The sequence below is a fragment of the Quercus robur genome, chromosome 1, assembly GCF_932294415.1.
Source record: "Quercus robur chromosome 1, dhQueRobu3.1, whole genome shotgun sequence".
In the NCBI taxonomy this organism is placed as follows: Eukaryota; Viridiplantae; Streptophyta; class Magnoliopsida; order Fagales; family Fagaceae; genus Quercus; species Quercus robur.
In genome coordinates this window covers 15,502,519-15,574,607 of record NC_065534.1, presented here as the reverse complement: position 1 = coordinate 15,574,607, position 72,089 = coordinate 15,502,519, and the positions used below count along the sequence as shown (strand labels likewise).

The following is a 72,089-nucleotide window of genomic DNA, read 5'->3' as shown; positions in this document are numbered from 1 at the left end:
AACTCTGGATATTGATGCTTTAACAACTGACCATTGGTAATGTTGAAAATATCAAATCTTGGGCTTTGTATAATCAAACCCTTGAATTTTAGCTTTTGGGTTAAGACAAGATTTTACTTACTTTTTGTGGAAGGATCCTATAACTATCCTAACTTGAATTTTAGGTTTAAATCAATTTAAAAATAAGTAACCTATCATACATTAGAATGCTTGTGATTGATAGCAACTTTATTTACTTCACCTATAGCCTACACATGATCACTGTCCCATACATGCGAGGGTCACATACAAGCACACCTCCTTAGAGACATGTGTATCACTATGGATGGGTGGTTAAACTAAGATCAAGTAATAACATAGGAATTTTACCCCTTTCCACTACTTAAAATGTAAAAAATTAGTCTTGGGTTAAGATAGCTTAATCCTGGTTAATTAATTCAATCACCCAAGTTGATTAATTAGGTCAAATTACATATAAATCATGAAGGCACCAACAAATCACCAAATAAACTAAATGCAACAGAAATTAAATTGACATGGTGATTTGTTGACAAATGGGGAAAACCTTTCACAAGGCAAAAATCCTACCGGGTGAATTTAAGGTCACCATTCCCAAGAATCCACTAATTAATAATCAAGCGGTTACAAGTATGAGGAATCTTACCACTACCTTGGCCTATCCCAAAATACCTGTTGAGGTACAAATTTTTGGGCCTTAATTTCGTTAGCTCACTTACAAAAATACCCACACAAGCTCAAAAATTATTTTGAGCCCAAATAAATATTCCCTATATATATTACCCAAATATTCTCCATGTTATTGGGCTCCCATAAATATTCCCTATATAAGCCCCATAAATTACCTTGGGCCCCCTCACAAATATTACCAATTATATCCCACATATTATCTAACTTGGGTTCTCACAAAAATACTCACCATATTGCTACCAAAATTGGGTCACAAAATTATACTATCTCCACAAAAAAACCCAACAAAACCCTTTTAAAGCCCGTTACGATACGACACTTTAAAGCCCGTTACGATATGGCATTCTAAAGCCCGTTATAATACGGCATCTCTAAAGCCCGTTACAATATGGCACTTCTAAAACCCGTTACGATACGGCACGACACCTCTAAAAGCTCGTTACGATACGATATCTATAAAAGCCCATTATGACACGGCACTTTTTAAAAGCCCGTTGCTACACGACAATATTTTTACAAAATCCTACAAAACTCAAATACTAATTTGACACTTATTTTTACAAAACCCAAATACTAATTTGACACTTATTTTATAAAGCTCAAATACTAATTTGACACTTATTTTTGCAAAGCCCAAATACTATTTTGGCACTACTTTACAAGGCCCAAATTTATTTTGGCAACTATTTATAAAAGGCCAAAATGCTATTTTGGCAAAAACAATTACTTGATGCTCAAAGTCCAAAACTATTTCTTGGCAAAATATATACTAAAATCCTTGTTGAGGACTCTTTTTTCGGCCCACGTGGCATTACTTCATTGGCATATTATTGATTTTTTGGGTAAATCTATTTAAAGCCCAAAACAAGCTCATATCTCATTCAACTACATGGATTGGGCTCACATGGCCCGCGAGATCCTTACTTCAGGAGGCGGATTCATGGTCTACATTTCCTCTTCATCAATTGGGATCATAACCCCACGACATCATTAACACCAACATATGGATTAGGCTTAAGCAATGAATCAAAGCTCACGACCCATATTATCTCTTTTACACTCATGGCAAGTGGCTTTTTCAACAAGAGCCCATATTTACACAAAATGACAACAAAACCCGAGGTACGTCATCTCTTCTTCGGCTTATGATCCAAGCTCATAAGTCTCTTTGGGAAAACTTTGGAAGTCGTGGTTTAGAGGGCCAAGAAGTATGTTCAGTAAAGCTCCAGCCATTTAAAGTTGATAAAAGAGACATGTTGCTTGGCGTGTCTTCTCCAACTCCCTGAACTCTAACGAGTTTGTGTGTAGCGGATAACATATGGTAAGCATCTCTTATCACATAGCACTTTAGATGATAAAATTCTCCATTACTCTTTTTCTAAAACTTAATATTCATAATGTGACAAATACTCAATATCTCCAGCCATCTAACTGCTGAGAAAATAACTGTTTATTCAATCCCCAGCTGTTGCTATACAAATTTAGAAACTTCATTATATTATTCTACATAAATCTCATTACTTCTTTCAGCTAAAATCCAACTCAAACACATGGCCAAATCTGATTAGCTATCTTTAATCTCCAACTATATACAAAATATTCACGATATCTTTGATATCCAGCTGCTGTCTGCCACAATCAAACCATATATTTCTCTGCCAGCTGCTAGAGTAGAGCATTAAATACTCTTTTTGCTCACCAAGATTATGTCGCAACACAATGAGGCCTTAACTGAATCTCTAAAGCTTCATTAACTTTTAACCAATCCTTCTATTACTTGCTAAAAATGTGTTGTAATAGAACCTTGGACCAAAAACACAAACACCAAAAAAGGAAACATTTCCAGCTGAACCCCAGCAGTGTATTCAACACTTGACACCTGGCTAGAAGTGATGTCATCAGCCATTTAATACTGAAATCCTAGCAACCAGTTGCTATTCCCAAAATAGCAAGATATCCTTGAAAGAGATCTTACCTAGGGATGGCAATTTAAATCCGATCCGTGGATACCCAGCCCGGTTCGTCCCTAATGGGCCGGATTTTACCCGGTCCGATAAAGAATAGGGTCGGGTATGGGTTTTAAAAAAAAAAACCCGAAGCGGGTCCGGGTCGGGTTCGGGTTTTTATAAAAAAAAAAACCCGAAACCCGACCCGTTTATGACCCAGTTACCTTAAAATTACAAAAAACACCCCCCCTTATATATAGAGCTGTAATGAAAACCCTATCTCCCATTTTCCCTAACCCAGCCGCCTCTCATAGTTTGATCTAATTTCCATTTCACGCCCTCAGCCTCACGCCTCAGCCTCACATCTCCAGCTCACAATCTCATTCACTCAATCACTCTGTCTTAGCTCTCTCACTCATTGTCTCACACGGCCACAAGCCCACAAGCAGTCAAGCACAGCTGCACAGGCAGTCCGTCGCCGATCTTACACTGTCGCCACACTGTCACAAGCCTACAGCTCTCTACTCTCTCAAGTCTCAACTCCGTTCGGCCTCACTGTTGCCGATCTCACTGTCGCACAGCCTTCTTCCCCTCTCATCTTCCTCGCCCATGGCCTCACGGCCTCGCTCCACCTCGATCTCCATCTTTTTTCTTTTTTTCTTTTTTCTGGGTTCAGTTCGTGTCAAATTCTCAATGTGAGTTTGTGTTTGTGATTGTGATTTTGAAAGGGAAAATTATAGATCCAAAATTTGTGTTTAGGATTTATGTGTTTATGTTTGTGACTGTGTTTGGATTTGTGTTTGTGTTTGTGATTTTGGGCCGGAAAATCATAGATCGAAGTTTGTGTTTCTGATTTTGGGCTTGGCTAGGCATGAGGGACGGGGCCCGTGGGGCTCGTGGAGGCCCGACGGGGCGGGTTTGGGGTAAAGAAAAAAACCTGTTTAATAAACGGGTCGGGTTCTGATTTATGAAATAGACCCGCGGGTCGGGTCCGGATATGGAAAAACCCGGCCCGAACCCGACCCGTTGCCATCCCTAATCTTATCATTTTTCAGCCAAATCCATGAAATGACCTCTCCAACAGTATAAAATCACCCAACTAACCTCATCTGCTTCTGCCCAAAGCAAACGACTATCTTATGACAGCTGTGACAACTGTCTCAAGATAGCTGTCACAGCTTTTCCCTGACAGTTGGGACAGCTTTTTCAAAATAGCTGTGACAGCTGACTTAGTAGCCTGAGCATAACTGATTTTTCCACATTTGGCTAAAACCAAAACCAACTACAGAAACTACCTTTTCTCTTGCTAAAATACTTACCTTTTCTGCTACTCTTTCCCTAGCAGCTCTTGCCCGAAACAGTAAGAACACCTTAAACCTAAACATACCATTTTGGCTAAATCTTAAGATGGATTATCTGAAGATTCATTGCTATTTGGGACAGATTTTGGTTGATATTCTTTGCTAAAATACCCCCTTAAACTCATCTAAATAGAACCCTTCATCAACACCTCAAAGGGGGGACACAAATGGAGGAGAACTCTCTAATAAACTTCCATATTCTTTCTCCCTCTAATGATCTTCTTAAGCTCTTAATGAAGTTTTGAGCTTCTGGGTTTTTAGTCCCCAAATTAGAAACTAAATTCTCCAGCCCTTAACCTATAAATGCCCTTCATAAGCCCTTATACATCCCAGCAGTAAATCCCAGCTCTTTGCTAAACACACTACAACACCATTACTCTCTTATACTCATTATCTCACTCTCCATATTTTGAAAATACATATATCTTGCTGCCCATATCTCTAAACATCTCTTTCTTCACTTCTCTTACATAATCTCATACACACTTACTACACTATTACATATAACAAACCACAACTCTTCTAAGCTCCACTCTCATACTCTCTCACTTTGAAATTCTACTGTTTTGCTACCCATAAACACATCTCTATACTCTTTTCTTACAAAATCTTTCCTCTTGAAAAACAATCTCTACTACTCCTCTAGCAGAAGATCCCAGCAGTAAATTCTAGCAATATTGCTAAACACACTACAACACTATTATCCCTCTCATACTCATTCTCTCACTCTCCACATTTAGAAAATACACCTATCTTACTGCTCCTATCTCCAAATACCTAAACACATCTCCATACTCTTCTTTTACAAAATCTTTCCTCTTGGAAAGCCATCTCTACAACTTCTCCAGCGGTTATAATCTCACATTTTTACTATCTTTAACCTCCATATCTCTCATACTTCCATATATTATACATATTACAAATACTACATCCCACAAAGCATCTATATCTTTTACCATTTCCACACTTCTCAAGAGATATCAAACACTCATATTAAAAGCCCTTCTCATAAAAGGCATAAACTTCTAATTCTAAAGCCCTTCCCCTAGAAGGCACCAAGATCTCATATTAAAACCCTTCTCCTAGAAGACACATATATTTCTTATAAAAGCCATTCTTATGGAGGGCCCAAATCCATCTTACAGAAAGTCCTTCTCTTAGAAGACACAAGTACTCCATACAAAAGCTCTTCTCATGGAAGGCAATACTATTCATAACTAAAAGAGCATTGTTAAGGGGAAAACTCATTTAAGTGCATGATAAGAGGGGCAAGCTTAACCAACCTCTACACACAGCTGGACATACTCTTTCTCCCTCCAATTGCACCCATTTTTCCCCCTTAATCTTGAAGCTATCATGGCAAATTGCCTCTCTACCGTTGGGGTTACTCTGCTGGGATATTATCAACTCACAGAAGCTGTACAGTTGGGGCTACAAACTATACAAAGATAAGTAACTTTGCTTCCTTATCTTTAAATTTACATCATTGAATTTATGATTACTACACATTTAAATACATGTTACTTTATTCCAACTACTATTACAACTATTAACCAAGGCTTAAACTCATTTAAATGCATGATAAGAGGGGCAAGCTTAACTAGCCTCTACCGCTGGCACTCTGCTGGGATATTATCAACTCACAGAAGCTTTTCCCTGACAGCTGGGGCTACAAACCATACAAAGATAAGTGACTTTGCTTCTTTATCTTTAAATTTACATTGTTGAGTACATGATTACTTTACCTCTAAATAAATACTACTTTATTTCAACTGTTATTACAACTACTAATCAAAACTATCATATTAAACGCATATTATATATTTATTCGACCATTATTGTGATTCTTAGACATTGGTTTTAATGGTTTTGTAGGCCTAAAAATACGTCGGTAGTCGTTGGACCACGTGGCCCAATATTGAGTTCCGGAGGCAACTCCCCAAAAAGAACCTGGGCCTAGTAAGGTCACTAATCTAGCGGATAACACGTGGCCAAGCAACTGAAAAAGGCCCTCGAACAATCCTTAACTCATGGGAAATATAAATTACCCACCTCTCAAGAATATTTCTCTCAACAAAATTTATTGGAACTATGCTTATTTTTCCATAATCAACTAACTACAAAAGCCCATGTATATTAGCCATGGCAAAACTCTTCATTTTTTAGGGATAACCAAGCCCAAAGGAGCTCAACTACAAAACCCAGCTAAACCAGCCCAGCCCATACACAAATTCCAGCAGTTGGATATCACGTGAGCTGACCAGCCAAATTTCAGCACAACTAAACAGCTGGAGCCCATTCCTATCAATTCCCAACTTGTCCAATCAGATTAAAAGAAGACATGTGTCCATCAGGGGTTAAACCCTTCCTTCATAAGCTAAAATTCCATCATTTCTCATGTGACATAAAGCTGAAAGTGATGTGACAGAAAATTGGGAAGCTTCAGCCAGCTGTCCCTTCTTTCTTCTCCAACCATCCGGTCAAGAACCAAGAGCAGCCATGACTAGACCATTAAAGTTCCTAAAACAAATTGAAATCAATTCATTTTCATACTAAAAACGTGTATTCTCTAGTTTATGACCAAGCATATGAATCCCAAATGGGGAAACTTAGGGAAATGTGGTTTGGAGGGCACCAAGGGGATCCCAGCAAGGGCTCCAAGATTGACACCTGGTTTGGGGTGATACAATCTACCTTAAAGAGCTCTGATTCTAGCAGCAGCATAACCAAGATCATTAGCCTAATGCATGCTCTAATCTTATCAGCTAAGGCCAATTAGCATTCAATGCTTAGTTAGAATCCCAGTTGTTATTACCTAAAACAGTAAGAGCCTTCTAAAAATTGAGCTTACCACTCTTAGCTAAAATCCTAGGAACGATTTTCTAAGAATTTTATGAAGATTGAGAAAGATTTAGTAGAGATTATTTGCTAATTACCCCTTAAAACCCAAATATAAAGGGAACTCTCCATTAATGCTTGAGGGAGGACTAAGATACACACCAAGAAAAAACTCTTCCTTAACCTCTCTATTTAAGCCTTCTCTAAGCTCTGAAAAAGTCACTGAGTTCTTAGTTTCAAGCTTAGAAACTAAGTTCCCCAGCTTCTAGCTCACAAACACTCCTCATAGCTCTATTCGTAAACACTTATCTACCCCTAGCAGAAAGCCCCCAACAGCTTTATTGTACACTCTCACTCATTACTCATACTACTCGCTACCTATACTATATCCACGAGCATGCCTTAGCACCATAATGATCTTGCTGCACTAGCTGGGATCTCTCTCTCTTCCTTCATCTCACATTAAGTTTTTCTCATTATTTGTTATAATGGAACCCATAATATTCATTTACTCATTTACTATTGATGGTTATGATGTAAGTACCAATATAGAATTTTTCCCTCATATTATTGTGTTAGAAGACTCTTCTCCAGAGCCAATGGATGACGAGTTTGAAAATGTGGATATTTACCTTAATCTGTGAAATAGCTAATAACTGGAAGTTTATTCTATTTGGTCTTACTTTACCGCTGGACTATCTTTTGCAGAAACATTTTACCGCTAGGCTATTTTCTGCAGAAACATTTTACTGCTGGGTTATTTCTTATAGTATGTTTTTATAACCATGTTGATGTGTATGCTGTAGGGATTGTTTATGAGCCATTCTTGTCAGTCTCAATCTAGGCCCAAGGCATAAAATAGAGTGAATTCTTTGGATCTTCACCGATAGCCTTTGGGCCGTGCATCAAGCCCATCGTTGAGTTTCGGTTTAGGCCCCCAACCCAATATAAATCTCATTTGTCAGAAGGAAATTTTTTTTGTCCCCGACAATACCAACCAACAGTTGAACTTTCGCTTCAATAGCCAATTGAACTTGATCTTGTAGTAACCTTCTTTCCTTTGATGCACAAATTTCCAATATGTGAGTAATTCCTTTGCACAGATCCTAGTATGTGACTAACTCCAATAACTTGAATGATTGTTGTTGGCTTCACTTCATTAACAATGAAGATCAAAAAGCACTTAGTTACAAAACCCTATGGCGTATAAATGCAGTAGTTTCTCACAGAGAAAATTAAACTCTTTGTCTCAGTATCCGTATACAACGGCAATTAAAATAAGCCTTATATATGTCTAGGGCTGTGAGAAAAAAAACCCTACACAAATAATACAGCATGGGTCGAATTTTAGATTTGGAAACTTTGAAATCATAATTCTCGATAGACCGAGCTTGTGTTGAGCTTCCCATTTAGTCTCGATAGCAGTTATCTGTCAAGTTATCTGTTAAACTTTAATGAAATAGTTTTTCTTCACTTGCTTTTTGGATCGATCTTCATGTCTTTAATACTAACACTTGATATGTTTGAACAACATATTTTTTGATGTATTAAATCCAACTTAGATCTACTCAATTACAAGTAAAGTTTATTTTGTCAAAGGATTAGCAAATTACATAAAAAATATGACCCTAACAATTAGTATTTTATTTGGCTTTATTATTCAAAACATGGCATGCAATTAAGATAACTTATTTATATATAAAAATTTAAGGGAGTGCATGATTCGATTAACATGGCATTTATTAACTCAATCAAGAGTCTATTTTTTTTTTTTTAAACCAAATTGTTAAACCATGCAATATGGATAAGTAGTTTTATAGCTAATTCATAAAGACTACTTCCAAAATTATTTTTGAAAATCCCCATAGAAATTTGAAGATTAATTTTTTTCTTCTACTTGATTCACTTGGAAATGATGAGATACTTGTGTCATTCTCATTCAATTAAACAACTTCTTATAGAAAATAAATATATTCAATTAATTAGTATTCATTTTATTATCAAAATGCAGTAACATGTTTGCTTGTTACAAAATACTCCATTATTGAAGGCAAACAGGCAAAGTAATATTTTAAGAGCACCAGCAACTGAAAAGGGTAACTGAATTGATTATTAGAGCACTCTCATTAGGTGTGCCAAATGCCAAATATTTGGCATTTGGCACACCAAACACCAAAATCCATCCCTCATCAGCTCTTCCAAATCTCAAAAAATTTGAGACATGGCTACAGTACCATCTCAAATATGAGACGGTACGGACATTAATGCCAAACACTGTTTGGCTTATTTAATTCATTTTTTCTCTCTCCTCCTATTAGATGTCTCACTTTGTCTACATCTCTCACTCTCTTTGTTTGGCATTCTCGCCACGCCGATCTTGCCATCGCCGATCTCACCATCGTCGATCTCGCCATCGCCGATCTCGCCACGCTGATCTTACCATGCAGAGAGACAGAGACCGCCCAGGCTCGCCACTGATCACTGACCCACTTTGCAACGAAGAGGAACTCCAGTGTGAAAGACTCGGTGGCCGGAAGTGAAAACTTCCATCAGCGATGGTGACGGAGGCGGTTTGGGATGTGGGTTTGTTTGATTTGGTGGATGGGATGCGGTTTGTTGAATTTTATAATTGATTTGGTGGATTTGGGATGTGGGTTTGTTTGATTTGGTGGATGTGGGTTTGTGCCGGTGGTGGATGTCCGGTGGTGGTGTGGGTTTGTGCCGGTGGTGGGTTTGTGCTGGTTTGGTGGATGTGGGTTTGTGTCGATCTCTCTGGTTGTGTGTTTTTTTTTTTTTTTGAGGTGGCGTTGGTGGATGTGAGTTTGTGCCGGTGGTGGCCGTTGGTGTTTGTGCCGGTGGTGGTCGTTGGTGATGATGATGATGATGATGATAGTGATAGGGATAGGGAGGGGGTAATATATTATTTTAATGTGTATTAAATATTATTTTAATGTATAGAATTGAAATATAGAACATCCTTCATGTTGTAAAATGATGTGTTAAAATGATAAAATAGGTTTTTTATGTGTCGAAATGATATTTTTTATGAGAGAGTTGATGAAATTAGTCTTAAGAGGCCAATTATACCATGGCCTTCTATTTTGTATAAAGGTTTGCTAGGATATATCATACCTACTAAAGAATTAGTAATTAATTGACATGGATAGCTACGTGGGAAAAAGATGAGAAGATCACCAACTCTGCACTTGTCATTTTCTAACACTGTTGATAATGCTGCCACCATTGGGTAGCTCAAAACAACACCAGATTAGTTATATCTTTCCAACTGCACTAACCTAAATTCGCCATGTAAAACCATAAACTCAACCTTACACGTCCTTTGAGGCTTGACCTCTCTCCATTCATGACATTGTGTTATATGGAAAATGGATTATGGACTCAGGTACAGGTGTCAGATTTTAGTATATGTGCAGAATATTCTTCTGGTTTCCAAAATATCCTCCACTATGGTGCAGTTTGGATAGCCCATCTGCGTTTTGCGTCCGCGTTTCCTTCTTTTTTTTTTTTTTTTTTTTCTTCCCAGCCGCAACTATTGACCCGGTCAGTTATGAACAGTGCACTTGTGCACTGTTCACGGATCCCACAAACTCTACTTTTTATCAACTTTTTCATTAAAAATGGGTCCCACAGCACTATTCACACATTTAAAAATTATTTTGCTACAGTGTTTTCAGTTTCAGTTTTCAGTTTCAGCAAAAATAAGCTCAATCCAAACGGACACATGTTGAAGTGTACGTGCATATAGCCATATCCTTATCCATGTGAGGTGAGTGCTATATAGCTATGGTTAACAAAGTAACTCACATGCATTTGTTCATTTCCTTTTACTCTTTCTTATCTCATGCCCTTTGCCAATCTTTTAGATGTATGACATATCTGTTTTTGGTTTCTATTTACTTACATGTCTCTATGATTATTTTCTTCATTCTTTTTTTTATAAAGACAGTGGTGACCATATATAGAGAGACAGATGAGTGTCTAATAAGAGGCAAATGACATCACAAAAAATGCTATCACATTTTTTTTTTTTTTTTTTTTTAAGAAACAAACACACACATATACATATAAAGAAGAGAGAAAAATATTCTAATATAAAGACACGCTACAAATTCTACTAAAAAATCATGATAACTTTTAAGGAAAATATCATTACAATTGGAAATTATTTTGAACCCTAAAAGTTTGGAATACCAATTAAATTGATAAAAGAGGGAATATACTTCAAATAATATGCTTTTAGCGCGCTTTCGGCATAACATTACTTAATTAAGAAAGTAAAAGCATAATACATATATTAGACAATCATTTCTGAAGAAAGTTTTAAGGCATACTTTTTATTTTCCTCGTTGCCAATGAACTAGCAGCAAGAGCAGAAATGAATCAAATGATTGGTAATCTTCTGATCACGATCGGATCACAGATTAGGCTAAATCCCCATCAGAGTTGACTTTAATTTATAGAATGCTATTTGGGTTTGGGTGAAGGGGGACCCTAGGGAATTTCATGCTAGTCATCTCTTAATTGAGTTTGTAGTCACATGAAATTGACTAACCATGGGTTTGTTGTCGCACGAAAATGTTATTAATCTCTTGCTTTCTGTACAGGTCAGCATGGGATATTCTCCATTTTGAAATCGGTATATTTGTTCTTTACTTGTTAATGTGTTAACAATTGATTTCTATGCAGTTAAAAATTTGCAAGTAGCTACTCTTGTATATTATAGTATTTTAAATAGGGGTATATACTACCCAAGAACGTGACTTAGTGATAAGAAGTTTTTGTGACCCATTACACTTATGAGTCCAAGAATTGTGGGTTTGAGTAGTAGCAAATTCCATTATTGCTTGGGCAATCTCACTTTATACAAGAGTAGGGTTTAAGTATGGAAAAATATAAAGTTTAAATCAAAGGATACTAAAAGGACTAGTTTGGTTCAAAACCATGAGAAAATTTTGTTTGAGTTGTGGGTTCAGGTAGTGGCAAGCTCTATTATTGTTCGTGCAATCCCACTTTAGACAAGAGTAGGGTTTAAGTATACAAAAATATAAAGTTGAAACCAAATGATACTAAAAGGACTAATTTGGTAAAATTTATTTGCGTAGTTAATATAACATTTTTGGATATAGCTTAATCTAAAAGACTAAAATTTATGAGTTAGTTATATTAACTGCTTGCCATTGTCATTATTATTTCATATCAAACTTCATTCACACACCCACACACAATTTCAAGACAACTTTCAAATTTTAAAGACAGATGAGAACTTGAATAGTCAATATATAGACTCAATACCTAATCTCTCCTGTGCTGTGAGTGCGCTGTGCGCGTGTTTGGACAACTAAATGTGTTACTGTGTTACATCAGATGAAAAGGCAGCACTAAATTAAAGCTTAGCCCAATTGCTGATAGGAACTAAGTGCTCATGTCAGTACTTTGTGTTGGATCGTAAAATATTGTGTTGCTCATATATATTATAATTTATGAGAGGAATAATAATTGCTCTTACAGTCCGTGAAATATCCTTTTAATAATATTTGAATTACCACTATGTATAATCCATCCAAAGATTAGTAAATTTTAGAGGGAAAAATAAAATAAAATAAAGAAACACACAGCTACTCCTTGTACTACAAATGAGAAGAACTAATTCATCTTTGAAGACCTTGAAGTGGATATTGAATGCCAATTGAGCTATATATGCCATTATTAAGTTCTTTTCGTAAATTCTTGTACCTAATGCATTGTAAAGATTACCGAATAGTTTCTCCTGCCTCAAGTTTCCGTAGGTTTCTTTGCAAAATACCATTAATTATGTCATAAAACCTTCTAATATCTCTTGGCCTCTTGCTGTGAAAATGAGCCAAGTAATCAAACTAAAAGCATGGACCCAAAAACAGTTGTACAGTTCCTAAATGCACCGACCATGGAAATGAATGCTTTCTTCTGTAGAGACCTCAACAAGGTTCATAATATTAATGCGATCACATGATGATGCCCCAGTTGAATCTAATATATCATATTGAATTACGCAGTTTGATATATTGGACTAAGTGTGTAGCCTAATATTAGGTTTAGAATTTGAATGTTCAACCTATCATAATTATATACCAATTTTTTTGCTAGTTTAGTGGTATATACTTCTCTTCCTCATAAAAGAGGATTGAGGTTCAAGACTCATGGTTAGCGTGGAAATAATATTAAAAAAAAATTACAACAATGATGATGACAATCAACCATCATATATAATAAAAAGCACATCGAGTTTTCATTACCACCTTGTATGCCAACTCCTATTACATTCTTCAACAAGTAGGAAAACAAATTAAAACCACAAAAAAAGAACCTAAGTAATCAACATCCACGTCTAGGTACGTAGCAACATACTAATCAATTATTCCATTGATTTTTGAAGGAGCAAGAAAATAAAATACAGCAAACGTAAGAAAAATTGTCTTAATCTTTCAACAGAGAGCCAAAGACCTCCGAACCTTGAAAAAGTGTATATGCCAAAGGATGTAAATTGCCCTGTGGGAGAAACTGGCCAACCAGGAAAGGCTGATGATGGAAATAAATTTCCAACCAAACCCCATTTTCTCCCAAAACCTGTAGCTTTTCTCAGCCACCTCTCACCATTTCAGACCAACCCACCAAGCCATCATGGTCGAACATGGTGGAGGTGGCACTCTTGAACTAAGAACACATGTGACTAGAAATCTTAAAGTCACTCATCTAATCAAAACACACACACACACATACACAAAAAAGTAAGTCTTGTATAAGATTGCTAGGTAGATAATAAGTGAAGGGCATGAAAGAAGAGAGAGGGCTTTATATAATGGATGAGAGAGTGAGTGTAAAATTTTGGTTTCCTTTCTCATGAGTAATGTGGTAGCATCTTCCAAAGGATATGCGGCGACCACCACCACTGCTCCACAATTCATGCCCACAGCTTATTCTTTTCAACCTTTTATTTTTTTATTTTTCCGTCTTTTGCCTGCTTTAACTTACTATTATTAATAATTATATAATTATAATCCCCATCCTAGTTTTATTTGAGACTCACAAGCTCCACGCGCCTAGTGTGGATGATACTTGAATTGAATAAAGCATGTGCTGAGTCGCGCGTGCTTGGTACCAGCCTCCCCAAATGGTCTCACACTCTCACACTCTTTCACAATGGTTAATTTTTGCTCTTGCTTTTTCACTGTCTCCATTGATTCTTAACCTAAAGCAATGCTTTTCATGTTCTAATAAAAAATCGTATGTTTTTGTTTGCAAAATCGGTAAAGTCTTTTCTTTGGTGGTAGATTTGGTCTAAAGTGTAAAATAAATATAAAGATAATCCTAGTATTAATCCATGAGATTTTCCAGGGTGGTTCATAAACAAAACCGCAAGGGCCAATGACTAAAATAGTCTAGCCAATGGTGAAGATACCGTTTCTTTATATAATAAGACAAATATTTTGTTATCAAATAAGAGATGTGGATTTGGATTTTATTTACATCAAAACCAATTTTTTGATGTTTTGACTTGATTTTAAAGAATAATTATCGTATGACAAGTTCAAAACTTCAAATCCTATTATATCCATTAAAAAAAATATTCTTTAGTAACAACTGGGAGAAGAAGAGACATTCTAAAAGTGATTTAACATTAGTTTATATTCATTAATTTATTTTACTTAAAAAACAAATAAAATCGATAAAAATACATCTGTACCTAGAAAAAACCTAAACCAAGCAGAGTCTCAGTTTCATCTCAAACTCTACTAGTGGCGTAATGCATTTGACAAAAAAAGTAGTTATGGATTTTGATTTGTCATGTGAAAGTCATCAATATAAGACATGTAGTACACGACTTTAGGTAAGGGCACTAGGAGTTCTTTTGAGACAGATGGTACCTAATTCTAATTATTTTGTGTTCAACTTTTCAAGTTATGTGGAGCCACGTGATGAAACTGATTCAGAACCATTTCTGACCATCGATTCAAAATGTTGCTACCAATCTAGTTGAACCAAGCATATTATATTCAACCAAAAATAAAAAATAGAAAAAGCCCAAAGCATATTAGATGGTTTATTCTGTTACCTATTTGAGCAAAGATGACTTTTTCGGGTAGATTAGAATTTATGGTCATGGGCACCATCTTTCCTTTTTCTTCTTTAAATAAATATTAAAATTTTATTGAAAGTATTCACCACCGCATATTATTAGTGTGAAGTGTGATGGTCATACAAAATTTTTGTAAAATGTGGAAGATAAGGGTTAGAATTCAAGTTTTTAGGAAAAAGTTTCATGCGTGCGCATATATATATAAAAAAGGTAATAATAAGTTTTAAAACACCCATTTGGAAATAACTTTTTTTTTTTTTTTTTTTTTTGGATAAATCATTTGGAAATAACTTGAATGGGAAGCAAGGCGGAGGTAGGGGGTGCCAAGGGGGCCATGGCCCCCCTACCCCTAACTTTTGAAATTTTCTATTAATTTTCTTTTTCATTTGGTAATCAATCTAAAAATTATATAAAAATATATTCACTGGTCTCACCTGGAAAATTTTTCTGGCTCCACCACTCAAGCAACAAACTAAAAGATAAAATTTCACTATAATATAATAAAAGGGGATTGCTTGTGGCCCGGTGATATTATTATTCCAAGTTAGCTTTTCTTGCTCTTTGCATGTAATGTAAGTGTGTGCACTTTGAACATCATTTTCACTATATTTGCCAAGAACTACAATTTAGGATAGTCCTTGATGCAATAAATATAGACAGTCCTGACCAATTAGTAACTTGAGCACTAGAAAGGGAGAGTGTAATATATATCATCACATAGTGAAAATTAAAGCAATCCATTGGTGTAAGAGTTAAAGAACCAGGAACTTATAAATTAATTTCGTTGTTGAAGTGTTCTAATATCCAATATATCTTGCATAACCTTCAGACAAGGTAATTCTTAGGTACTTCCGGAGTATGGAAAATGATGTTTCATCTTCTCATATTCATGGTAGGGTCCACTCATTAAATTCATGATAGAAGTCATCATGAATGTGAGAGGAACTAACACCATTTCTCCGTGTTCCGGGAGTATCTAAAATTTTTCCATCTAGACTAGCTTGTTTAGCCTAAGTGGTACCTCCTATATATGTACTAGGTGCATGGTGTTCAAATGGGGTGGGTCAAGCAACAAGGGCTGCATTGTAGAATGCTTTGGTACAGTGGTAACGTAAATTGATAGTGTAATTTGGATTAAAAGGAGATTTGTTAGTAATTGACTGATTGATCTTTGTTAGAATGCTTTGATATCATTTTAAAATTAAAAGAGAATATAAAATAGATGTAAGACTAAAAGCAAATAGAAAAAAAGAAAGAACACAAAGGTTACCTGATTCAACTTAACGGCTTACAATAACATCTTTATTGTATGATCAAAAGTACATAATACGAGGAAAAAAAAAAAAAAAAAAAAAAATCTAGTAAGATATATAGAGATGCTACAAGATCTAGGATCACGTGTAGATGAGCTTCACACAAAATTGAGCATCTTTGGCCTTTACACAAAATAACCAATATATTATTATCTTTAACAGTCTTATGTCAAAATCTTTTTGCTAATGGTCTTATCAATTTCCCCCATATCCTTTTCCTCAAAAAAAAAAAAAAAAAAAAAAAAATCCCCCCATATCCTCGCTGGGAAATTAAAAACAAAAATATAATATATAGTTGCCCAAACTACTAATCCAATCAAATAAGATTTAAATAAATATATTATGTACTTTTGAGCCCAGATAAGCAGATTTTGATATGAAAATATGAAACAATTTGTCTTGATTATAAGCTTTCAGTTATGAGGTCAGCTAAAGACGACAACTTCCAGCATAACATGCCTAATAAAGTAGCACCCTGACATCAGTAGCTCAAAGTTGAACCAATATTCCACTTTGTAACAATGTGTGGATTTCTATGATAAACTTTCTGAGTTGCTTTGTCAAGGCCCCAGGCCTTGCATACAATATTCAGGCACGTTTTTAAACAATTGTACCAGACTGCCCTTAAAGTTATGCTTGATTGAAGAAATTGAGGTATAATCGCATAACTGCAATTCCATAAGTTTATTTTTCAGTGTTGGTGAATCAGGCATATATAATAAGCCCACTCCTTGGGCCCATTATACTGATTTATTTCTTTCTTGGCATAGCAATAAATAAATTCTGGCATTTCGTTCTACTACTGGGGTTGAATACCAAGCTCTCGTCGACGCTACCTTGAAGCTCCTTTGGTTAAGTTATCTTATATATGATTTGGTTGTCCCTCTCACTTAATTATGCTACTCTTCTATCTAATACCATGACTGACAATAAAAGTTGATGATACAAAAAATCGTTAGTTGTGCTCTTGTCTATACTAATGGATGATGACAAGCAATTCCGTTGATCAATTTGCAAGGAAAGACCACAAAAGTATAGAACACCGGTGTGGTGTTGGTCAAGAACCCTCTGATAATAAATAATTAAGTCAGATTGAGGCGAAATGATTCACTTGCTAAAATCAGAGAGTCAAATGGCTAGTATTTGTGAATATGAAATTGTGTACCTTTGTCTCTTCTAGCTGTGTGGGTTTTAAAGCCCTTGTATCAATTATTGGAATGAATATTTGCATTTATGAGACATTGGTAATAAGTATCGGACTTTATTGTGCCTCAATGGTCATTTGTCTGTTGGAGTCCATATGTTATTCCTCAGCTGTCTTTTGTATGACTGACCGTTACGACTTGCATTTAATAGCATTTATGGGTTTGTCCATATGACTGATCGTTACGACTTGCATTTAATAGCATTTATGAGTTCGTCCATTTGTCTGATGGACGATCTTGATAAATTTACACTTATAGTGTTATTTAAATTGCTCATAATGAAGCTTTTTTGAACGGATCAAGTGTCAACGAGATTGATTGCCACATTGTTTGACATCACCTTTTCAAGGGCTCCCTGCAGCTTCACTTTGTCCCCTCTCTTAATCAACTCGTAGTCTGTAGATATATATTCATCAAGTCACACCCTAAAGCGTTTCTGTGACCTGAATCACCTGATATCTAAACTCAAGCTAGTCTCTCATTCTTCATCTTGAATTTGAGGAGGTTATTATAACTTATAGTGTATCACTCCCCAAGTCTACTTTTTTGGCCCACTGAACTAATGTACTTTACCTAATTAAAATATCCTAACTTTATTATTAAAGTCACACTTAAGACCTATACTAAATAGCATTGTACTATTATTTTATTATTTGCCCTTTACACGTCCCTTTTTTTCTCATCCCAAATAGGAGAGGGGGGTGGGGGTGTTGTTGTTTAGCAGTTTTAGAATACCTTGGAGGCAAAGAAAGAATCATTAAAGAATAATAATATTGCCAAAGATGCATGGTATTTGAAAAAGGACATCATTCATGAGAAAATTCTTCCCTTTGAAACTCCTTAGTAAGGTTTTTTTTTTTTTTTTTTAAGTGAAAATTTGTTATAAAGTTGACTAGAGCAACAATTGCAGGAACTGACTTTATGACTTGTTTGGATGGAGGGAGGAAGAAGGGAGAGTGGAGGGGAGTAGAATAAAGTTGGCTAAAAATAAGTTAATTTTATGCTAAATCTACTCTACTCCCCCTCCCTCTCCCTCATTCTAAATGGACCATTAATTTGTGTAAATGCTCAAGAAGATAAAAGCTCCTGGTGAACGACACAATTTGCAGAGCTCTTCTCATCAACTGCACGACTTGGCGTTTAGTCTTCATTAGTTGTGTGATGTGTTCAACCGCTAGTCGTGTATTTAGTAACACACGTGTACCATGCTTATTGGTTTAATTAGATAGATTAGTGGATTTAGTTAGGGGTAGTGGAGTTTATTAGATAGAGTTAGTTAGAAGTCGTTTTTCCTGTTCAGTTAGTTAACTTTATTATATTCCTTTTCATTTTTCTGTTTCATATATTATATTATTGATTGATTGAATAAAATTCAGTAATTCATTCTTCATTTTCATTATTGTTCTTTTGGATAGCATATTAATATTCTGATATAAATCATTAGCAGCATGTTCTCTCTCCCTCTCTCCAATATACATTTTTGTATACATATATAGATGTAAATTGTTTGAAAATACATTTGTATTGGGTTTATGTGGTGTATTATGTGTAAGAGCATTCCCGTGATGCATAAATAAATAATACCATGTACAAAAAGTGCACAAAAGGCACTCAGATTTGGTGAGCTAAATATGCAAATTTTTTTATTCATCCTTTATTCCTGCTCTCTTATTTTGTCTCACTTTCTCCGTTTTCTCTCTTACTTTAATGTTAAAGTAATATTATTTTAATGCGACATAGTGTAAAACAAAGAATATGATATAGGATATTGTAAACGGGTTATATAAAATAGATAAATAATTTTTTGGTTAGGTAAAAAGCTTTTTTTATTTGAATAAGCAGATGAAGATGAAAATGCTCTAAGTGCATCCACAGCAATGGAGCTAAATTTTTAGCAATTTAGCTCCATTAAAAGTTACTTTATCTATTTTACCTATACACATGTTACAGCAGTGGATCTATTTTAGCTTTCAACACAATAAAATAATATATTCATCACAATAAAATAATATTTCTACTCCAATAAAATAATAATATTTTTACAATAATAAAATAATATATCACCACCACCACACAGCACAAACATCCTCCTCCACCACCACCACTTAGCACAAACATCCTCAACTGTGGTACCATCATCATCACCACCACCACCACCAGCAGTCCACAGCAGATAAAAAAAAAAAAAAAAAAACCCAAATCAAGGCTCAAGCAAACGACGGTAGTTCGCTCCTCCGTTGTTCCCAGTTCGAGTTCGAAGACCTCTTCCAATCCCTAGTTTCTCGGTTCCCTTCCGTCAATTCCTTGGATTCATTGCTCCGGCGCTCGGTTTCGCCAGCGGTTTCGCTCTCCACCGCCACTCCAAGGATCGGCTGAGACATCGAGGTGATTCTGATGTCGGGGAGTGGATTTTCTTCACTAGTCCGACGCCGTTTAGCCAGTTTGTGTTCCTGCGATGCCCTTTGGTGTCGTTCGCCGGAGGCGAGGACGTGAACGAGAGGCTGGTGAAGGAGGACAGGCATTTCGTGAGGTTGAACAAAGGAAGAGTGGCGGTAAGGAGCGACGGCGACGGCGACGGCGTGGGCTGAGACGGCGACGGCGTAGGCTCGGCTGAGACGGCGACGGCGACGGCGTGGAGTTGGCTGGGAGATGAGAGCTTGAGAGAACAGAGTGCACAGAGAGAGAATGAAAAACAGAGTGCACGGAGAGAGGATGAAAGAATGAAAAAAGTAAAGTGTGTTTTTATTATTTTAATCCGGTGTTGAATTAAATTTTTTTTTTTATTTTTTTTATTTTTTTTTATTTTTTATAGATGAGTGCTACAGTGCACATCTATCTATAGATGTGCACTGTAGCAAATCAGCCAAATTTTTTGGGTTTGGCTCCACTGCTGGAAGCCTCTTTTGCTATATCAGTGGAGCTAAAATAGCATTATAGCTTTTTAGCTCCACTGCTGCAAATGCTCTAAGGACCTAGGTCAAATCATATCATAAAACCTATGTATGGTTAATCTTACCTCCTGTGCTCCCTATATATACTCGGATTTATTGTAAAGGTAATTTTTACTTTGTTAGTCATTGTTATCCAATATTTAAGCTAAGAATTATGCTCAAAATGCTGAGACGTACGTAGAAAAATCAATTAGTGCACACCATACACATAAGATATTTTTGATCTGAAAGCATGACTTTCTAAAAATAACTTGTGTATGTAACAGGGTAGTGTGTAATAAACACTGCCCTTATTGTAATAAACAATTGAGAATATAGTAAAAAGCCTTATCATCTCCCATTCTCTTTCTCTTTTCTTTCGCTTTGCATCTCTCTCAACCATGCGCACACTTCAGGCCAGTGTTAAGAAGTGATTTCCGCTAATACAATATTGCTTTAGTTGTTATATATGTCTATATATTATAGAATGGATCTTACTACATCCAAGTTTGAAGAAAAGAACAATACTCGAACCTGGGTCCTTTAGATGTCTTGAGTTTGATGCAAGAAAACAAAAAGAGAAAGGTGGGTGCTTCAATGATAGAAACAGGGCAAAAGTATTGTCTATATTACTACTTCACATGAATAGGCGCACCAAGCCCCTTGATTAACAAACCACACTCGGTGTGTTCACTGTGTTGCCGAACATTAGCTTCTAGAATTAAACAAACCTTCTCAACCTTATTAGTAATGGCTAATCCAACTTCTCAGCAGCCAAGACACTCTAAGATACTTCGTTACATTGCTATAGTATTGCTAGTCCTGATTGTCTTGGTGGGTCTAGCTATGCTCTCACTTGGCTAATTATTAAGCCCAGGCGATTTGTTTACACTGTTTGTTAGGGACATATTTTATATAATTGACTAATCCTTTGACAAAATGCACTTTACTTGTAATTGGGTAGATCTAGGATGGGTTTAAGACTTCAAAAAATATGTTGTTCGATCAAGTCAAGTGTTAAAGCCATGAAAATCTGACTAAGAAACAAGTGAATAAGAGCTGTTCATTAAAGTTCGATAGCAATCTTGACTGAAAGACTTCTATTGAGATTTAAAGTCGAAGTTCAACACAAGCTGTTTTTGTCGAGACCTACAAAATCAGAATTTCCAGATCTGATTTTTGGCCCTAGTTGACATGTATGTGGGACAAAATTGCCTTATGCCATTTTCACCAAAATTATATAGCCTTTTACTCCTCTTCACAAACTAATTATGGAAATGCCCCTCTTTTGAAACTCGACTTTTTCAAAATCGAGTTAAGCCCTATAATGACGTTTTCAAGGACCTATAGTGACGTTTTTAAGGACCTATAGTGGTGTTTTGTAACTTGATATCCATGAAATCGTGGTGTTTTGTAACTTGATATCCATGAAATCGAGTTATAGGCAATTTTATTGCCTATAACTCGATTTCATGAATATCAAGTTATAAAACGTCACTATAGGTCCTTAAAAACGTTACTATAAGGCTCCAGAATTATTTATTATTATTTTTTTTAACTCGATTTTGAGAAAATCGAGTTATAAAAGAGGGGTATTTTCCTAATTAGTTTGGGAAGGAGAGCATAAGACTATATAATTTGGATGAAAAGAGTATAAGGCCATTTTGTCCCATGTATGTGTATTGTTTCTTTTCTCTCAACTCTAGACATATATAAAACTTATTTTAAAGGCCGTTATACATAGAGAACACATGTAGAAAATACCCTAGTTCATTATTCTCTCTAAAGAAGCTATTGTGTCTTTATGCCAAGGATTTTGTGACCAAGGAGTTTCCTGATCTTCATTATTGATGAATTAAAGAACTTTGTAGTCAACAACCTCTTCAAGTTGTTGGAGTTAGTCACGTACTGGGATCCGTGCATCATTGGTTAGTCACGTACTGAGATTCGTGTATTGAACTAGAAGATTGCCACTACAATACAAGTCCAATTGGGTATTGGGGTAAGGGTTCAACTGTAGGTTGGTATTTCGGGATAGGTTAAAGGGTTTGGTAAGATTCATTATACTTGTAACCGCTTGTGATTGATAATAGTGGATTCTTGGGAGTAGTGACCTGAAAATCACCCAGTGGGGTTTTGCCTTGGTAGTTTTCCTCATTCGTAAACAAATCACTTGTGTCAAATTTATTTTCCTCTGCATTTAGATAATCTGGTGATTTGTTTGTGCTGTCACGCTAGGGTAATTAATTAATTAATTGCAAGTGGTCAATTTATTTTAACCCAACACTGTTGAAGAAGGTTCAATCAAAAACTTCAACTTAACCAAAAACGACCTTAATGCCACCTTTGAATTTGCCTTAGGATCCTCTAATCCCAACTTTAAAATCTCTATATACTATGATTCAATCAATGTGTCGGTGCAATATTGTAAGGTTGAATTTTATCAACCATCTTGTTGGCTTTATTCGGTACCAAATTTTCTTGTATTTTAGCAATTAGTAACCCTGTATTTAGGAGGGAATTTTGTAAGGGTAATGAGTGAGAGAGTGTGAAGAAATGCTCAAGATTATGTAAGGATGCAGAAACTTACGGCTGGACTCGCGGGTGACTCGTGATTGGCAAGCCGCTAAAGTTGGCACACGTGTGGAGCATGCAGGAGAGCTGAAGAGTCATGCCAGCTATTGCACTATAGGACAAAAGTCCTAAGCTGGCCAGGCCGTTAGCTCGTGATTTGAACTCGCGACTCAGCCCAGTCGCGAGGTCAAATCATCAAACCACCTTGTTTGGGAAAAACTGACTTTTCACATTCCTTCTCACCCTACTATATATATACCCTTATACCCACGATATTTTGAGAGCTTCCAAAAAGAATTTTGAGAGAGAGATCCTAGAGAAAAATAAGATTGATTCATCCACAATCTTCACATAGAGACTCTTCAAATTCATCTACTCTCTTCCTCTCCATTGTTAAATCCTTAAGAGGTACATTACTAAACCTTTTCTCACCATACCCATATCTGTGAGAAGACCATTTGGTGTTTGGGAAGTAGTTAAGAAGGGACCAATTTCATATTGGTTGATGCTATGGTTAAGTAGCGGAATCCGGTAAGTTAAAGAAAAAATAGGTTCGATGCAACTTCGTTGGAGTAGGAGCTTGGAGGGCTTAGGTAGATTAGGCTTGGAGGGTTTTCTGCTGTTTATGTATTCCAACTACATTCTTTAGTAGATTGTTTACCGCTTGGAGGGTGGTGGAGAGGTTTTACGCTGAGGGTTTCGGTTTTCTCTTCGATAACACATCGTGTGTTGTCCTTATGTTTGCATCTTTCTTCCCTTAATCTTTTCCATTTAATTTCTGCTATGGATGTGATTTTATTTGGTTTATATTGTTTATCAATTCTGTTTAAACTTTTGTTCATATTCCGCTCATTAATTGTTTGTCATTAAGCTTGAATTGGTAATTTGTAATTTGGGGGTCTAAACGTTCAAAGTATTTTATACACTATTTGAACTTTCAAATATGATGATCAAACCAAAGCATTCGAGGTGGTTGATCCTTTCTGTTAGGGTCATATTTTATTGTAATTGGGTAATCTTTTAACAAAATGTACTTTACTTATAATTAGGTAGATCTAAGATGAGTTTAGTATTTTAAGAAACATGTTATTTAAGTCAAGTATTAAAAACATGAAGATTGGTCTAAGAAACAATTGCAGAAAAGCTGTTTATTAAGTCTTGACAGATAGCTTGACAGATGCTTGTTATCGAGACTTAATGTGAAACTTGATAGATAGCTTGACAGCAGCTCGATCTATTGAGATTTACAATATACAGCTTTCCAAATTTGAAATTCGGCCTAGGCTTATGTAATTGTTTAGGGTTTCTTTTCTTGTAACCCTAAACATATATAAAGTTTATTTTAAGAGCCGTTTCATAGAGATATAGAGACTAAAAGACTTATTTTTTTTATGTGAAACTACTACGTTTGTACACCATAGGGTTTTGTAACCAAGTGTTTTTTGATCTTTATTGTTGATGAAGTGAAGAACTTTGCAGTCAATAACATCTGTTCAAGTTGTTGGAGTTAGTCACGTACTGAGATCTATGCAAAGGGTTAGTCACAAATTGGAGATTTGTGCTTCAAAAGAAAGAAGGCTGCTACAAGATCAAGTCTAATTGGGTATTGGAATACAGGTTCAACTGTTTATTAAGTCTCGATAGATAGCTTAACAGATGCTTGTTATCGAGACTTAATGTGAAGCTTGATAGATAGCTTGACAGCAGCTCGATCTATCGAGATTTATAATTTTCAGCTTTCCAAATCTGAAATTCGGCCCAGGCTTATGTAATTGTTTAGGGTTTCTTTTCTCATAACCTTAGATATATATAAAGTTTATTTTAAGAGCTGTCACACACAGATATAGAGACTAAGAGGCTTATTTTCTTTGTGTGAAGCTACTGCGTTTGTACGCTATAGGGTTTTGTAACCAAGTGCTTCCTGATCTTCATTGTTGATGAAGTGAAGAACTTTGCAGCTAATAATATCTGTTCAAGTTGCTGGAGTTAGTCACGTACTGTGATCCATGCAAAGGGTTAGCCACAAATTAGAGGTTTGTACATCAAAGGAAAGAAGGCTACTACAAGATCAAGTCTAATTAGGTATTGGAGCAAAGGTTCAATTGTAAGTTGGTATTTCAGGATAGGCCAGGGTAATTGATAAGATTCCTTATACTTGTAATCGCTTGATTGTTGATTAGTGGATTCTTGGGAGTGGTGACTTTAAAATCACCCAGTGAGGTTTTTGCCTTGCGAGGTTTTCCTCATTTGTCAACAAATCACCGTGTTCAATTTATTTTCCACTGCACATAATATTTTTGGTGATCTGTTGGTGCCTTCACATTTTGCATGCAATTGGGTAATTGAATTAATCAACCAGGATCAAGCTATCTTAACCCAACACTTTCTTTCAACCTCATCGAAATGTGACTCATTTGGATTTGAAGCTCACAGCTCAATATGTGCCATTATCGGGGTCGGATTCTAAGGACATTAAGCTGAGAGATCATTAGAGGAGATGGAAATAGCAGTTTTGTTGAAGCACTACAAAAAATGAGGCTATAGCCACGTTTTTAAAACGCAACTGTAGCTCCTAAAAACTTGGCTATAAGTCCATTTGGTCTATAGCCGTGTTTTAAGATGTGGCCTATACACTGTGACTATAGGTCTGATAGGTCTATAGGCCCTATCACAAAAAATGCGGCTAAAAACACTTAGGTCGACCTAACCTATAGCTGCATTTTATAAACACGGCTATAGGTCAGTAGTTGAAGCTGCATTTCTTAAAAACGCGGCTAAAGGTTAGTTATAGCTGCGTTTTTTTGTAAACGTGGCTAAAAAAAAAACGCGGCTATAGCCTGCCTTTTTTGTAGTGAAGGCAAGGATAAGATTTAAGGTGGGAATGTGGAAATTTAAAGATCGTAGTTTGATTATTTGGTGCTCTTCTGTGCGGGTTCCTTTCTTTATGCCCAAGAATTTCGAGAGGAAATACGGCGATACAAACTAACTAGTATATGGAATCAAAATAATTCTTTGAAATTGTTATAAGAGTTTTTATTTTTTATTTTTTATTTTTATAGAGAAAAATTGTTATAGGTTTGAATAGAGCAACAGTTGCAGGAGCTGACTTTAATTTGTGTTAAATGTTCAAGATAGAAGCTCCTGGGGAACGACACATCGTAGAGCTCTCTTCATCAACTACACGACTTGGCGTTTAGTCTTCATTAATTGTGTGAGATATGTTAAACTGCTAGTCGAGTGGTGTATTTATTAGCACACGTGTAGCATGCTTATTGGTTAATTAGATAGATTAGTGGAGTCACTTAGAGGTAGAGTTAGAAGTCGTTTTTCCTGTTCAGGTAGTTAGCATGTGTGATTGAATGAAAATTGAGTAATTCATTCTTCATTCTTCATTTTCATTACTTGTTCTTTTGGATAGCATATTCTGATATAAATCATTAGCAGCATATTCTCTCTTCCTCTCTCCAATATACATTTTTGCATGCATAGATGTCAACTGTTGAAAATACATTTGTATTGGGTTTATGTTGTGTATTATGTAAAAGAGCATTCTCATTGGGTGATGCATAGCCTATTAAAATGTATAATAGATATATAATACGATGTAACAAAAATGCATAAAAAGCACTCGGTGAGCTAAACATGCAATTTCTTTTATTCCCCATCTCTTCTCTTGTCTTACTTTCTCTATTTTCTCTCCTACTTTAACATTAAAGTAATATTATTTTAATGTGATGTAAAACGCTAGTGATACAAATAATTTTATAAATTTTTTTATAAACTGTTGATGTGGTAAGTGATTATTAATAAATGAAAAAGTGATGTTAATAGTGGGTCCAGATAAGAGCAAGCAAGAATTTTTTACAACAATAATTTGTAAAAATATTGTAAAATAGTTTATGACTGTAACATTACTTGTATAATAAAGAATAGGATGTGGGATGTTGTAAAGTGGTTATATAAAATAGATAAATAGTTTTTTGGTAAGGTAAAACACATTTTTCTTTATTGCATAAGCGGATGAAAATGCTTTGAAGAACCAAGAGGTCAATTTGTTAGTTTATGTCATGGGGGGTTGGGGCATTGGGTTTCCTGGTTGTGGCTGCCCCTATGGGGGGTTTGGGTGTTGGGGGTAATTTCATTAGATTTTTTTTTCAGATGTGCCAATAACTTTGTGCCACATGTCCAAAACTTTTAAAATAAAATAGTTTAGTCCAAGTCAAATGCCACGTCAGCACTCCATTAGACCACGTAGGACATAAACTAACGGTCATAGACAGAAGGATGTAAAGTAGAATGTTTCGCAAAGTTTAGGGACGAAAAACAAACTTTTGAAAGTGTAGGGATGAAAAACAATTTTTTGTAAAAGTTTAGGAATGAAAATGATACTTAACCTTTTTTTGAGAAGGAAAATAATACTTAACCTATAGTTTAGAGTTGTAGCATTACTCGTAAAATAAAGAATAGAATGTAGGATGTTGTAAAGTGTTAATATAAAATAGATAAATAGCTTATTAGTAAGATAAAACACATTTTTCTTTATTGCATAAGCAGATGAAAATGCTCTGAGGAACCAAGAGGTCAAATCGTATTATAAAGCTTACAATCTTACTTCCTGTAGCCCTTATGTATGTATTCTACTTAGCTTTATTGTAAAAGTAATTGTTAGTGTACCTACTTGTTACACACATTGTACACACAAGTGTTTTTTTGAATAGAAAAAGTGACCGTCTAAAAAAACTTAAACAATTGAGAATATAGTAAAAAGCCTTATCATGTCCCATTCTCTCTCTTTTTCTTCCGCTTCCGCATCTCTCTCAACCATGCATGCATTTAAGGCCAGTGTCAAGAAGTGATTTCCGCTAATACAATATTACTTTAGTTGTCATATCTATATATTATATATAGAATGGATCTTACTACATCCAAGTTTGAAGTAAAGAACAATACTCGAACCTGGATCCTTTAGATGTCTTGAGTTTGATACAAGAAAACAAAAAGAGAAAGGTGGGTGCTTCAATGATAGAAAAAAGGGCAAAAAGCATTGTCTATATTACTACTTCGCATGAGTAGGCGCACCAAGCCCCTTAATTAACAAACCACACTTGGTGTGTTGCCGAACATTAGCTTCTAGAATTATACCTTCTCAACCTTAGTAATGGCTAATCCACCTTCTCAGCCGCCAAGACACTCTAAGATACTTCGATACATTGCTATAGTATTGCTAGTCCTGATTGTCTTGGTGGGTCTAGCTGTGCTCATTACTTGGCTAATTATTAAGCCCAAGCGATTTGTTTACACTATTGAAGAAGGTTCAATCAAAAACTACAACTTAACCAAAAACCACCTCAATTCCACCTTTGAATTTGCCTTAAGATCCTATAATCCCAACTCTAAAATCTCTATATACTATGATTCAATCGAAGCGTCGGTGGAATATGACGATCAAACCATAGCGTTCGAGGTGGTTGATCCTTTCTTTCAACCTCATCGAAATGTGACGCGTTTGGATTTGAAGCTCACATCTCAATATGTGCCACTATCGGGGTCGAATTCTAAGGACATTGCGCTCGAGAGGTCATCAGGGGAGATAGAAATAGCAGTTATGTTGAAGGCAAGGATAAGATATAAGGTGGGAATGTGGAAATCTAAAGATCGTATTTTGATTATTTGGTGCTCTCCCGTTCGGGTTCGCTTCTCTAGGCCGAATAATTTCGAAAGGACATACTGTGATACAGAACTTTGAGCATTATTGTGGTTTCTATTACTATGTTTATTTCTATATTGTTTTGTGAAATGGTTTTCCATGATTGCCATGAAGTCATGCTTAAAATATATATGTTTTTTAATTTCATCCTGGATGTGTGTGTGTGTGTGAACATTCTTGCAGATTTGAATTAGAAGATTTCGAATGAAACGTGACAATTTCTCTAGGATTTTGTACATTTTTGCTCGCTACTATTAACATTTTTCATTTTTTTTTCTTAAGTGGATGAAATTCTCTAAGGACTCAAGAGGTCAAATAGTATTATAAAGCCTATATAGGGTTAATTCTACCTCCTGTAGTCCCTATATATATATATATATATATATTGTTAGTTTTTAGACCCTTTAAAACACAATTGAATTAACTTATGTAATTAGCCAAGTTGTTACTTAGTCCAAATTAACAAATCTAGGTTATCACAATCATAAAGATCATATCATGCAAAGCAGCGGAAAGATAAATAATACAAAGATATGATCACCCAGGAAACCAAACCGGTAAAAACCTAAGGAGGATTTAACCTAGTTATCCTCAAGGTAAAAAACAAATCCACTAAAAAGAATCGAAATTCATATAATAAGACTTACAAGCCCCCACGCTCGACTTCTTATTGCTACCCATCAGTAGAACTTACTGACACGACCACGTGTAAACTCCGAATCCACGGACTCCTTCTTTCTTTGGCCTTTGTAAAACACAAACACCCACGTTTGTGACTTTGAGATTCCACTCAAAGGTTTAGCAACACAAACTCTCCTGTTTGTGACTCCAAGATCATCCTTGAAAGTTTAGATCATCAATACCTTTGATGACAAGAGAAGGCAGCAACTTTTACAATACCGGATCTTGAGATTCTTCAAGGAATAGCACCGGTAGAAGACATAAGAGAGCTTTTTAGGAACAAAACCCTAAATACAAAAGAGACACATTCTTTTTTCTCTAAAAAGCCTTATAAAAACGTGCTTAGGGTTTCCTTTATATACTGGGAGAAGTAGATTAGAAACCCTAATCCTAAATGGGCTTGAACTGCTGTTTGGGCTTAATTAAAATTCTACAGATACGACTTTCGATCGATCGAGTCTGTCTTTCGATCAATCAAACCAGACAGATTATGAAATCTTCTTCCTGCAGCTTGTATGTTCTTGAATCTTGACTTGAATCACCTTGAGTATTGTCTAATAATACTTATAGACTCTAAGATCTATATCTAAACAAGTTTGTGTTCATGATTTGCCAATTGTTCTAGACATTTAGAACCTAACAAACTCCCCCTTTGGCAATTTGTGACAAAACTTTCATACAAAATGAAATGCTCAAATACAAGAACAACCCAATACAATAAAATGCTCAATTACATCACAAATCCCAATCTAAGACTCCTAACCTAGAAGTTGCAAGAAGAGGTAGAAGGTCTTGATCGGAATGCACTTGTCTTTCCTAAAACACTCAACAAACACATCACCGCATGTGTGGAAAGAAAGACATATAAACAATAATATGAAACAAAATATAAAAAACAAAAGTAAATTCTAACTCTCCCCCTAAGTTAGATACATCAAAAAGTTTTTATATTCTCTTCCTAAACAAAACAAACAAGTCATCTATGTCTCCCCCTTTTTGTCACGTATTGACAAAAACTACCTAATCAGAAGGTAGACAGAAAACATACGCAACAAAGTAAGAGAAAATAGAGACAACTCCTCCTAAGAACCACAAGGGTTAAAAAAAATTTCTCTCCCTATAAAAATAGGAAAAACAAAACAAGTTTTGAGAAAAACAGTTTTGGGGAAAAATAAAGGGGTTGGGGATAAATAAAAAGACATAAACCAAGTTAAAAAAAAAAACCTAAGTTGAGGATACACATGAAGAAAAAATATTCTCTCTTTCAATAAAATGCAAACATGGCACTATGTGACCCATAAACAGTTGCATGAGTAGAGAAAATATTTGCACATTGATTATCCATCATAGTTCTTAAGAAAATAATTTTCTACAATTCACACATAAAAATAGCATATACTAGAAAGTACATAACTCAAAAATTAATCAATCAATTTTTAAATCAAGTTGAGTACCCAATTTAGCAAAGTGTATGCATGTTATGTGTGAAAACAATGAGAGATATGATTGCAAAACTGCAAGATGGATATAGAAACAATGCAATGCATGTGAATCCTAAACATAAATGATGCATGGAAAAATCAACTTTTTGAAAAATAGAACAATTTAATGCAGAAACTCCTCAAAGCACAATATTTCATGAATGAAATGCATGAGTATGAGATTAAAAGTTTTTCAAAAAAAAAAAAAAACACTTGAATTCAACCCAGATCTTACAAAAACAAGATTTTTTGATCAATTTGTCTCCAAAACTCAAATATTAAAGACATTTTATGTAATGACTCAAGGAAAAGTGTTAGCCACATCTGCGCTATACCTCAAAAGGATTAGTTGCAATTGAAACTCCTTGTAATTGTTAATAAAGCCCAGATTTACCTAGTAAATACCCGATGTGGGACTCATCACACACCCACACACATCACACCTAGGTAATTAGCCAAGTTGTTACTTAGTCCAAATTAACAAATCTAGGTTATCATAATCATAAAGATTATATCATGTAAAGCAGCGGAAAGATAAATAACACAAAGATATGATCACTCAGGAAACCAAATCGGTAAAAACCTGGAGAGGATTTAATCTAGCTATCCTCAAGGTAAAAAGCAAATCCACTAGAAAGAATCGAAGTTCATACAATAAGACTTACAAGCCCCCATGCTCGACTTCTTATTGCTACCTACCAGTAGAACTTACTGACACGACCACGTGCAAACTCCGAATCTACGGACTCCTTCTTTCTTTGGCCTTTGCAAAACACAAACACTCCCGTTTGTGACTTTGAGATCTCACTCAAAGGTTTAGCAACACAAACTCTCCTGTTTGTGACTCCAAGATCACCCTTGAAGGTTTAGATCATCAACACTTTTGATGATAAGAAAAGGCAGCAACTTCTACAATACTGGATCTTGAGATTCTTCAAGGAATAGCACCGGTAGAAGATATAAGAGAGCTTTTTAGGAATAAAACCCTAAATACAAAAGAGGCACACTCTTTTCTCTCTAAAAAGCCTTATAAAAACGTGTTTAGAGTTTTCTTTATATACTGGGAGAAGTAGATTAGAAATCCTAATCCTAAATGGGCTTGAACTGCTGTTTAGGTTTAATTAAAATTCTGCAGATACGACTTTCGATCGATCGAGTTTGTCTTTCGATCAATCGAACCAGATAGATTATGAAATCTTCTTCTTGCAGCTTGTATGTTCTTGAATTTTGACTTGAATCACCTTGAGTATTGTCTAATAATACCTATAGACTTTAAGATCTATATCTAAACAAGTTTGTGTTCACGATTTGCCAATTGTTCTAAACATTTAACATTTAGAACCTAACATATATCATACTTGGATTTATGCTACTTATTGCACATGCTGTACACACATTTTTTTTTACTAAAAACTTGAATTTGTAAAAAAAAACTTATTTGTATATTGCAAGGACGGACCTAGAATTTCAAACTAAAGGGGTTGAAGTATAAGCCAAAAAAAAAAAAAAAATTTATTATTATTTTTTACCTTGATTCTTTCCATCATATAGGGTTAAAAAAAAAAATTTATTATCATTATTACCTTTTGGGTTATTATAAAATGTATGTGTTTATTTGGTATTAAGACTTTCAATTTAAATATTTAATCCTTTTGTTTATTTGGTATCATTATTTTTTGTTTTTGTTAAATTTTTGGGCTGAGCAGTTGCCAATTGAGTTGAGCTGATTGGGGGAGGGGTTTAAGGTTTTGGAAAAGGGAGTCCATATCGAGCGGTATACCGTTTTGAAATTACTGCAGTTATATATATATATATATATATATATACACATATATTGCCAAAGGCCTTGTAACTGAATTGACACTTTCTCATATACAAAGTGTTTGGGGGTTTAGGGGGGGAAATAGTTCAAGCTGCGGGTTTAGCAGCATGTTGTATTTATTTCTCAAAAAAAAAAAAATATAGACATATATTTAACTTATATAAATTAATATATTTAACTTTTATAGATTAAAATCTATTTTCTTAATTTTTTTATGCAAACATGTCCAAATTATTTTAAGCCCAAGCCCATCAAAAAACAAATTTTCATGAATTAGAAAAATAGAAAAGGCTGAAGACTTGTCCAATGTCGCCCATTAAATTTGTTTTTTAAATAAATAAAAAAGTAAAAGATATTTAAGATGAAATAGAGTTAGTGGTTGACACTTGACAGTAAACTCATTAATTTTTCAGTAGCATTTTCAAAAAAGTAACATAAAGGACATTTAAGAAGAAAGATAGTAGAAGTTGGTACTATCCATTGGTAGGATTGTCTATGGGTCAGATTTGGGTTGATCGGGTTTGGGCTCAACCCATATCTGACTCGACCTAGTTGGGTGGAGCAGCAACTAACCACTCACCGACTAATAGATTGGTTGGATCGGGTAGATTAGACCTTCAGCGGGTGGTGGATAGGTTAGTCGGAGTCATAATTCTGAGAAAACGGCGAGAAACGACGAGAAGACAGTGAGATTTTGCCAGATTCGATGAAAATCTCCCAGGATTCTATGAGATTTCGATAGATTTGGTTGAAATCTCACTAGATTCGATGAGATTTCGCTAAATTCAGTAAAAGCTCACCAGATCTACTTGATATCTTGCCGGAATCTGGATTTTTTCGTTGGAATTTGAGTATTTTTCAGTTGGTTCGGGTTTTTCGAGTTTTGGGGGAGGGAAACTGAAATCGACCTGCTAGAGTCAGTTTTTGGTGGTGAGGGCCCACTGCTGATCACTAGAGTAGTTGGATCGGCTGGCGTTTGATTGGATCCGATTGGTTTCTTTGAGTGGATCGGGTCTTCGGATGGGTTTGGACAACCCTATCCATTGGTTTCTCAATAGAGCAAAAATGCAGAAAGAAAGAAACAATGGCAAAGGGCGAGGGAAGAAAAAGAAAAAGAAGAAATTCAATGCAAAGATAGCGAGTTGAACTCTGATAGCATCTAACCAGTAGTGAGCCTAGTGGCTGGAGCTTCAAAAATAGTGAAAGAGGCATTGTAAAACATAAGTACCAAAATTTCAAATATATTATTAAAAAAATATATTATTTTTCTTGGACTCAAGGGGGGTTGGGCCCCTCTAGGTATATTATATATAAGGACAAAATTTAGGTACAGTTCTTTAGGTGTTGTTCCCTAGGTTCCCCTCTTAGGATTTAGCTATGTGATTACTTAACTAAAAAATATACTTCCAACTTATGAGAAAAAATCTATATGGAAAATCTTAAAAGGGGAACCTAAGTATTGTACCTAAATCTTACTCAGTTAGGGGTGTCCAGCAGACCCGGTGACCCGCTCAACCCGGCCAACCCGCCCGATTCCGACCCGCCACCACCCGATCCGACGACTCCGGCGGTCGGACGCGGGTTTCGAACTGTCAAACCCGACCCCCGGCGGGTCGGTTGGTGGTTTTGCATTTCAAAACCCGTGAAACTCGACCCGAACTGATACCTTTAACGTTTCCGGCGAAATATTACGCAACCCAAACCAATCTCCGATACCTTTAAATGTTTCCGGTGAAATATTAAGCAACCCAGACCAAATCTCCAAACCTTTAACGTTTCCGGCGAAATATTCAGCATACCAGATCAAAGACGGCGAGATCTCGACGTTATTCGACGAAATCTAGGCCAGATCTCGACGGATCCGGCCATATTTCGGCCAGATCTCGTCGAATCTGGCCAGATTTCGGCCAGATCTCGCCGGATCCGGCCAGATTTCGGCTTCGGCGATGAAACCCGAAACCGACAAGACCAGAACCGAAAAATCCGGCCAGTCGTCCGGGTCGGTTTCGGGTCAAATTTTAATCCACCCGATTAATCGGGTCGGTTCCGGGTTGGGCACAAACCCGACCCGGCCTGACCCGTGGACACCCCTAGTATAATATATAGTGTTAAGTGTGTAATAAATACCGCTTTTATCGTAATAAATGATAGGCCAAGAATGTATTGATAACTTGTGATAAATTAATCAATTAATTAGTCATGTTAATTAATTAATTCAATTACATGCAATATGCGTGATAGCACAAACAAATCACCAACTAAATTAAAGTGCAACAGAAAATAAATTGACATGGTGATTCGTTTACAAATGGGGAAAACCTATACGGCAAAAACCCCATCGGGTGATTTTAAGGTCACCACTTCCGAGAATCCACTATTTTTACAACAAACGGTTACAAGTAAAGAAATTTCAATATCTTATACCAACCTACAATTGAACCCTTATCCCAATACCTAATTAGACTTGTTTTGTAATGACAATCTCTCATTTTAAAGCACGGCTCCCAGTACGTGACTAACCAATTCGATGCGTGGATCTCAGTTTACGGCTTACTCACCAACTTAAGAAGGATGTTGGCTGCAAAGTTTTTCCGTTCATCACACAATGAAGATCACGAAACTCCTTGGTTACAAAACCCTATGGTGTACAAACACAATAGCTTCTTCAAGAGAAAGATGAACTAGGGCAAATTCTGTTTCCGGTCACAATTTGCATGAACACAACTTTGCTTCACACTCGCGCAATCTTTTTTGATAGTTCTTAAAAAAATTCTTATATATGATTATGGTTGTGAGAAAAGAAAGCCCAAACATGTATTCATGGATTGAAGTGAAATCAACTCTGAAAAACTGATTTTCATAAACCTCGATAGATAGCTCATCTGTCGAGAAGCTATTGAGCATCGGGTTTTAGTAGCCTTTTAAACCTCGATAGATATTAACTGTCGAGTTTTAAAATCCAGCACTTCTTTACTTGTTTCTTGGACAGACTTGCATGACTTTAGCACTTAATCTTGAAACTTTACTTAATCTTGAAACTTTGTCCATTGAAGCATTAAACACATCCTAAATCTACCAAATTACAAATAAAATGCGTTTTGTCAAAGGATTAACCAATTCTATATTGACATATATTCCTAACATTAAATCACATATGTCCTAACAATAAACAATTGAGAATATAGTAAAAAACCTTATCATGCCCAATTTTCTCTCTCTTTTCTTCTACTACTTCCGCATCTCTCTCTCTCAACCATGCTGCATTTAAGGCCAGCGTTAAGAAGTGATTTCCGCTAATACAATATTGCTTTAGTTGTCATGGCTATATATTATAGAATGGATCTTACTACATCCAAGTTTGAAGAAAAGAAAAATACTCGAATCTGGATCCTTTAGATGTCTTGAGTTTGATACAAGAAAACAAAAAGGGAAAGGTGGGTGCTTCAATGACAGAAAAAAGGGCAAAAGCATTAATATTGTGTATGTTACTACTTCACAGTTCACAAGAATAGGCGCACCAAGCCCCTTGATTAACAAACTACACTCGGTGTGTTGCCGAACATTAATTAGCTTCTAGATTTAAACCTTCTCAACCTTCGTAATGGCCAATTCAACTTCTCAGCGCCCACTAGGAGCCCAGCCAATTCCCTCTAAGCTATTTCGATACATTGTTATAGTATTGCTAGTCCTGACTATCTTGGTGTGTCTAGCTGTGCTCATCACTTGGCTAGTTATTAAGCCCAGACGAATTGTTTACACTGTTGAAAAAGCTTCAATCAGACACTACAACCTAACCAAAAACCAACTCAATGCCACCTTTGAATTTTCCATAGCAGCCTCTAATCCCAGCTCTAAAATCTCTATATACTATGATTCAATCAAAGCATCGGTGAAAAACATGAAATATCTTGAAACATCTAAAACCACCATAGCTTCTGAGGTGGTTGGTCCTTTCGTTCAACCTCATCGAAATGTGACCACTTTGGATTTGAAGCTCCTAGCTCAAAATATGCCACTATCGGGGTCGGATTATAAGGACATTACGCACGCGAGAACATCAGAGGAGATAGAAATAAAAGTTTCGTTAGATGCAAGGGTAAGATTTAAGGTGGCAATGTTGAAATCTCGAAAACGCACTCTGCATATTCGGTGCTATCCTTTAATAGTTTCTTTCTCTAGGCCCAAGAACTTCGACCCGAGAAACTGCACTAGTGAACGCTGAGCATTATTGTGGATTCTATTACTATGTTTATTTCTAGATTGTTTTGTGAAATGGTTTTCCATGATTTCCATGAAGTCATGCTTAAAATATAGTATATGTTTTTTCATCCTGGATGTGTGAGTGTGAAAATTGTTGCAGATTTGTATTAAAAGATTTCGAATGTAACGTGACAATTTCTCTAGGATTTTTTACATTTTTGCTCGCTACTGTTAACATATTTCATTTTTTTTCTTAAGTGGATGAAAATTCTCTAAGGACTCAAGAGGTCAAATAGTATTATAAAGCCTATTGCAAATGCTGTACACAATTTATGCTACTTATTGCAAATGCTGTACACAATTTTTTTAAAAAAAAAAAAAAAAAAAAAACTAAAAACTTGAATTTGTAAAAAAAAACTTATTTGTATATTGCAAAGACGGATCTAGAATTTCAAACTAAAGGTGCTGAAGTATAAGCCAATTTTTTTTTTATTTTTTATTTTTTACCTTGATTCTTTCCATCGTATAGGGTAAAAAAAAAAAAAAAATTATTATCATCATTACCTTTTGGGTTATTATAAAATGTATGTGTTTATTTGGTATTAAGACTTTCAATTTAAATATTTAATCCTTTTGTTTATTTGGTATCATAATTTTTTGTTTTTGTTAAATTTTTTGGTTGAGCAGTTGCCAGTTGAGTTGGGCTGATTGGAGGAGGGGTTCAAGGTTTTGGAAGAGGGAGTCCATACTAAGTGATATACCGTTTTGGAATTACCGCAGTTATATATATATATATATATATGTATGTATGTAATATATATATATATATATATATGTATGTATGTATATAACTATATAGACATATTTAATTAAAATCTATTTTCTTAATATTTTTATGTAAACATGTCCAAATTATTTTAAGCCCAAGCCCATTAAAAAACAAAATTTCATGAATTAGAAAAATAGAGAAGGCTGAAGACTTGTCCAATGTCCGCTCATTAAAGTTATTTTTTAAATAAATAAAAAAGTAAAAGATATTTAAGATGAAATAGAGTTAGTGGTTGACACTTGACAGTAAACTCATTAGTTTTTCAGTAGCATTTTCAAAAAAGTAATATAAAGGACATTTACGAAGAAAGATAGTAGAGGTTGGTACTCTACGGGTTAGATATGGGTTGAGCTCGTAGATCGGGTCTGGGCTCAACCCATATCTAACCTGACTTGGTTGGGTGGAGCAGTAACTAACCCCCACTGACTGATAGACTGGTTGGATTGGGTGGATAAGATCTTCAGTGGGTGGCAGACGGGTCAGTCGGAGTCATAATTCTGAGAAAACGGCGAGAAACGACGAGAAAATAGTGAGATTTCGCTAGATTCGATGAAAATCTCCTCGAATTCTATGAGATTTCGATAGATTCGGCTGAAATCTCACTACATTTGATGAGATTTCGTTGGATTTGGTCAAATCTCACTGGATCTACCTGATATCTTGCTAGAATTTGGATTTTTTCGTCGGGATCTAGAAAATATTCTCTGGAATTTGGATTTTTTCATTGGAATCTAAGTAATTTTCAGTTGGTTAGGGTTTTTCGAGTTTTGGGGGAGGGAAATTGAAATCGACCTACTAGAGTTGGTTTCTGGTGATGAAGGCCCACCGCTAATCACTAGAGTAGTTGGATTGGTTGGCGTTTGATTGGATCCGATTGGTTTCTTCGAGTGGATCGGGTCTTTGGATGGGTTTGGACAACCCTATCCATTGGTTTCTCAGCAAAGCAGAAATGCAGAAAGAAAGAAACAATGGCAAAGAGTGAGGGAAGAAAAAGAACAAGAAGAAACGCAATGCAAAGATAGCAAGTTCAACTCTGATAACATCTCATCGATAGTGAGCCTAGTGGTTGAAGCTTAAAAAATAGTAAAAGAGGTGTTGTAAAACATAAGTACCAAAAATTTCAAATATATTATAAAAAAATATTATTTTCTTGGACGCAAGGGGGGCTGGCCCCTTTGGGTATATTATGTATAAGGACAAAATTTAGGTACAGTTCTTTAAGTGTTGTTCTTTAGGTTCTATTTTTAAGATTTAGTTATGTGACTACTTAACTAAAAAATACACTTCTATCCCATGAGAAAAAATCTACATAGCAAAATTTTAAGAGAGAAATCTAATGAACAGTACTTAAGTGCTGTACCTAAATCTTGCTTTATGTATAATATATAGTGTCAAGTGTGTAATAAATACTGCCTTTATCGTAATAAATAATTGAGAATATAGTAAAAAACCTTATCATACCCAATTTTCTCTCTTTTCTTCTACTACTTCCTCATCTCTCTCTCAACCATGCTGCATTTTAGGCCAGCGTTAAGAAGTGATTTCCGCTAATACAATATTGCTTTAGTTGTCATGGCTATATATTATAGAATGGGTCTTACTACATCCAAGTTTGAAGAAAAGAACAATACTCGAGTCTGAATCCTTTAGATGTCTTGAGTTTGATACAAGAAAACAAAAAGAGAAAGGTGGGTGCTTCAATGACCGAAAAAAGGGCAAAAGCATTGTCTATATTACTACTTCACAGTTCACAAGATTAGGCGCACTAAGCACCTTGATTAACAAACTACACTGGGTGTGTTGCCGAACATTAATTAGCTTCTAGATTTAAACCTTCTCAACCTTCGTAATGGCTAATTCAACTTCTCAGCACCCACTAGCAGCCCAGCCAAGACAATCTAAGCTACTTCGATACATTGTTATAGTATTGCTAGTCCTGATTATCTTGGTGGGTCTAGCTGTGCTCATCACTTGGCTAGTTATTAAGCCCAGACGAATTGTTTACACTGTTGAAAAAGCCTCAATCAAACACTACAACCTAACCAAAAACCACCTCAATGCCACCTTTGAATTTTCCATAGCAGCCTCTAATCCCAGCTCTAAAATCTCTATATACTATGATTCAATCAAAGCATCGGTGAAAATCATGAAATATTTTGAAACATCTAAAACCACCATAGCTTCTGAGGTGGTTGATCCTTTCGTTCAACCTCATCGAAATGTGACCACTTTGGATTTGAAGCTCATAGCTCAAAATATGCCACTATCGGGGACGGATTATAAGGCAATTGCGCACGCGAGAACATCAGGGGAGATAGAAATAAAAGTTTCTTTAGACGCAAGGGTAAGATTTAAGGTGGGAATGTTGAAATCTCGAAAACGCACTTTGCATATTCGGTGCTATCCTTTAATAGTTTCTTTCTCCAGGCCCAAGAACTTCGCCCCGAGAAACTGCACTAGTGAACGCTGAGCATTATTGTGGATTCCATTACTATGTTTATTTCTAGATTGTTTTGTGAAATGGTTTTCCATGATTGCCATGAAGTCATGCTTAAAATATAGTATATTTTTTTTCATCCTGGATGTGTGAGTGTGAAAATTGTTGCAGATTTATTAAAAGATTTCGAATGTAACGTGACAATTTCTCTAAGATTTTTTACATTTTTGCTCGCTACTACTAACATTTACTACAAAGATCAAAGATGCAATCCACTTCTATTAGTATCAGACTATCAGTACTGTCCTTAATCTAATGATGTGAGTCATTACAAGTACAACATCTAACATTTGTGAACTGTGTCGTGAATCGTGATCATCATCAATTGATGTGCAGTTTAAACTTGTTCAGTAAGTGAAAGACCATATGGATTATTTAAAAAACTTGGGTACGTAGTTACACGTAAGGGCCCAACGGCCTTTTAAGATGAGGCATAGATACTTTGACAGATGATTGTGAGCTGTGATAATGTTATTGCTTTAGTGCTTTTCGATCTAAAACCAGTTGAGAGGGAAAAAGCAAATAAAAGTAAATAGTTCTAGGAGGGCTTTGGAGTTTGGAATGCCTTGGAGGAAAAGCAAGAACAATCAATTAAATATACACCAGAAATCATCTCCTTAATTTGAGTTGTGTTAATGAGCAGAAATTTGCAAAATGGTACAATAAAGAAAACGATCTATATATTATATAGTAGCGGTTAATGTACAATTATAAAGTGTCCATCATTTACATGTAAGAGTAGGTTTTTTATTTTTATATTTTATTTTTAGGAAGAATAATTAATTGTTGAGACAACATAAGTTTTGATACTTATTTATTGTAAATGTAGTAAAAAAAAATAATAATGAATTTATACACACAAAAAAGAATCACACAAAAAAGTGTTGATTTGTTCTTCTTGAAGAAAAACTCAGTGTGACAAATTCTTAGACTGAACAACCTCCCAAAATCATATTATAGCATCAACCTTTGTGTTTTAGACACACAAAGAGGTTCATGAACAATATTTTTATAATACATTTCCTTTCTATCGATGAAGCAAAAATACCATTTGATAGAGAAGCGGAAAATAATCCATCTCCAGCTCGTCCAAAGGTTTTGTCCAGAGCTTACAGCGCAGGTTGATCCAAGAGTTAACCCAGAAGAAGGAGAAACGTCCATCAAACAATAGCGCTACTCTATAAGTTAAGTCTCCCATGGATGATATGATCGTCCATGAAGGTCGTCCATGAGCAGCCATCAGATATCCTTGGACGACCAAACAGTCCTATACCGGATGGACGATAGCACAACACTTGAATAAGTTGACTCCCACTGGCGGTTATAGTTTTTATATCCGTTGAGGCAGTTGACCCCGGATGTGTTGGCTTCCGCAAATCTTGGGGAGGTTATTGGACAAATAACCGCCCCAGGCTCCCTATATAAGGGACCGGTCTGAACCCGACAAAGGTAAGTTTTTTCTCTCGGACACATTTCCAAAACACTTGGAACTTATTCCTCTACAAATCTAACTTCTCCATCGGAGGGGGTTCGACCGGTCTTCTCCGGTCTCCTCTTTGATCGCATTTTCTTCCTTGCAGGCCATCAACCGCTTGAACAGCCCACCGAAGCCAGGCCATTCTACCTTACTGATTTGGAGCATTATCAGTTGGCGCCGTCTGTGGGAAAAGCGAAGGTTGTTTTACGACTTTCTTTTCCGCGACAAAAGGGTTAGGATGGTCAGGACCAGGTCGAGGGCTACTAGCCCTGGCCGTCAGGGAAGCAGAGGCGCTTCAAGTGATCCTCAACGTGATCGCCAATCTGCACCAGTCATGCAGACGTCATCCGTTCAGAATATGCAATCCATGGCGGCTGCAATGGCGGAATTGACTCGCCAAAACCAGGAGTTAAGGATGGAGATCACTCACAGGAGACAGACACGTGAGGAACATGCAGGGCAGACGCAAGGCCATGGTGACACACAGAATACTGAGATTGGAAGTCAGTTTAGAGGCACCACTTCACGGACAGTGCCACACTTGAAAGAGGAGATGGACCAAATGAAGAAAGTCATGGAGGAGATGAAGGAGAACATGAGGAGAACGAATCCTATAGAGGATTTGGTCCACAGGACTGACTCTCCTTTTACGGCTTCCATCAATGGCCACCCTCTACCATCAAAGTTCAAACTACCTTCCTTGGACTTGTATGATGGGACGCGTGACCCCTTCGATCACATTGCAACATTCAAGACAACAATGCACCTTCAAGGGGTCCCTGATGAAATCATGTGTCGAGCCTTCCCTACTACCCTTAAAGGCCCGGCACGAGTTTGGTTCAGTAAAATCCCCCCAAATTCCGTAAGTTCTTTCGAAGAGTTAAGCAAATTGTTTGTTAACAATTTCATCGGGGGACAGAGGCACAAGCGCTCTTCGTCAAGCTTACTGACCATAGAACAAGGGGAGAACGAAAGCCTGCGGTCATTCATCACTCGCTTCAACAGAGAAGCCCTTAGTGTGGACGAGGTGGACGACAAGCTTCTACTGGCAGCCTTCCACAACGGGATTAATTCGGATTTATTTATCCACAAGCTATATGAGAAGGAGCCTCAAACCATGGCCGAGCTCGTCCATTCGGCTCAGAACTTCATGAATGCAGAAGATGCAATCATAGCCAAGAAGAGGAAAAGAGCTGAAAGGATGGAAGCGCACCCAGCTCGACACTCAGAACAAGCCCCTCGTCCAAAGAAGGGATGGACGGAAGATAGGAAGGAACGAGATAGCAGGAAGACAGGTCCCTTGGGAAGAAGCCAGAACTATACGCCCCTGAATGCTCCACTTAATCAGGTGCTCATGCAAATCAAAGACGATCCTATTTTAAAATGGCCAGAGAAGATGAAAGGGGATCCCAACAAGCGCAATAAGAACAAATATTGTCGCTTTCACAGGGACCATGGGCATGACACGGATGAGTGTTATGACCTAAAGCAGCAAATAGAGAACCTTATCAGACAAGGAAAGTTGAAGCACTTTGTTGGAAGGGATCGTACAGATGAGAAGCTGAAAGGCAAAATGGAGGAATCATCCCGGCCCCCACTAGGAGAAATAAGGATTATCGTCGGAGGGAGCTCGACGGGGCAATCTTCCAAGTCAAAGAAGACGTATCTCAAAGCGGTACAAAGCGTCCAGCTCTCTGGACGATCACCAAGGACGAGACCAATGGACGAGCCAACCATTTCCTTCACCGACGAAGATGCTGAGAGGATCCATCACCCGCATGATGATGCGATCGTCATTACACTGCTCATTGCAGATTATACAACCAGGAGAGTGTTAGTTGACAACGGAAGTTCAGCAGACATATTGTACTACCCCGCCTTCCAACAGATGAGGCTTGGACGAGATCAACTTCGTCCAGTATGCTCGCCACTGATAGGATTTGGAGGAATGAAGGTGCAGCCTGTGGGTACCATTACATTACCAGTTGTGGTAGGGTCATACCCGCAACAGATAACCAAGGAAGTCAATTTCCTTGTGGTAGATTGTGCATCTTCATACAATGCCATTATTGGAAGACCCACTCTTAATAGTTGGAAGGCGGTAACTTCGACCTACCATCTATCAGTCAAATTCCCTACGGAGTACGGGATAGGACAAGCACAAGGAGATCAGTTGGCAGCTAGAGAATGCTACTTAGCCATGATGGCTTTGGACGAACAGGTGCAGACAATGAGCATCGAGGAAAGAAGAGTTATTGCAGAGCCCACGGAAGTCTTGGAAGATGTTCTTTTGCAAGAAGATGATCCAGAGAAATTTACCAGAATTGGAACATGTATGAAGGAGAAGGCAAGAGAAGACCTCATCCAGTTCCTGAGAAAAAGTATCGACGTTTTTGCATGGAGTCATGACGACATGCCAGGAATCGACCCAAGTGTGATCACTCATCGGTTGAATGTATACCCCTTTTTTAAGCCCATCCGTCAGAAGAAGAGGGTATTCGCTCCCGAGAGGGACAAAGCTATCAAGGAAGAGGTTCAAAAACTGACCACAGCAAAGTTCATCAAGGAAGTCTATTACTCGGATTGGTTAGCCAATGTGGTGATGGTGAAGAAAGCTAATGGAAAATGGAGAATGTGCGTAGACTTCACGGACTTGAACAAAGCATGTCCCAAGGATGGTTATCCTCTACCACGCATTGATCAATTGGTGGACTCTACTGCCGGCCATCAGTTGCTGAGTTTCATGGATGCCTTCTCAGGATATAATCAAATCAAGATGGATGAAGCTGATCAGGAGAAAACTTCCTTCATTACCAGCCAAGGCTTGTTTTGCTACAAAGTAATGCCCTTCGGCTTGAAGAACGCAGGGGCAACTTATCAGAGGTTAGTGAATCACATGTTTCGTCCACAGATAGGACGGAATGTGGAGGTTTATGTCGACGACATGCTTGTGAAGAGCATAGACGAGGGAAGTCATCTAGATGACCTACAGGAAACCTTTGAAACACTTCGGCGATATAAGATGAAGTTGAACCCAAGCAAGTGTGCATTCGGAGTGTCGTCGGGAAAGTTTCTAGGGTTCATGGTCTCGCAAAGAGGAATTGAAGCAAATCCGGATAAGATCCAGGCTATATTGAACATGGAGCCACCGAAGAGTATCAAGGAAGTCCAATCCCTCACAGGACGAGTTGCCGCTTTGAACAGGTTTGTTTCGAAAGCCACAGATAAGTGTTTACCTTTCTTTAAAGTCCTCAGGAAGGCATTTGAGTGGACGGACGAATGCCAAAGGGCCTTCCAAGACCTGAAAGATTATCTTACAACTGCCCCATTATTAAGTCCATCCGTGCAAGGAGAAGAACTGTACCTATACTTAGCGGTGTCCCCACATGCCATAAGTTCAGCTTTAATCAGAGAAGAAGGGAAAATACAAAAGCCGGTGTACTACACTAGCCGGGCACTCAGAGGAGCAGAGGGAAGATATCCGCTCATGGAGAAATTGGCTTTTGCACTAATAACGGCTTCTAGGAAGTTAAGACATTACTTCCAAGCTCATGTCATTAATGTCATGACGGACCATCCGCTTAAGAAGGCAATGAACAAGCTGGAAGCCGCAGGACGACTCGTTCAGTGGGCAGTTGAACTTAGTGAATTCGACATTCGGTATCAACCGAGAAGTGCAATAAAGGCTCAAGCCTTGGCAGATTTCATTGCGGAGTTCACTCCATGTTATGAAGACCTGGGGGAAGGCGAGTACAACAAATGGGTCGTCCATGTTGATGGATCGTCTACATTATATGCTGGAGGAATAGGAGTTGTTTTGCAGTCGCCAGAAGGGGACAAATTGAAATACAAGGCCCGTCTGCAATACCAGACTACTAACAATGAAGCGGAGTATGAAGCCCTTTTAAAGGGGTTGGAACTGGCCAAGTCCGTAGAAGCAGACTCAATACTTGTCCTGGGAGATTCTCAATTGGTCATAGGCCAAATCAATGGGACATGTGAAGCCAAGGAAGACAGAATGAAGAAATATCTAAGGAAGGTAGTACGCCTTGTGAAGAAATTCAAAAAAGCAGATTTTGTTCAAATCCCAAGGGAAGAGAATGTGGAGGCAGATACTCTGGCAAAGGAAGCATCTGCGAATGAGGCCTTGGACAAAATGAATGATGTACACTACATGCCAAGCATAGACCTTCCAGAACTGATGCAGATAAAGGGAGAAGGAAATTGGATGACCCCGATAGTGTCATACTTAAAGGACGGAAGGCTTCCAGAAGAGAAGGACGAAGCTAGGAAGCTCAGGGTCAAGTCAGCCAGGTATGTGCTTATGGACGAGGTGTTATATAAGAGAGGTTTTTCCCAGCCTCTCTTAAGATGTTTGGCTCCGGACGAGGCAAATTACATGTTGAGGGAGGTTCACGAAGGAGCATGCGGGAACCATTCGGGAGCCAGATCACTCGTCCATAAAGTTATCCGAAGTGGATTCTATTGGCCAACCATCCAAGCTGACGCTAAAGCATATGTCAAAGTCTGTGATCAATGTCAACGCTTTAGCAACATTCCCAGACAGCCAGCAGAATATCTCACGCCAATGATGGCCCCTTGGCCTTTCGCACAATGGGGACTAGATATTTTGGGGCCCTTTCCGACTGGAACTCGACAAATGAAGTTTCTGGTGGTGGGAATAGATTACTTCACAAAATGGGTGGAAGCCGAACCCTTAGCCAAAATTACACAGCAGAATGTCAAGAACTTCGTCTAGAAGAACATTGTATGCAGATTCGGAGTACCTAGAGTACTAGTGTCTGACAATGGACGACAGTTTGACAACACACCCTTCAGGGAATTTTGTGAACAGCTTGGAATGAAGAACCATTACTCCTCACCCTCCCACCCACAGGCCAATGGCCAGGCAGAAGTAGCGAACCGATCCTTGCTGAAGATCATCAAGACTCGGCTCGAAGGGGCAAAGGGGATATGGCCGGATGAATTACCAGGTGTTTTATGGGCTTATAGAACGACAGCGAGAACTCCAACAGGAGAAACTCCTTTTAAGCTAGCCTACGGAAGCGAGGCAGTTATACCAGCAGAAGTACACATGACAAGCCACAGGGTCAGGAAGTACCAAACTGAGGAAAACGAGGAACAGCTCCGTCTTAACCTTGACCTTATGGACGAGGTCAGAATGGATGTAGAACAAAGGACAGCAAGGTACAAAAATCTCATGGCAAGACAATATGATGCTATGGTAAAGCCTAGGCGTTTCAACATCGGAGATCTCGTCTTGAAGAGGGTTACCTTGGCAACAAGAAACCCGGCCTACGGGAAACTTGGCCCAAATTGGGAAGGACCTTATCGGGTTATCAACTGCAAAAGGCAAGGATCCTACTATTTGGAAGCTTTGGATGGGCGGAGGCTGGAACACCCTTGGAATGTTGAGCACCTCAGGAAGTACCATCAATAAGTGCTGACTCTTCACCAGTGTCCTTGGACGAGATGTATGGACGAGAAGAAGTGTTTTACTACTGTTAAGTGTTTTTAAGTATTTTAATAATCCCCTAGAAAGCACATTAGTGTTTTCACTTTTGTGCTATTCATGGACTAGTTGGTTTGTATTTTTAAATTCAATAAGGCACTAGCTAATAAGCATGTGCCATGCCTGTGGACGAATGTTTACATAAGTTTGGATTTTCAAATATATATATATTGTTTTCAAATATATTATTGGAATCCTTATATGTTTATTCAGATTGATTCGCAAAAAGAAAGCAAGCATAGACGAATGAAATCCTTGGACGCAAAGATATATCGTCCATAAACCTTTCTCCAAAGGAAAGATGAAAAGGTACATCCGTCCAGAACATGGGACGAGGTGAAACCTAACCTGAAAATGAAAGCAAGTTTCATCCGTCCAGAACATAGGACGAGATGAAACCCAAGCTAAATACAAAGCAAGGTCCATCCGTCCATAACACAGGACGAGATAAAACCCAAGCAAAAAATAATGTTTCATCCGTCCAGAACATGGGACGAGATGAAAAGGGCATACTCGTCTAGAGCCCAAGACGAGATGAATTCCCAAAAGTGTTCGTCCGAGACGCAGACGAGCCAAGACTTCAAAATTAGCTTAACAATCCATTACCTTGGACGAGAAACGATAAAAGTCTAATCATCCAGGACGACAAAATGATCGTCCATAATTTCGGAATGATGAAAAATCTAGCCAAAGGAATCAACATACTTTGTCTTGGTGATGTAATAAAATTCACCCCCATGACCAAGACGAGGTGAACTGAATTCCTAGATGGACGAACCACATTGCTGATATGAAAATAAAAATTTCATACATAAAGCTGAAAACATATATATTCAAACACAATGGAAGTAAAAATAGAAGTATTCATTTCTTTCATGAAATTCAAAGGGTGGACGACCAACGTCCAAAAACCCCTTTAGTTTTGAATGTATATAAAACTCGTCCACAATCCTGGACGAGATGATTGTACTTGCATGAGCTTTAAAATAAAAGAAAAAAGAAGTAAAAAGCCCAAAACAACGGGCACTTCCATGAAAAAGCAAATAAAAATAAATTCTCTAAGGAAATAGATTTCACTTGGGTTCGTCCTGAGTAACTTCAGTATTAGCATCGTCCATGATGTTGACGTCCTCGGAACTCGTCTGCAACATGGAACTCTTTGTAGCAACAGGAAGCTTGAAGGAGTTGAAGTCCAAATCAGGATATGCGTCCTTGGCATCAGCACGGAAGTCTTCATAACCAGCTGCATAATGACTATCTAGACGATTCTTATACTCGTCAGACTTCTTAAAAGCAGCAATTGCTTCTTCACGTGCCTTCTCCAAGGACGAGGTAAGCTCTGCAACTTGTCCTTCTAGATGGACGATGCGTGTATCCTTCTCTAAGTTGTCAGCTTTGAGCTCCTCAACATCGTTCTTCAGCTTCGTCTCGCTTCCCAGCAGACGATTAAAGTCCTCGGTCAACCTAATGACCTCCCCCTTCTTGGATAAGACCTCATGGCTTAGCTCCTTAGCCTTATCCTTGGCTGTCTTGGCCTCTGTAGCAAGCTCCTTGGCCTGGCAAGTCGCTGTATAAAACTTTGACATGGCCTGCATTTGGACGAAAAGGAGTTAGACATTTCATTCAAAATTAAATGTTTACACACAAGGACGAGGAAGAAACTTACCTTGAAAAGGTCATGGATGCCAGAACGCTCAAACTCCTTCACTGACATGTTGTAACATTCGTTAACTTCATGATCAGTGACGATCCCTTTGAACGTCCTCCATGCATAACCCTCGTCCAGAACCAAATTAGAGGGACGATCAGAGGACTCAGACGGGCTAGGCTTGTGAGAAGTTTTGGGAGCAGGGGGAGGATCAGACTGGGCAGGATGAACTATTTGGACGGGCTCCACGTCCACAGGTTCGTCCAAGTTCACTGTTGGTGGTACAAACTTAGGAACCTTGGGAAGGGAAGTCTTACTTGGCTTTTGCTTCTTGTGGCCACGACGACTGGGAAGGTCGTCCAGGTCCACATTGCTTGAGATTGGCTTGGACTTCCTCTTCCCAGCCTGGACGGAAGCCACTTTGGGAGTTGGGGCAGCAACATCCTCGTCCCCGCTAGCCACTGTTTTCTCTTTGTTTTCCCTCATCGTACTTATCCCTGTGACGAGAAAAATTACTCAGAAAGATTAAAAAAAAAATATAAAAAGAAAGGAAACTGAGATAATAGAATGTAATGGACGACACTTACTTCGACGAGTGACCTCCTCGTGACTTAGGTTCTCAGCAGTAGGAACTGGACCAAGTCCCCAAGTTGCTAGACGACTGAGGGTGACTAAGTCGTGGAAAGTCCTTCCTGAAAAGGTGCGAACCGCTTCTATACGATCTAAGGAGAACTTATCCAAGTTTGGACGAACAATAGCTGTATCACCAATAGAAAGGGTTAGACGAGTGACAGATAACATTTTTAAAAAAAGACAAAACAAAGAAGACAAACAGAATAAAATAGAAAGAAAAACATACCCTCAGGACGAAGGCGACCTAGAGGGCTGGTAAAAGGTGGGAAGAGGGGATCACCCACATCAGCTGGGTCCCCAGCCCAATTTCCAGAAATAATAAAATATTCTTTTTTCCAAAATCGGTCAGACGAACTACGACCCTTTATTAAACTGTAATATGAACCCCTGGACGAGAACTGGTAAAAGCCAGCAGATTTTTTGATCTCTGAGGGCTTATAACAGTAAAGGAACTCGTCCACTGTAATTGGACGGTCCCCTTCCAATGCCTCACGCCATAATACTTGCATGGCTACAATAGTCCTCCAACCATTGGGATTGAGCTGGTTAGGCCCAATACCCAACCTTTGGAAGAGTTCTCTGCAGAAAGAGTTTAGGGGAAACCTAAGACCAGCTAAAAGATAAGAAGCATATACCCCTAAGCCAGAGGAAGGGGTACAACACCACTCTCCAACCTTGGGTAGACGAGGATTAAGCTCTTTAGGGATTTGATATCTATCTACAAGAGTTTTTAACTTAGCACCGTCTAAGGTGGATGCTACCTCTGGGGCACAACTATAGATTATATCTTCTTCGTCCTCTTCCTCGTCTTGAGGAGGACTAGATGGCTGTCTGGACGAACTAGCCTTGGATCCAGAAGCTGCCCTACGTCGTTGTTCCTGAAATTCCTCTAAAGGAATGCCAGGAACCCCAGACGAGTAATGCTCGTCTGAGGAATCACTACAGGACGAACTACCTATACTACCCTCACTCTCAGAGCCGTCCAGGTAGTCGTCTATCTCTCTCTCTAAACTAGAAGATGAAGACATGTTTGGAATGAAGAAGACTTAAAATGAGAGCCTAAAAAAAAGAGGGGAAGAAAAGAGGAAATACCTGATGAAACTAGGACGAGAGCTAGACGAGAATCTTGGACGAATTGGCAGAAGAGAGAATGAGGAAAAAAGTGAGGGGCATGAAAGAGAATGTACTATATATAGGCCCCAGCAACAGGGTCAACGAAACGACGTTCGCCACTCAGAGATAGACACGTGGCGATTCTTTTGGGAAACGAGATCGACAGTACTGGCCAACCAACAGTTTCGCGACACGTGGCGTACGAAAAAGTGAAATTTGGCCAAAATCACAACGATGTCCTGGACGACCCTTTGAACAAAGGGGCAACTGATAGAGAAGCGGAAAATAATCCATCTCCAGCTCGTCCAAAGGTTTCGTCCAGAGCTTACAGCGCAGGTTGATCCAAGAGTCAACCCAGAAGAAGGAGAAACGTCCATCAAACAATAGCGCCACTCTATAAGTTAAGTCTCCCATGGATGATATGATCGTCCATGAAGGTCGTCCATGAGCAGCCATCAGATATCCTTGGACGACCAAACAGTCCTACACCGGATGGACGATAGCACAACACTTGAATAAGTTGACTCCCACTGGCGGTTATAGTTTTTATATCCGTTGAGGCAGTTGACCCCGGATGTGTTGGCTTCCGCAAATCCTGGGGAGGTTATTGGACAAATAACCGCCCCAGGCTCCCTATATAAGGGACCGGTCTGAACCCGACAAAGGTAAGTTTTTTCTCTCGGACACATTTCCAAAACACTTGGAACTTATTCCTCTACAAATCTAACTTCTCCATCGGAGGGGGTTCGACCAGTCTTCTCTGGTCTCCTCTTTGATCGCATTTTCTTCCTTGCAGGCCATCAACCGCTTGAACAGCCCACCGAAGCCAGGCCATTCTACCTTACTGATTTGGAGCATTATCACCATTGACACGAGAAAATATGTGGGAGAGTAAGAACACTTTTAGGATAAGAAAAGAGCAATGTTATTGTTACGATAGAGAGAGGGAGCAAATAATTCTGATAGGAAAGAGAATTGTGCTATTGTTCGGAGAGAGAGAGAGAGAGAGATCAATTATGATGGAAACGTGTTCTTATGGTGTGTTAAGTATGCTCTAACAAGGACAAAGGAAGCTAATCTTTAATAGTCCTAATCAAATGGATCTTAAAAGCTCAAAATATCTGGGAAAGAGTGAAAAAATAAAAGTCTAAGGTACAACTATTCAAGATAAGAAAAGAGCAATGCTATTGTTACGATAGAGAGAGGGAGCAAATAATTCTGATGGGAAAGAGAATAGTGTTATTGTTCAAAGAGAGAGAGAGAAGTGTTCTTATGGTGTGTTAAGTATGCTCTAACAAGGACAAAGGAAGCTAATCTTTAACAGTCCTAATCAAATGGATCTTAAAAGCTCAAAACATCTGGGAAAGAATGAAAAAATAAAATTCTAAGATACAACTAATTAGGATAAGAAAAGAGCAATGCTATTGTTACGATAGAGAGAGGGAGCAAATAATTCTGACGGGAAAGAGAATAGTGCTATTGTTCTGAGTGAGAGAGAGAGAGAGATAATGATCAATTATGATGGAAAAGTGTTCTTATGGTGTGTTAAGTATGCTCTAACAAGGACAAAGGAAGTTAATCTTTAACAGTCCTAATCAACTGGATCTTAAAAGCTCAAAATATCTGGGAAAGAGTGAAAAAATAAAAGTCTAAGGTACAACTAATCAAGATCCACATGCTCAAGACGAGATGAGATGCACGTGTTGTGGATAAGGCCCATGTTCACAGTAGATCCCATATGTTATAATATCAAAAAAAGTTCAGAATGGTTTATAAACCCAAGAAATGGCTCATATCGAACTAATGTGGGGCTCACAATAAAAGTCAGTGTTTGGAACTAACCCACAAGATTGATAATGTTAGCTCCCATAGATGTAGGCACATTATCGAATCACGGAAAATATCTGTGTTGATTTCTATCATCTTCCCTTTTAATCTTGCTTAAACTGATTTTTCACGACAACTATATTTCAGATAACGTCGGTGGTTGGTATGCTTGCCTGCCTTGTGGGAGTCAGCAAACCTCTTCGGTTTCCTACGTGGCCAACAATACCACAGCTCGATTAATGATCCGATGCGTGGAGAATGGAAATGGTACCCTTTTTTAGTGAACAAAAAAAATGAGAAAAAGAGACGGGGCCATTTGGTGACTTGATTCCTGTGTTTTGATTTATACTCGGATCGATATGCCTTGTCATGATTCCTTCAAACGTGACAAACCGCTACCAATTTGTGAGGTGTACGTGAAGGTTCAAAAGCTTCCAAAGTAGATGGCATCCTTTAATAGTAATTGGCGAAATGTCACAACATCAAACAGTGAAGGACAAATATCTTGAAATCGTATAAATGCCTGTCAATTTCCATGCTTTCCCAACCAGATCATGGCCACCCTGAATAAATGGCTGATGCTACCCCTTTCCCATTTTTTAGGGGTGTCAATGGGGCGAGTTTGGTGGATATTTCTAACTTTTTAATATTTTTTTTAATAAGATGCGTTTGAGATATATTATCCTTAAAAATTAACCAATTACACTACTTGTGGGGTTTGAGACGTTTTTAACTTTCCCAAATATTAGTGTGATGGGTTTGGAATAGAATTCTCGAATTTCTAATCAAGCTTGAAAGGATTTTAATTTTTAAATAAAAAATAAAAATATATATGAATGAATAAGCAAAGCTTACCTTATGAGTACTCTATTGTGGTTATGTTATGTCCCCATTTGACGATCCATTTGCTATTAAATATTGTGATACTTATCCATGTGTTAAGTTGAGTGAACTCTTAAGAGACGGCTAGATATATCCAATAGCCAAAACTTAGACATTACCGACAGTGAAGTGATGTTTTCAGCCCTTAAGAGCATTAGCATTGGGAAATTTCAATGCTATTCTATTTTACCATTCTAAAACACCACTTTATCAATATACCATACCATTTTACAATTCCTCCACATCCCAAAACTCTATTTTTATTAAAATATTATTTTTTAACCCATTTTTTATTATTTCTTCCCAACCGTTCAGCTCATTTTCCTGGGCTTTTCAACAGCCATTTTTATTCCTCTCTCCCAGCACCGGTTCAACACACAACACACACCCATTATACAACGATCAACATATCCAAACCCATCACCACACCCACACACACACAAACACAAACATCAAACCAGCAACAAAGCCACACACAAACAGAACCCAGCAACAAAGCCATGCACAAACACAACCCAGCAACAAAGCCAAGCCACACACACAAACACAAACCCATTCAAAAACCGGACCACCGATCAAAAACCCAAGCCAGGCCACCGATCCACGCCGCCGATCAACCAATCCACACTGCCGATTTGAAACCCAGGCCACCGATCAAAAACCGGAGCAAACCCATTCAAAAAACATCATCACCGGAGCAACCGGAGCAAACCCATTCAAACCCATTCAAATAAAATCATTACCGGAGCAAACCCATTCAAACCTATTCAAAAAAACATCATCACCGGAGCCACCGGAGCAAACCCATCCAATAAAATCATCACCGAAGCCATCGGAGCAAATCCATTCAAAAAAATGAGAGAGATGAGAGAGCAGAGACGAGAGACAAGATGGAGAGCAGAGATGAGAGAGCAAACCCATTCAAAAAACATCATCACCGGAGCCACCGGAGCAAATCCATTAAAAAAAAACATCACTGGAGCCATCGGACCAAATCCATTCAAAAAAATGAGAGAGATGAGAGAGCTGAAACGAGAGAGAAGACGAAGAGCAGAGACGAGAGAGAGAAGGGCACAGACAAAATGAGAGAGATGAGAGACAAAGGAAAGAGAGTAGAGATAAAATATTATTTTTTTTATACAATACCGCTACAGTGCAATTCTATCTTTAGAATTGCACTGTAGCAAGTATTGCAAAAATTTTACAATACTTGCCTTTGCCATTTCCTGATGTAGATGATTTTAAGGTTACAAATGCTAAATTTCCCTCAGATATAGCATTAGCATTTTCCAATGCTAATGCTACATGTGTTAAACTACAGAAAAACCAGCAGAGATGTGAAGTTTGGAATGACCTGTGCCCCTAAAGCCACAACTGCCACTAGCAATGCTTGATCTAGAGACCCCTCCAAATTAATGCGTCATTTCTGCATGGCGTTTTGCTGAGGGGTTGATGTGGATTGTGGAAGAGGATGAATTGGCACCTTTTTATGGACAATAAGCTAGGAACTGAAAGACAGGTAACCTAACACAGTTAATATTACTTTTTTATTCCTATTCCAACGTCCCAATCTTAATGGACATATGTGAAACAATTACGACCCTATTCCCCATGGTGCATTTGTTTCTCTCTTCTTATCCTTTTATGTTATATAAAGTTTGATTCAAATTAGTCCAAAGAATGAAACTTAGATTTATCAAATCTTTAATCAGCACAAATTTAAACCAAGGATGCTATATATATATATATGTTGACAGTTAATGACTTTAATGAGCCTCCTAATCAGTGCATGGTGCTTTCCTATATAAACTCATGTAAAAGAAAAAAACAAAGTGATGATCACTATTGAGGAACATGATTGTTTCAACTTATAGGACCCATGTACTTTAAACATGCTATTAAGAAACAACCAAAGCGTTGCAAAAGCACTGGTGCAACCGAAAGAATAACGGGGCCCTAATGACGATTGAAGATCAGCTATATGGGCCTATGGCCATGTTAGTTGTTACGGTGTAGCAGACTTGCAGTACTACTTGTCCTTACTGTGAAAAAAAATATCCACTATCTAGGAATCCCTGAAAGGACGAGCAAGTTGATATTGTTAATCAATGATGGTCTAGAATCATGGGGCAACAGCCTCTCTACGATGGCGGATCCGTGTTGGCACGTTGTAGTGGTATCGTTTTAATCAATCAAAATGGTTGTTGCTATTGCTAAGCTAATAAATTATATATTTGCAGTTTGGTCGGAGTTTGGACATACATTTTAACTTATAATAATACAAAAAAGTACCACACATGAGTCTTTATAAACCAGTTTTATTATGATAATACTATGGAACTACTTACCACATAATCATTATAAACCAGTTTAATGATGCATAGTTTCACCGATATTATTGGCAGAAGATCGATCAAGTCAACGCACTTCTTGAATTCCTAATTGGATTAGTTAATGAACATGTTATCTACATGTTAATTCAGCTGTTAAAGTAGTTGATATATATATATATATATATTGTATTTTTGGGTTGGCTTTCGCTGATGATGATAAGCATTGTCAAAATGTCCATAAAAAAGGGCTAAGAGAAGCAGCTGGTAAAGAAATCCCCTGCGAAATAATGGCAACTCTACAAGCATGGCATTATTAAACTTAGGAGTTGAATATATAGTGGTAAAAATCATGGTTGGGGTGCATATATAATAAATCTACGTCGTTTAGTGAAAGAGATTTTAAATTTTATTCATCATTGGAAATGTTGGACCCAATGTGTCGTGGGGATGGCACTGCTATAAGAGTCATATATAGAAATTCTGTTTAGAGAAAGGAATGGAGTAGCTTGACAGTTGACACCCTAATTATAGATTTAGATTGCAAGACACCATTTCATGAATTGTCGCAATAAAAGATTAGGTGAAAAATACACCAACCAAATGAAGACATAGTTTGTTGGTAAGAGTAAGAGGGTGCATAAATGTTATGATGTGATTATTCATCACAAGCCTATAAAAAAAATTTAAAATATAGACATCGCCTAAGAAATTCCTTTTTTTTTTTTTTTAGGTTGAAAAACAATTAGAGAAGGGCAACAAGAGCAAAATATAAAATTAGTACTCTGTTTGTTTTGGTGAAAAATTTTCACTTGAAAAACATATTTCGAAAAATGACTTGTTTTCTTGTGTTTGGTTTTGACTCAAAAAAATGATCCCAAAAACAATTTGTGTCATTTGGTTTGCATGGAGAATAAATAATATTTCCTGGACATGTGATGCTCATGTATGTGATGGCAAAGGTGGTGACAAAAATGGTTGTGACAATGTCGAAGGTGGTGTGGTGATAATAGTAGCAATAATGTTAGTGGTATGGTGGTGTAATGACAATTAAGGCAATGATGAATGGTGGCATCGATGTTGATGAAGATAGTGGATAGTGGTAGAAATGACAAGTGATTTTAGCAATGACAGGGTGAAGGTGGTGGTGTGGCGACGGAGGCAATGATTGTGGTAGTGGCAACACAAAGGAATGGAAGATTTGAGGACACAAGGAAATGGTGACAACCATTTTCTACTTTTTTTTTTTTTTTTTAACCTTGTTAAATTAAAAAAAAAAAATTTAAATAGAGGAGAAGGTAAAGAAAAAAAATTTGAAGTATAAAAAATAAAAGTAATATGGAAGAATGATATATTATCATGAGGGCATATAGGTAATATCAAGAGCAAAGGAAATGGTTTTGGAGTTGTAAGTTGCATATATAATACTAGTAAATTTGGTTGGGGGCATAGTAAAATTGGTTGGGGGCTTCAGCATTAAGAGAGGCTGGTAAGACTTCAAGATTAAAAATATGCACTGATTAAACCAAGGGCGTGGGGGCAGAGAGAGAGAGAGAGAGAGAGAGAGGAGGGTAGTTGAAAAGGGGTTGCAACCTTCAAGCCAACCAAAATTGTTTTCAGGTTGCTTTAGGATTAAGAGGCCTTTACCAAGGAGTACCAAGTATAAAGTAGGCAAGTAGCAAAGTTGGTTCTAAAAAGGTTTGAATCACTCATTATTAATATTATGAGCTAATTTTCTATGCTATGTTGCAAGGAAACAATGATAAGGTTGAAGTGACTTTTAGACACGCCCATTAATTTTTGGATAACTTCTATTCCATACTTTAGATTGAATCATTAAGAATTATATATATAAAAAAGAATCATTAAGATAATAAGAGGTCCTTCGAGTCATAGAGTTCATCAGCTAAATGCACTGGTTAAAAGGATGGATTCAATGGTCACACCATTGCCATTTCCTCCAAAAGAACCAGAATGTCTTTTCTTTCTTGCTGACTTCAAGGAAAATAATCCTAAATAAAAATTCCATCAGTTTTATTCCTTTTAGTTGTCTTTAATAAGTTGTAATTGTTGGATTATATAAACTGCTAACACTTGAACAAAACTGATAATCATTAATTAAGCAATGAAAATGCAAGGAAGGAAAATTAAGGTAATCTATCTTTTGTAACTTGTGTTTCTGACAGATGATCTTTTTTCCCTAGTCATGATAGAAACATGATAAGAAGATGCTAGTCAGATTTTCACATTCATTGCCTTCAAAAAAAGATTTTCACATTCATTATTATCATGATGTAGCATGATGTAGGGGTTTTTGTTTTTTTGTTTTTGTTGTTGAATCCATACTTAATAGTAAGGTTGAATCTTGAACACGTATACTTTTCTCTTTCGCATATCAATATATATATCATGTCATGTCATTCCATCAATATATATATATATATATCTCATGTCGTGCCTATTTAACTAGAGTTCTTTGTGACTCACTTTTTGGTCTCCCCATAAGGAAAATTTGAGTTTAAATCTTTTTATCTCCCCATTTATTGTAACCCAAAAAATAGGGAAAAAAAAAACCATTTTAAATGGATGGTTACTTGAAAATTGAATTACATATCATTATGTTAACTAGTAAGGCTTATCTTTTTTCTTTTTAAAAAAAGTAAGATTTATCTTTTAATCTCAACTAATCATAATCCAAAATAAGAAAATTATTTTGGAAAAACACTATGATACAAAATCTCTATTTAAAAATAATGTACTTCGCATTTACAAATAGGTTACATTGGATGGTTTTGACTTTTAATGAAAGGAAATAAAAAAGAAATAAAAGGAATTGAGTCTATGCTTGTTAATACTTCCATTAGTAGATTGGTAGGTATATATTTAAAAGTCTTTTTCAAAGTGTCATATCTACTTATAATTATGTGATTGACATTAGACTACATTAATGCAAAAAGTTATTTGCATTTATATATCTGAATAACTTCGGTTAAAAGTTAAAACAATTGACATAAATTATCCAATTTTTTACTTTTATTTTAAAAAAAAAATTGGCATAATGATCTCATAGGCATCCCTTTCCCAAAATCCATTTATAATTCATTGAAGTGGCAACTTATATTTGATTCATGAAAAATAATGTTGTATTTATTTAATTTATTTACATGTTTTAATCTTCAAATATCTATTGTAATTACGAATATAAAAAGACCCATTAAAATATGTGAAACAAATAATTCTAATCATATCAGGAAACTTGTAAGCATGTAAGTGACATATAACAATCTACTCTCTTATTTTTAAGGAGAAATTTTTAAGTTTCGAATTCCTTGTTTTCCTATTATCACTATCTAACTATATATACAAAAAAAAATTAAAAAAAAAAAAACCATTGAATAACCATAGATTCACGTTGTTTATATATATTAATCACGCCAAAAAATGTGGAGTGTATTGTCGCCAAGCAATGGTGTCCACAAAGAGTCAAAAACTAGTATATAGGCAATACCGCAAAAGAAGGAGCCGAAATGATTAGGTACCAAAAAAAAAAAAATTAAAAAAAAAAAAATTCAAGTTTGAAATAAAAGTCTAAAAGAGACTATAATAAGACGACGACGTCGTTTTGCAAGAGTGTAGACTTCTCCGCCACTTACCGTTCAATTCAAGATTTAAGAAAATCGCAGTGATGTGATTGTGACAGGAAGACAGAGACATCCGCCACGTGTCACCGCTTCCCCGTTCAATTTTTTGTTTTTTTTGGACGTTAGCGTCACGGCAATAAATATTTATAGGAGGGAAGAAGTAGAGCAAGTCTCCGAAACGGTGACGTGTCCTCATTTATTATTCGTAAATCACCGCTCTTCCCTCCTTCTCTCCTCTCTCTCTCTCTCTCTCTCTCTCTGTCTGACTTCCCCATTTTCTCTCTCTTTCTAGAACTCTCTCTCTCTGTAACTTTCTTCACAGCTAGGGTTTCGTTTCCTTTACTTCTAAACCAAAAGCCACAGAGCTTCACCGGTACGTTTTTTTCTTTGTTCCTTCCTTTCTTTAATTTTAAGAATAGATTCCATCACTTTAAACTCTCTGTGTTTCACGTTCTTCTTCTTCTTCTTCTTCTTCTTCGTTTTGTTTTGAAGGAGATTTGTGATTTTTGTTCTGTTTTGTTTTTTTTGAGTTGATTTGATGAATGAGTTCTTGATGCAGATTTAGTATGTTGTTTCTGTTTGGTTGCCGGGGAAAGGTGAAAAAAATAGTAATGGAAAAAACGAGTTTGAATCTCATTTTGGGGATTCTAAAAATTGGAATGTCACAGTTGAGTAGGGTAAATAGTTGTGTCAGGCTTAATTTGGTGGAGGTTGTTCTGTCTGGGATTCCTATTTATGGAAAATCTGATGCTGAAGGTTTTGTTTTATTTTATTATATTTTTCATTTTCTTGGCTACCAAACAGAGGCATTGAGGAATTGAATAGGTTTTTTGGTAGTAGTGGTTTTCAGCCATTGAAAATTAGGTAGCTGCTTGGTAAAATCTTTGTTTTTAAGGTAAATTATTTGTGATTTTGACTTGACGTGTTAGTTGGGGTTGGGATATAGTAAAAATGACTGTTTCCTAATTGATGCAGAAAACTCACGGGCAGAATTAATCACTCCTGTGATTCATGTTAGCGGGTCAGTTCGATGATTGTAATTCGTTGCCATCGTGTGGCTAAGATCCACAATGGTGATAGTAATTGTGGTGATGATGATGATGACCACGAGGATGATGCAGATGTGATGAGCTGAATTTAGAAGGAATCATCTGATTGTAGTTCCTGTGTGTGAATGTGCCTATTTTGCATTTTTAAGTGAATGGGTTGAAAGATTTTTAGTTTTAGTTTAGACAAATGGCTATTGCTGGTCTACACAATGTTTCTGTACTCGATTCCCCCTTCCTTAGGGACTCTCATTCTCAGGCGTCAGGACAGCAAGCTGATGAAGCGAGGGTCAGAACACGGGCATCCTCGCTCCTGCAGATGTGGCGGGAGCTTGAGGATGAGCATGTGGTGAGTCGTACCCATCAAGAACGAATGGTCCAACAAAGGAGTGATGTTTTGATTTCTGACCTCTCAAGGGAGCAGATTTCTGATAGTGATGAACATAGCGGTGGTTGGGAGGACATGAGTGTGAGTGAGAGTGTGTGTGGAACATGGCCTCAAACTCAAACTGGCTCGCAGAATGAACACGTTGATTCTGGAAATTTTAACTGTGAACATTCTTCTGATTTTGGAGAAATTGAAAGGGAGAGGGTGAGGCAGATTTTCCAGGAATGGATGAACAGTGGGGCGAGAGAACAAGCACCAAATGTTTCCCATATGAACAACAGCCCTAGGGCAGAGTGGCTTGGTGAAACTGAGCAGGAGAGGGTGAGGATCATAAGGGAGTGGGCACAAATGAATAGCCAGCAGAGAGTTGCTTCTGATGACAATAGAGAAGAACAATCTGCTGATATTGGTACTCAGATTGAACAGATTCGTGATCGATTGCTTGTTAACCAGAATGGAGGCCGAAATGAGCATAACCGGAGGGGCATTCGTCGATTATGTGGCAGACAGGTTCTGCTTGATATGCTGAAGAAGGCTGAGAGGGAAAGGCTAAGTGAGCTTCAAGATTTGTTGGAGCATCGGGCTGTATCACAATTTGCTCATCGGAACCGCATTCAGGTTAATTGATGCAAAGCTTCTATATAAATATATATATATATATATATATATATGTATTTTGCAATGTCTTGTTTTCTTTGTCTCTATCTCTTCCTTGGTTCATCACTGTTCTCACTGTTCTTATTTTTCTGTATAGACTTTGTTACCCATTGTCTTGTGAAATTGGGATATATGGGAGTTGGGACTTGAATAATATCATACATAACTATTTTATGATGGGGAAATGTTCTTTTATCATGATATCAGAAAGTCCTTGGGCAGATGACCATGCTCTAGCATAAAGGTATCACATATGGACTAGACAGCCTATAAGATGCTCCAATAGGAGTGTCCACCTTGGCCGCAAAGATCAATCTGTGAATGCCTCTGAAAAATGAATGACTATGAGGGATATGGAAGTTTTCAATTTACTGAATTACTAGATTTCCATTAGTAATAAACTTCTGTTTAATTTAAATGTTTTGAGTTCATGTGTAAGTGTTGAGTACTTGAGTTCCACATTGAGAAAAACTGAATAGAGTAGTTATTTTATTGATATTAATAATTGGGCGTAGATCCATTGGCTTAAGATTTTAGGACATGGTGGTGTCCTAATATGTATATCATGGGGCTCTTGGTGGCTTCCTAGGTGTTCTCTTGCCTAAAAAACTAGTATCATAGCTGATGGTTTTGCCTCCACTTGAATATGTGTCGTCTCTTGATGTGTCTGGTATGGCTTTGTTGATAGTGTGGGTGACTCTTGGAGTGAGCTGCATTTGTTGGCTCCACATTTGGTGCAACTCTTGTATGTGTGATATTCTTGGATTTGTGATGTAATCACACTTAAGAAAGATGGGTCAATGTGATAGAGATTCACACATAATGGAGAGATTTGTTGTGCGTGTTGCGTACATTAGTGTTGAGTAGTTGATATACATATTTGGCCATTGAGCCAAGCCCTTTACACACCAAAACACACACACACACACACACACACACATATTTGGCCCCAAATCCCTTTGGCACAAGTTTTTGGGTTGGAGTGTGAACCAACATGTATATCAACAGGATCTTGGTGGAACTCTTCCTCAACAATAAGTATTTTGATTCTTGCGCGATAGGAAGATCATGTTTTTAACTACCACAGAGAATTATATAATTTTCATAATGAGGCACATGTTTTGTTGCCATTAAAAACAGAGAAGGTTGCATGTTTAGATACTAATTCATGTTATGGATAGTTCTTTTTGATGTAAGAAATTTCATTTGTCATGGGCATGCCAGAGTTGAGAGTATTATCTTTCTTTGACTAGTATTAATGTAACAAGAAAGTCTTTTTGAAATAAACTTTAAGCTAATATATTTTAGATTTAGCAGACACATAACATTATCTTAGTAATTAAGAGATTGCTAATAATTGCTATTTTTAGGTCGTTTGTTATTTGTTAGTTTTTTTCTAGTGGATTGACTTGATGTATCAATATATGGAATTATTTTTCTGAAATTTGAGAAGTTTATGCTTGGAAAAGGCTAGTTTGCTTTGAGGTTTGCTCATTATTATGGATTTGTGGCTTTTTTTTTTTGGGTTCTGATTATTTGCTAGATTATAGTGCACTTTTGTTATTTTTCCTTTGTGATGTTTGCAAATGAAGCATGGGATCATGATTGTGCACTTTGTTATAACGTGACCATCTAATACATTTTTTGCAGTCATTACTTAGAGGCAGGTTTTTGCGAAATGACCGATTGGTTGACAATGAGCGACCTGCTTCCCTGGCAGAAAGTGAACTAGGTTTATTGAGGCAGAGACCTTCTGTATCTGGTTTGAGGTATTATTTCTTTCTATGATATTCATAACAAAGAGCTCTGCAATTTGTTTCCATGCAAAGCTTCTGGTCTAATTTCTCTAATATATTCTGTTATGTCCTATTTTTTTTCCCCTAATACATGCTTTTATTATCAAGGGTTGCTTTAGAGAACATTTTATATTGAGAACTTGTAATGTCAATAAAAATCAGATTAAAATATGCTGTTGATTCTCTTCTCTTCACATGTGAATCATATTTTCTTTGGAAACTTAGAGGATGAGATTAGACTGCTACATTAAAGGATGTGAAATTTTGATGCTGGTAATGGCTCTGGAAATTTGTTGATATTTTGGATATAGAAAATAGATCTTCATGCTAACTAGACTGCTTCCTAATTTTTCCCTTGAGAGCCTGGCTAAAGCCCATCCATTCTCTTATTTCTACAAACCTTGGAACAGAAACTATGGTAGCTTCTTTCCTTACTCTCTCTTAAAACCAAACATTGAGTGTATGATGCTTCACTGGTGAGGGGAAGTAAGGGCTTGACTGGCTGAGTGTTCCTTCTATTCTAATAATAAAATTGGTATTACGTACTACAAACATATCTTTGGGTTACATTATCATATATTTTGAGTTTTATGTTGGATATCATTGAGAAAATAGTCAGCATATTGCAGCTTGTGTGAAGTAAAGCATTGAATTAGGTCTTGTCCCTTTTTGTAATATATTAGCAACCTTTTTGCCAATATGAGCCTGAATGTGGTTGCCTAGGCAGGCACAAGTTCACCAGGGTGTTGATATATAGCTGTTTCTGATAATTTTCTATTTGTATAAAGATACAATGAGTGGAAATATTATGTGAGGGATTATGTCAAGAGCTGTCATGTGTACTGTGAATTGATGGTTTCCTGTAGGGCTTGCATTCTTCCACAGTGCAATTCATCTTTCTAGGTGAAAATTTTCTATCAAGAATAGATTCAAATTGTAGCTAAGCATTGGACTCCTGTCATGCTTTCACAATTGATAGCAAGATTCTCTTGCCTGGACTCCATGTATTTAAGCACTAATCAATAGTTAAGAAACTCTTAAACATCAAGCAGTAAAAAAGGAAAAAGAAAAAGAGATAGTTGGTAGGAACTAATCACCTAATATTGCTTAGGATTGAACTGGGGACCTTTAGGGCAAGACTAGCATGAAATAAGGATCTAAAAGTTTCTTCATTGGTACATAATATATCATTTAGTTTCTGGATGCTATATGGATATTGTCAAGTGTTACTGGGGTCACTATTCTAATACTAAATGTTTCTTGGTTTATGTTCTTTCCCATTTTGATTTTGGGTATTTACGTTCAGCTTTGATCTTATATTGAGTTATTGCATTAATTTATATCTTATGACTTTGGCCTTTTTTGGCTCATATTGTTTCTATTTGACTTTTATCAAATTTTGCTCTTTAATATTTTTCGCCTATTATGTATGTGCAAGTAAAGGTGGTTATTTTCACTTTTTGGCAATAACACCATGGAACCCATTTCTTTAAAGCAGGGAAGGATTTTGCTCCAGATTGGACACTTCTGTATGGAGTCAAGTAAGCAGCAACCATTCCGATACCTCATCTAATTGTGACATTAATAATAACAGAAATTATCAAACTCAAGCAAACAATGCACAGGATGTCTTAGATGAACTTAGTGAACAATTTGATCCTAATAATGTGGTGAGTAATAGCCACAGGTTATTGGATGTTAGGACTGATTTAGAGGATGATGTTGTTGAAGATAGTGGATGGCATAGATCTAGTGCTCATGAAGAAGAGTGGCAGGTACAGCTTTCAGAGAATGATGTGTTCATTGAAAGTAGGGATGGTACAGGGCAAAGCTTGAACAGAAGCTCACAGGAAATTGCTGCTAGTGAGTGGCCTGAAACTTTGCTCACTGAACCAGGAGAAAGTTACTTAATGCAAGAAGCTGGTGAAGAAATTACCAGACATTCTGAGCCAATTATTGAGGAAAGTTCTATTCCTGGCTTACCAGATCATGTTTATAACATGGAAATAAATTGGGAAGAAGCTGCTGCTCAGGTAGAACAATGGCCAGAACAAGTTATGGAAACTGATTACAGAGACTCACAACAAGATAATATGGAATATAGTGGATGGAGGGATGGCATTAGAGAAGATAGGGATGAAAACCAGCTGGGAAGTACTTCTACCCCCCAAGAGTTGGGGAATGAAGATATGGAACAGCCTCATCTGCAAGAAGCCCCAGAAGTTTGGGACGATGATAATGGTTTTCAAGAGGCTGTGCAGCATTGGTTGGATGGGCCTTCTGATCAGGGAGCTGATCCAGTTCGAGTAGTAGATACATATTATTTTCCTGAGGATGATAATGAGCACAATGTGGAAATCAGAGAACTCCTAAACAGGTATTAACAACTTATCCAAGTGAAGTATATGAGATCTGCCACAGAAGGGCTTATGCACTAAGCCCTTTTAGATGATCAAGTTATTTATTCATAGAGATTTTATTCATTTTGCAGGAGACGAGTGTCTAATCTTCTTCACAGTGGTTTCCGTGAGAGTCTTGACCAATTGATACAATCATATCTGCATAGACGGGAAAATAATGCTCCCACTGACTGGGAACTACCTGGAACATCACCTTCTCATGAGTCAGAAGAACAAGATCTTGAGCGTCAGAGTGGAGATCAGAATGACAGTCAGAGGGATGCTGTTGAGAGTCCTTCACTTGCTCTACCTTCATCACCACCACCACCCCCTTCTCAGCCACTCTATTATCCGGAGACACACCATGATAACTGGCCACAGCATGACATGCATCAGCGTCTGGGAATTGTGCGTTTGTCTCTTCATGATTATTCTTTGAGCTTGATTCCTTTTTTAATCAATATGTTTAAAAGTGAAAAGTTGTTTAATGCACAAACCTCAGTTTTTGAAATTTTCATTTCTTTTGACACTTTAAGTTATTATTATTTTGTCATTCCGGTTAGTCACTAAAGTCATTGTCTAGCATGCAAAAGTAAAGGGACACAGTATTTGGCTAATTACAGCAGCAAATTATCTACTATGGGTTGGAAACTGTTACCTTTATTCAATTTGTAGTTATAAGTTTAAACTGAATCATGTCTTGCACTTGGCACAGGAGTGGGACATCATTAATGATTTGCGGATTGACATGGCTAGGCTACAGCAGAGGATGAATAACATGCAGAGGATGCTGGAGGCCTGCATGGATATGCAACTTGAGTTGCAACGCTCAATAAGACAAGAAGTCTCTGCTGCCCTGAATCGCCCATCTGATATTCTAGGTCTGTGTAGAATCCTTGATGGATTCTTTTTTTCTTCTTCTTCCTTTTTATCTTTTGTTCAATTCTCCTTTTTCTGTGCCCCATTTTCCTTTCCACCATTTCTTCACTTCAAGTGGTGATATTTCAAGTAAATTTTTCTACTTGCAATTTATCTCCTTGTATGTTTTACCTTGGTATTGAATTTCATTTTTGATGTCTCTTAGTTACCTTAAATATTCATGTGGATGATCATGTTATCTCCATTTATCTTCCTTTTCTTTTTGTTTAAAGATAGGGGTAGTCTCTATTGATGAAAAGATGAGGGAGAACCACTTGAGATGGTTTGGTCATATGATATGACCAAACTAGAGAAGAGTGATTAATTGCACCAATGAGTTAGAGAAATTTGATTCAAGTTGAGTGAATGAAAAAAGGTAGGAAAAGACTTGAAATTATATTTAGTAGAAATAGTAAAACATGACATGTCAATCAAGTAGGTGACATAGAGAGTATGATTTTGGATATGATAGAATGGCGAAATAGAATACATATGGTTTACTCTAATTAGTCTATTGAGAATCCATAACCAACCTCATAATTTTGGGACTAAGGTTGGGTGGTGATTGTTCTATCTTCCTTATCTTTGAATATTAGCTAAGTTTTTAGGAATTATTTAATGCCAGCAGCTGGTTGCAGCAGTTATCTTGACTGTATTTTGTGCCATGGGTTTGTCGCAGGGGCATGTAGGGACGGTTTGCTGAAAGATGAATCTAAATGGGATTATGTGAGGAAAGGAATATGCTGTGTATGTTGTGAAAGCAATATTAATTCTTTACTGTACAGGTAATAGTAAATTTGTGTACCATTCTGGTGTGGAATTGAAGTATAGAATGGCAGGATAGCACTAAGTTTTGCTGCTAATATATCCAATCTTACAATTTTCTTTTAATATATCCTTGTTGCAGATGCGGGCACATGTGTACATGTACAAAATGTGCAAATGAGTTGGTCCAAAGTAGAGGAAAATGCCCAATGTGTTGGGCACCAGTTGTTGAGATGATCCGTGCTTACTCTATTTTATGATGTGAAGAATAATTAAGAAAGGAAAGTTGGATTAACAAAATATATAATCTCCAGTTCAGTTCTTGTAACTGGACCATTCTAGGTACCTTTTCTTTTTGATAGAGAAAATTCTGTTTTCTGGGGTGGGTTATTGCCATATCTGTCGAGTGTATGTTTGAAACAATTGGCATCTTTGATTAATTTATTCTGACCTGAATAAATTTGTTGAGTGAAAAACTTTTCTACCATAGAATTTTATTCAAAGGTAGAAACTCTAGTTGATGGCGGACCAAATTACCAAATAGACAAAAGCCAAAAAAAAAAAAAAAAAAAAAAAAATCAAACTAGTGGCTGCTAGAAGACGATTTTTCATTAAAGGTTCACCACTTCACCCTATTCCTGTCTCTAAAAAGCTTGAAGAAAAAACAGGACGAACCAAGGCACTATTTTACCTTTTGGAGTAGTGCCTTTTGTGGCATTCAACTATTCATAAAACAATTTACATGTATTATTTAAATAAGTTATATAAGTAAAAGTAAACGGATCTTCTTAAAAATTAAAAACACCGAAGGAATTTTCTTCTAAAATGATATGAAGTTAAACCTTGTTCGGAGCTTTTGTTGTGGAGCGGCATTAAATTGGTCATTGGTCAATCCTTGTTCAAAGTCTACTGGGATCATTTGCCATTAAATTGGTCATTGGTCAATCCTTGTTCAAAGTCTATTGGGATCATTTAGTGCGTAGGTAACTCTAGTATCAAATTAACTTGAACCCAATCCAAACCAAGCTTTTAAAGTAAGGGTACGTTTGGTACAATGAATGTGGATGACAACAGGAATGGTAATTTTTATTACCAAGAATAAAATGTGTTGTAATGGAATAACTAAACCTATTCATTGGTTTGGTTGTGAGTTGTAATATTAGAATAAAACTTATGATCTATTTTAGGAAAAATCTCATTCATATAATTATATTTCCTGGAAAATAATATATTTTAAATTTTAGAGAGATGTGTTATTTTTTTATGATTTTTTATTTCCATAATTGTTAGGTGGATATGGAAAGTTTATTTATTTGGAAATATATTAATGTTAGAGATTATTACATCTACTAAGGAATAACTATTACAACCCTTTTAGAGAGAAATAGTTATTTCTCATTTTAAAGAATAGCTTTTCATAAGGAATGACTATTCCCTGTAATAAAAATATAACCAAACTATTGAATAGCTAAACCATAGGAATAAGTATTACATTACAGTGCCTATTACAGTCTACCAAACGTGCCATAAGTTGAGGGTCCGGCTTGTGTCCAGTTGCCACTGAACTCGTTAGGATACGGACACGTGTCCAATCTTGAATACGTGTTTGCATCGCAATGTGTCCAGTGGACACAAGCTCCACCCTAAGTTGAGAACCTAACCCAGCCAATCAATCAACCCATCAGAAATGATCTAAGACATCGAAGTGGATTGCGTTGGGTTTGTTTCGTTGGATTGGTGTGTTGGATTATTGCACAATCAACACGCATGGCTTGTCGTTCCTCTGGGTTATTTCCAAGACTTACTAATCAAAGTCAAGTCGTGCACAATTGGTGCACTTACTAGTACATTGAATGAAGGCAGATTCTTTCTCAGGATTGTTTGTCTCGTGCTTCTATTTTTATTTTTCGAGAATCTCACGCTTTTATTTTGGTTGATGCTTGCACTGATCAATTTGTATATTTTATATTTTTGCTAAATGGAGAACTTGTATTTCCAACAAACAAGAAGTCAAGAATTAAGCAATACAAATACAGACAAAGAGAGAAAGCCCAAAACAAATGGTTTAAAAAAGAAAAAAAGGCAGACCAATCTGATTTGAGACCTGTCAAAACACTCTCGGGCAGATTAGGCATTTGTCTTAATATTCTTAAAGCTTCACTTGGACAGAGTACTGTATAAGAACATGTTTGGTAATGGTACCCCATTTGTAAAACAGGTTTTTCAACTTCAAAAAAAAAAAAAAAAAAAAGAGGGTAAGTCCCACTAATCTATCACTTGTTTGGTCATTATTTCCTGAAAATCGTTTTCGGAGAAAACTGTTCTCATTAGTACCCTATTGTTGTTTTCTGGTCCTTTGGACCACGTTGAAAGCAAATCTGAATTTCAGCCTTGCTAGTCGCTTCTAAATCACTTTGCGTGCAAGATTGAGGCAACAACACTTACTATCTTTCATTCCTTAGAAAGACGTAAATAAAAAAAAAAAAAAAAAAAAAAAAAAAAAAAAAAAAAAAAAAAAGAAATTCCCCACTGTTGTTTATTATTTATGCATTCATCCTACTCATATAATAAGACCCAAGTAAGACTCATCACATGAGAAAGCCAGAAAGGTGATGCCACAAATCAGCAAATAGTGATATGGAAAATAGCACCATCTTAAAATGTTTTGAGTCTTTATCAGCCGAATTTGCAATTTACCATCTTGATCAACAAATTTACTGGTCAAGTTCATACATGTTCATACCTGACTTAGAGATCACCAAAAAAAAAAAAAAAAAAAAAAAAAAAAAAAAATTATAATTATAATTTAGCTTCCAACTTAATTGGGATTACTATTACCCACAAAAATAAATAAAAGCTTAAACTTTGAGCCTAACTAATGATTTAACCAAAACAAAAAATAAGAGAAAAATAATAAAATTGAAAGAGACAAAATTAAAATAAATATTTTCAAATGACTTCTGATTCTTCTCCACTTTTTTTGAGAAACAAATCCAAGGACGGGAGAGGGAAATAAATTTTAACACAAAAATACAGCACAACTTTACTCAAAAGTTATGATAACATTTAAAAAAGGGTGGGCAAATTATCTCCAAATTTTTTTACTTACATAGATAGTCTAAAAAAAAAAATATAACCTTGATGTGAAAATAGGGTAAAAAAGAAACTAATTAGGAATGAGTATATTGTTGATATACAAAGCTTACACGTCTCAAAAACTCAAAGTTCTTTGCAACATAGCTTGATTTGCTAAGTTCGAACAACTACTATTCCTCCTCACATTACATGACCCCACAACCACCATCACCTCGATACACACGTCATGGTGGTTCCCCACCGTTAATCTTCTTTCATCAGACCCACTCACACCCTGATCACACTTCTCCTCCTTCACACCCAAACCTTCCTCCCCTTCAAACAACCTGCTCGACCGGCAAACCGGGCAGGTCACGTGACCCGAAAGCCACGCGTCGACGCACTCGGGATGAAACACGTGCTTACAAAAAGGTATCATCTTGACAGCCTCGTGTTCCTCGAACTCGCTCAGACAAATCGCGCAATCTATCTGGTACTTCTCCTCCCCACGGTAAGAGTACACCGGCAAAGCCTGAACGGTCTCGGGGTCCACTCCTACACTCTGATTAATCGTCCTACTTGGAAGATCAGACGGCTGAGAAGAATTCCTCGCCCCCCGACGATCAGACGAGGAAAAATCGCCTGAGACGCGGCGTAGGTAGAAAGAGTAGAGCCCCATACACAAAAGCCCGACTATAAACACGGCCAAAGTGAAAACCATAGAGCTATACAATGGGTGGTGAATAGGTGGCAATGTGGGTGGCGATGATGATGACGTGGCGAGGTTTGGTTGGGTGGGGAGGGATGCATAGTTTGGTAGTTGGAGTAGTTTTCGGTTCAGGGTTTTCATTGTTTAGAAGAAAGACTATTGAAAAAGAGTTTGAAACCTAAAAAACTGAAGGAGTTAAAGATTGAGAGGCATTGTTTAGAGACAGGGAGACAGAACTGTGGGTTTTATATATGCGTTTCTGTGGGTTTAGGTTTTATTTTTTATATGACGGTTTCAAGTGTGTTTTTGGGGGAGTGAGCCCTTTATATCTTTATATATTTTATAAAGGTCCGGTTTTGGATAAGGTGACGTGGCAAGTGATATGGGGTCGGCTTTGGTGGGTCTCAACACAGTCAATGAAGGCTTGTTGATTAACGTGTGAAGTTGGGTTGTTGTCCTTTTATGTTGTGGACAAGGCCAATTTGTAGAAGTGCACGTGAACGGTGTTCTAAAGTAGTATTAAGTTTTGTATTAGGAAACTAATTGCTTTTGCCGAAGATGACCAAGAAAAGTATTGACTCAACGTTAAAGAGCAATGTTATGGTTGTCATCCAAATTAGTAATACTTGTTTTACAAATTAAACACGTGTATTGGTGGTCCAATTAGCAGCTTTTACAGCTAATATATCTAGTTTATTTTGGGTTTTTTTTTTTTAATTTTTTTTATATAAAAAATTATAGAAATTGATAGACCTTAAATGTATGTGATAGATTTAACTAGATAATAATTAGTCAAAATTACAGCAACGGCTGCAGTTTTTATTTTTGTTTATAATATTCTAGGCGTGTCCGGCAATCAGTTTTACCTATTGGGCTAATTTGTTTCTTTCAAATCAAAATCTTTACTTTATGCATTCAGCAAATCTTTTGTCTTATGCTCTCAATCAATCAAAATTTTATCGCACCAATGGACAAGATGCCGATATTCTTTTGGAGGATGATGTCCAACATTCACAAGTTATATTA

At 37.0% G+C, this 72,089-nt stretch overlaps 5 protein-coding genes across 6 annotated transcripts; 4 read left to right on the top strand and 1 right to left on the bottom strand.

The window, feature by feature from the left end:
* Positions 1-28,075: 28,075 nt before the first annotated feature.
* Positions 28,076-28,942, top strand: LOC126722849 (uncharacterized protein At1g08160-like). Its single transcript, XM_050425997.1, has one exon. The coding sequence runs from the start codon at positions 28,168-28,170 to the stop codon at positions 28,753-28,755; it is 588 nt and encodes a 195-aa protein (XP_050281954.1). The 5' UTR covers positions 28,076-28,167; the 3' UTR covers positions 28,756-28,942.
* Positions 28,943-36,190: 7,248 nt separating this feature from the next.
* On the top strand, positions 36,191-37,103 carry LOC126722842 (uncharacterized protein At1g08160-like). The gene has a single exon (XM_050425986.1). The coding sequence runs from the start codon at positions 36,302-36,304 to the stop codon at positions 36,920-36,922; it is 621 nt and encodes a 206-aa protein (XP_050281943.1). The 5' UTR covers positions 36,191-36,301; the 3' UTR covers positions 36,923-37,103.
* A 2,372-nt stretch (positions 37,104-39,475) lies between these two features.
* On the top strand, positions 39,476-40,388 carry LOC126722834 (uncharacterized protein At1g08160-like). The gene has a single exon (XM_050425976.1). The coding sequence runs from the start codon at positions 39,579-39,581 to the stop codon at positions 40,197-40,199; it is 621 nt and encodes a 206-aa protein (XP_050281933.1). The 5' UTR covers positions 39,476-39,578; the 3' UTR covers positions 40,200-40,388.
* Positions 40,389-59,483: 19,095 nt separating this feature from the next.
* Positions 59,484-67,862, top strand: LOC126722820 (uncharacterized). 2 transcript variants are annotated; one of them, XM_050425963.1, is made up of 8 exons: positions 59,484-59,683; positions 60,286-61,362; positions 63,052-63,170; positions 64,696-65,574; positions 65,689-66,004; positions 66,312-66,477; positions 67,194-67,299; positions 67,422-67,862. In XM_050425963.1, the coding sequence occupies exons 2-8, from the start codon at positions 60,547-60,549 to the stop codon at positions 67,537-67,539; spliced, it is 2,520 nt and encodes an 839-aa protein (XP_050281920.1). In that variant the 5' UTR covers positions 59,484-59,683; positions 60,286-60,546; the 3' UTR covers positions 67,540-67,862. The 2 variants fall into 2 exon arrangements, with proteins under 2 accessions (XP_050281920.1, XP_050281925.1); XM_050425968.1 differs by lacking the exon at positions 59,484-59,683 and adding an exon at positions 59,836-60,205.
* Positions 67,863-70,434: 2,572 nt separating this feature from the next.
* Positions 70,435-71,364, bottom strand: LOC126722813 (RING-H2 finger protein ATL57). Its single transcript, XM_050425954.1, has one exon. The coding sequence runs from the start codon at positions 71,202-71,204 to the stop codon at positions 70,491-70,493; it is 714 nt and encodes a 237-aa protein (XP_050281911.1). The 5' UTR covers positions 71,205-71,364; the 3' UTR covers positions 70,435-70,490.
* Between the last annotated feature and the right edge of the window lie 725 nt (positions 71,365-72,089).

What these genes read in the sequence shown, in the direction of transcription:
- LOC126722820 (XM_050425963.1), top strand. Translation starts at nt 60,547, where the DNA reads ATGGCTATTGCTGGTCTACACAATGTTTCTGTACTCGATTCCCCCTTC. An exon ending in TGCATCAGCGTCTGGGAATT is followed by an intron (nt 66,005 to 66,311) that starts GTGCGTTTGTCT and finishes CACTTGGCACAG; the next exon opens with GAGTGGGACATCATTAATGA. An exon ending in ATTAATTCTTTACTGTACAG is followed by an intron (nt 67,300 to 67,421) that starts GTAATAGTAAAT and finishes TCCTTGTTGCAG; the next exon opens with ATGCGGGCACATGTGTACAT.
- LOC126722842 (XM_050425986.1), top strand. Translation starts at nt 36,302, where the DNA reads ATGGCCAATTCAACTTCTCAGCGCCCACTAGGAGCCCAGCCAATTCCC.
- LOC126722834 (XM_050425976.1), top strand. Translation starts at nt 39,579, where the DNA reads ATGGCTAATTCAACTTCTCAGCACCCACTAGCAGCCCAGCCAAGACAA.
- LOC126722849 (XM_050425997.1), top strand. Translation starts at nt 28,168, where the DNA reads ATGGCTAATCCACCTTCTCAGCCGCCAAGACACTCTAAGATACTTCGA.
- LOC126722813 (XM_050425954.1), bottom strand. Translation starts at nt 71,204, where the DNA reads ATGAAAACCCTGAACCGAAAACTACTCCAACTACCAAACTATGCATCC.